Source organism: Calypte anna, chromosome 12 (assembly GCF_003957555.1).
Source record: "Calypte anna isolate BGI_N300 chromosome 12, bCalAnn1_v1.p, whole genome shotgun sequence".
Classification (NCBI taxonomy): Eukaryota; Metazoa; Chordata; class Aves; order Apodiformes; family Trochilidae; genus Calypte; species Calypte anna.
This window is the reverse complement of record NC_044258.1, coordinates 11,092,371-11,163,105: the sequence shown is the minus strand read 5'-3', so window position 1 is coordinate 11,163,105 and position 70,735 is coordinate 11,092,371. Positions and strand designations below refer to the sequence as shown.

At 46.6% G+C, this 70,735-nt stretch overlaps 2 protein-coding genes across 7 annotated transcripts in view; one reads left to right on the top strand and one right to left on the bottom strand.

Annotated features, from left to right (window-relative positions):
* The window catches only part of SLC41A3 (solute carrier family 41 member 3), a 24,521-nt gene extending 12,027 nt beyond the window's left edge, over positions 1 to 12,494 (top strand). For 3 of the 5 annotated variants that reach the window (XM_030458327.1, XM_030458324.1, XM_030458325.1), the window contains 8 exons: positions 640 to 784; positions 2,551 to 2,697; positions 5,301 to 5,445; positions 6,200 to 6,279; positions 8,053 to 8,187; positions 8,989 to 9,137; positions 10,031 to 10,147; positions 11,572 to 12,494. In XM_030458327.1, the coding sequence (XP_030314187.1) occupies positions 640 to 784; positions 2,551 to 2,697; positions 5,301 to 5,445; positions 6,200 to 6,279; positions 8,053 to 8,187; positions 8,989 to 9,137; positions 10,031 to 10,147; positions 11,572 to 11,757 (1,104 nt within the window). In that variant the 3' untranslated portion in view covers positions 11,758 to 12,494. The remainder of the gene's footprint in view (positions 1 to 639; positions 785 to 2,550; positions 2,698 to 5,300; positions 5,446 to 6,199; positions 6,280 to 8,052; positions 8,188 to 8,988; positions 9,138 to 10,030; positions 10,148 to 11,571) is intronic. The other 2 variants (XM_030458326.1, XM_008500208.2) reach the window with 1 other exon arrangement.
* Positions 12,495 to 20,403: 7,909 nt separating this feature from the next.
* CHST13 (carbohydrate sulfotransferase 13) lies at positions 20,404 to 46,755 on the bottom strand. 2 transcript variants are annotated; one of them, XM_030458723.1, is made up of 4 exons: positions 46,644 to 46,755; positions 21,818 to 21,900; positions 20,916 to 21,707; positions 20,405 to 20,623 (listed from the first exon to the last, which is right to left on the bottom strand). In XM_030458723.1, exons 1-4 carry the CDS (start codon positions 46,735 to 46,737, stop codon positions 20,573 to 20,575), a joined length of 1,020 nt encoding a protein of 339 aa, XP_030314583.1. In that variant the 5' UTR covers positions 46,738 to 46,755; the 3' UTR covers positions 20,405 to 20,572. The 2 variants fall into 2 exon arrangements, with proteins under 2 accessions (XP_030314582.1, XP_030314583.1); XM_030458722.1 differs by having other exon boundaries at positions 20,404 to 21,707.
* Between the last annotated feature and the right edge of the window lie 23,980 nt (positions 46,756 to 70,735).

Sequence of the window (70,735 nt, the reverse complement as noted above, 5' to 3'; positions counted from 1 at the left end):
GCTGCAAAACACAAAGCACATTCAGTGCCTTTGTGGACAAACTGGAGTAATGAAAAACACCTCCTTTTGCAGAGGAACTGTGCCACAATGTGTGTTTCACAACAGCCCCTAGATAAAGCCTGTTGTTTACTGGCAGTGTTTGGGAATCAGCCTTGGCCATCAGGGGAGAGATGGGAGAAATGGGCCCCTTTTAGCTCTTTCTGCTTGTTTAAATCCAGCAACCAGCCTAGAGGTTGCACATGGCAAGGCCACAGGGCTTGCAGCATGTGCCTGAGTCCTTTTGCTTATCTCCTTCCACAGCTTTCAGCTTGCTAGGAGTGCTGTGTTGATGAGGGTCACATTTTTGTATTGACCAAGGCTATTCCTTTGCTGGTGGACTCAGTGTCCTTTGCTGAAATGTTACCTGCCCTTTGCAAGCCTCCAGAGTTCTTCTCCAAATTTTGTCAGAATTCGTTTTTCTTTTTTTTTTTTAAATCTAGTGGAGCCTTACAGGGATGCCACTTAAATACATAAGTAATCAGCTTCTCTGCAAGGCTTTGCCCTCCTAGCTGTATGGCAGTGCTGCAGCTGCATGGAGCCAGGACTGCCTGGGACCAGATGTGGATGATTGCTCACCAGCTGTCTTCTTTTGGCCCCCAGGTCCAGGCCACTGTGGTGGGACTTCTGGCTGCCATTGCTGCTGTGATCCTGGGAGCCATCTCCAAGGGCTCTGTGGAGCTGAGCCAGGCTGCTGTGCTGTGTGCCAGCAGTGTGACCACAGCCTTCATAGCTGCCCTTTCTCTTGGTGAGTCCTTTTGGTTCCTCTGACCAAACATGCAGCACTCAAGTGAGAAAACTGTCCCTCCAGCCAGGAAGGCCCAGTTGGCATCCCTTTGGTCTGGCTCAGCAAGGAGGGATGCAAGGGGTATTAGTCAGGACTGCTCTCACTCCTTCTACACCCTGCCTTTGCTTCACTTTTCCCAGGATCTGATGTTTGCTGGGCTCTCAGCATCCACAACAGTGATCTAAATGTCCCACTTCACCTGACACACAAAAAAAGTCCCATGCTACGTGTGGGTGTAGACACGTGCACACACTTTCACCATGTGCTTTGAGTGACATGCTAGCCATCTCTGCTGTCCCTTTCCTAGGGAAGAGTGAGCAAGTGCCATGCACAAAGGTATTAAGAGCCTGGTACCAGACAACTCCAGCCCACACTCGCAGTGGACTTTGGCCACCTTGTTCTGCATGGAGGATCATGGGCAGCACTGCTGTGAGCTCTGAGCCAGGCAGTCCTCTCCTCCAGCTATTCCCCTTGGAAGGGAAATGTGCTGGGATGGATAAGCAGGAGCTGTTCTGTTGCCTGAAGCTGCTCAGTCTGCAGGTCTGCCATAGGAGGGCAGCATGGCACCCTGAATAGAGGGAGCTGGTGGAGTTGGATACAGCAAGTTTGCTAAATGAAAGGGACAAGTTAGAGCAAGTGCATATCCTGAAACTCGAGTCAAAGGGTGATTGTAGATGCCTTTGATGAAAAACACGGGATGAGGCAGTTGTTAAAAAAGAAAACCAGCAGCCCAGCTTTCATTAAACTCTTCCCTTCAGTCTCCCTGCTCAGTGTGATACCAAGAGGTTTTGCTGCTGTGTGATATCACAGGCTTTCAGCTAGCATCAGTTTGTTCCCTGGACATGGTCACAGGCAGGCTGTGTGTGGGTGTGCACAGCGGGAAGCTGCTATTTTTATGACCAGGGAGGGAAGCAACATGAACTGTGCTGTGGGGAGGGGAGTGTGGGTGTCTGGGAGGGCTTTGGTGGAGAATGCCATGTTGTGTGAGGATATGGTTCTGTTTAAGGGATGCTGTATCAAGGAAGGTGCACACGTGGCAGTTCTTAGGAGAGAGATGATACCTCTGTGCATGCTCAGCTTTGTTGGGCCTGTGCAAGAAGGCACAGGAGAGGTTGTGAGCTGGAGGGAGCCTCACCATTTCTCAGGTTTCCTTTGGTACATCCCGTCAGCCCTGAAAAGAAATTATCCCCAAAGACTGAGATGCAAGGGGTCAATCTGATGGCCAAGCTAAAAGCCTAATTCAGGCTACCATAAGGAAGCTTTTTGCTTCTTGGTGGTTTGAACTGAGAGAAATTTTGGTCTAATATGGAAAATATCTGTGTTGTGGAATCCAGAGCAGGGGATGGCACCAGGAGGCTGCCGCATGCCTGCTGTGTGCTTATCTCTGAGTGTGCTTCTGCCTGGTCCTGCTTCAAGGCAGGAAAGATTAGGCTGCTCAGGAGGGGAGCTTCTTCATTTGGGCTGCCTGCTGGTATCTCCTTTGATCCCTGGAATTTGCTTGTGTGCCGCTGGGTCTGTGCTGCAGTTCATAAGGGCAGAGTCATGCCCTTCAGGATGGTGAAAGCAAGAGGACAAATTCCTGGGGATGTCCAATCCCTTGCTGTGTGGTACTGCTATGACCAATCTGCTGCTTGCTCTCCCAGACCTCATGTCCCTCTGGGAACAGCAATTCTGGACTGAAACACAGCACAACACGTTCCCTGATGCCTGCTCTGTGTCTTCTCCAGGTCTGGTGATGATTGGTGTGATCATCGGAGCAAGGAAAGTTGGGATCAATCCAGACAATGTCGCCACACCCATAGCAGCAAGCCTTGGAGACTTGATAACCCTTTCCCTGCTGGCAGGAATCAGCAGTGCACTCTTCAAATACATAGGTACAGTGGTACAGTGTCCAGCAGGGATCTACAACTCAGCAAGGGAGAGCTGAACCCTTCTGGAATCATTGTAGGGTGCTTACCTGTGTCTGGGATGTCTCAGAATGGAGGCTATCATGCCACTGGGGTCAAAAAATTACCAAAGAGGCTTTTTCCAGCCTCTCTTTTAGTAGCAAACTGCTAGACAGAGCCTGAGACACACAACTGGAATTTGTGAAAGAAATAACTAACATGTATTGCATAGCTTTGCGACAGAAGGTTGCCGTATGTGACATTGACTGTTCCTGCATCTGTCACTAGCCAAGCATAAATGCTTTCTCTGCATCAGTAATAGCAGGTCCTTCCTCACATAGCTATTTCAGGGGGTTGGCATTTGTTAAATGTTATTGTATCTTCTCATATGAAGAGTTGTGGCTGAACAAGTTATTACAGAATTGGAAGGAGGGCAGAAGGGCTGCACTGTTTTATGCTCACAGGACTCTGAGTAGGAGTTGTGGCTATGGGGTTTGCTGTGCTGCTGGTTGGCAAAAACCTGGGCACCTCTCGACACTGAGAAGCTCAAAACATGTTGCAGCTTGGGGATACATCCCTGACTGTTGCTTGTAAAGTGCTAGGCTTTTTACCTTGAGCCTAACCCAGAAAAGAAACAGGAAAATAAAAGGATCCAATAAACTCAGTACCATTCTAAACCCAAACTGTTGCTTCAGACTGTGAAGAGGAGCTGCAAGGCAGCTGTTTTCAGTTTGCATAACTCATCTCACATGCCAGCAAGTGAGCTAGAGGAGCATTGCTAGAAGAGGCACACAGATTGCTCCTGTCCAGTCCTCCTTGAGCTTCAGAGGTGCATTTATTTAATAAGCTTTTTCCATGATGCCGTCATGCCTGCCTCTGTAAAGCTCATTTGTCTCTCAGTCACTATTCCTCTGATAATATCTCTCAAGGAGCACATGGCAGAACAACATGATAACCTCTGTGACTGTGAACAGAGAGCATTTGTGATGTTTTCACAGTAGTGTAAATGGCCTCTTGAGGTGGAAAATACTCAGCACATGGACACTTAGTCATTGGGAGCATGAAGTGAGGCAGGTAGGAGGAAGTCACTGTTGATGTGGTTTAATAAATCTATTTTCCTCCCCAGTGTGTAGTAAGGGACAGGTCATGCTGTGACAACTTCTGCATCCCATGAGAAGGTATCCTTAAAAAATACCAGTGGGTCTGTAAAGTTTGAGAGTACTGTGTGCCATCTGATGCAGCACCATATCCTTCTGCAGAATATCCTTTTGCCAATGAAGATTTTCAGTTTTTCAAAAATCAACTCTGGCCCTTCCCAGTCCTGCATATAATGTAGATACAAAGTGTGCCAAAGGGTTGCAGGTTGCCTATGGGCTGTATGTGAGAGAATGTGGCAGAACTAGAATGTGGAAACTTCCTACCAGAATTCTTTCCATGGGCTTTGATAAAGTTTGATGGACTCCAGTGCTCCTTGTCTGCATTATTTAAGAAGGAATTAATTGCCTGAAACAACAAGGACTGGAGGTAGGAGATCCAGTACAGCAGCTAAGTCTGTCATACACCCCACCTGTCCTAAATGACTCCAGGTGGTAAACTGCAGTGGCAAAGAAGCAGCTGTTTACTCCCCAGAAATGGTTGCATTTCAGCCACAAGTAAAGTGTACACCTCTCTGTAAGAGCTCTTGGTTCATGGAAGATACTGTCACATCAGGGCCATCTCATCCAGGTAGCCCCAATCCCTGGCAATGTCATTTTGAAAAATGCACTCTTTTGAGCTTGCTTCATTGTGCAGATTACCTGCAAAATCTGTGTTACTACCCACTAGCCTTGGCCCCAGCACAGAGACCAGATGGAGAGCTTTGTTGAAGAAGCATTTTTATATCAAAAGGGTTGGCATCATCCCCATTGCTTGAAGGTGTTTCTAGTGCTTCTGCGTCATGTTTATTTTCTTTTAGTGCTGCACTTATTTTTTAATTCCTTTACTTCCATAGGTCACTTCAAGGTTATACCCCTCCCTACTGAATGAAAAAAGCACCTAATGGAAGCAGATGTATGCTTGCACAAAGGAAACCCTGGATTGTAACTGGCTTATACGTGCAAGAGAACATTTGTTCCTATAGAGCAGACCAGCTGCTCAGCTATTCTGCTAACTTACCATCAAAAGTACCTATTACTTCTTGTTTTAGGTGAAGGCCTGAGGTACCTGTCTTAAGTGTGATATAGCTTGCACACAGGAGTTTCCCCCTTGCCCTGCTGTTTGATTTGTACCCTGAAGCCAGAATTTTTGTAACTTTTTGTGTTGCTTAGTTGGAGATGGAATGAGAGACTTGCTCATCTTCAAATATAACTTACTTTGAATCGTGCTGATTTTCAAATATCCTCTAGCAGTGAGTTTCAGGGGTTAATTGTAGATTTCTGTGGTGAAGTGAGGTAATTGTGTGGGGAATACCTTGGTTCATGTTATTTTTTTTCTGCTAACCTAATTCAGTTGGAGTGAGAGCCCCACTGCCTTTGCCCCATACTTAGTGCAATATGATTTTGGCAACCTGTGAAAACAGGGGCATTTCATTCAAAATTTCTTTTCTTCATCAGATATGAAATATCTTTCTCCTCTCATCTGTGCTGTCTTCATTCTCATGATCCCTCTGTGGGTTGCTATTGCCAAGCAAAGTCCTTCCCTTGCTGAAGTCCTGAAGTCTGGATGGCAGCCAGTCATTGTTGCCATGAGCATCAGCAGGTAAACTGAGGAACTGCTCCCAAGCCCACGTTCGTATGTGTGCTGCAGGGAGACCACATGCTCATTTAGAAAGCCATCAAAATTAAGACTGGAAGAGACAGCAGAAGGGCATTTTTTCAGTGACTCTCAGCCATTGATATCCCTCCAACAGGCTGTGAGTTAGCAGATAAGGAGACCCCAATGACTGGAAAATGCAAGTCATCATTTAAGTCTCACTCACATTATCTGCACACCACATGGGTGCAAGCTAGGGAACCAGAAAGATATGATGATGATCATTACAGATAGTCAGACTTCACACTCATGTAAGTCTTCATACTCCATCTGTAAAGACAGAAGACTAGTGAGTGTAGATCCAGGTAGTTTATTCCACCTTTGCTACATCTTTCAGACCCAGCTGAGATCTGGGACAGAACTTTTAAAAGCTGCTAAGACCAATATAGCAGAACTTTTGAGGAGGATGATTAAGCTTCCCTGGCTACTATCAGTTTTGCTCTAGGATGGGCAAGGAGTTCTTCCTTGTCTCATGACGCCCTTATCAGAAACTGTAAGGCTCCTGTCTGTTGGTGAAAACTAAGCTGTAAAAGGAGTAAATGGGGAATAGTCCAGCCCTGGTAATGGGAAAGAAGCAGTAATTCACCTCAGTGCACTATTTCCACAGCATAGGAATTGCCTCGGGAAGAGAGGTTGATCCACCCTCATTCCTTGTCTTTTTTTTTTTTTTTTTTTTTTTTTTTTTTTTTTTTTTTTACAGCATTGGTGGACTCATCTTGGACAAAACTGTAACTGACCCCAAGTTTGAAGGCATGGCAGTTTTCACACCTGTGATTAATGGTAGGTTGAAAAGAGTGGGTTAACATACACACTTTTTTTTATGCCTTCCCCTCCACTCCAAGGGTTATGATATTCACTGTTGCCCATACATAGAGATCTGTGTTCAAATCCCTGCTTCCATCAGGAGTGGAAGTGGAGCTACTGGTCCCATTACATCCCTACTGACTCATATCTTGTTAGTGTCTTAGGAGCAAAATAGCAGGCAGGGCTGAAAAACACTGGCAGAGCTGTGGGAAAGGTTAACAGCATCCAGTAGTTGTCTCTGAGAACTGTGTTGACACCTGTACTTTCATAACATCAAACCTACCCAGGATGTCACAATAAATCCATTTTCTCTGTCTCTTGCCATTCAGCAATTTGAGCTGTGCAATCATCCAGTATACAGATTGTTGATAAAGTTATATACTAAGATTATAAATATGTATGTGTATATATAAGATTATAGAGATTATATACAAGGATTTTAAATATATATATAACAGCATATTTTGTTTGTATATTTATATTTGTTTGAAGCCTTCCAGTAGTTTTATGCAGAGACATGCCAGTACAAACTGCTGGGTATCCTAGCATTGCTGAGGATCCTCTGGGTTGTTTTTCTGCTACTGCAGTGTTCTTGCAGACCCGGTCCATTCCAGGGGAAACCCACATTCCTAGGGTAGGCCTGGCCTCCTAGCATGGTGTCCTCTTGCAGTCAGGGTGTCAGCCAGCTGTCACCTTACTGGATCTGCATAGAGGCAGCCAGCTTGCTGACAAACTCTTCCCAGCATGGTTAGCCCAGGAGCCTGATTGGGAAAGTACATCAGCAGCAATTTAGCTGAATAATGTTGGCCCAGACCTTGCTCTGTTGGGGCAGGTGACCTGTTTGGCAGAGCTGGTGGCAGTAACACAGTGCTCAGTGGCTTTGCACAGATAGCTCTTGCACTTCACTGCAAAGCATGGCAGTGCACAATTCAGAGACTTGTTATGTTGAGCTTGTCTTAGTATTCTCACTTTGATTCTGCTCTGGCAAATCTCATGCTTAATGATGGAATGTTGCCTTCTTCAAGGAAGGAAAAACATGATAAGCCTGTAGGATCTGGTTCATTTTTTAGTGGCATTGTTACCTTATTCAGGATGGTCAAGGTTTGCTCCATAGATCATCATCCCTCTATTTGCTGCTGGAAAACTTAGCTGCTTTTTCATGGTTTCAAGAATTAATCACTCTGGAAGAAATTAATTGCCTTTTAATTATCTAACATATTTGGGCTCTGATTCATTCTCATATGATTCCTTTTCATTTAACCAGTGTGTTAGCTGCCTTCAGACAAAACATACAATCACTCTCTGATGTTTGCTGTCTTTTAAACAGTAATGGCTCTTTGGGTGCATGAATCCAAGAAGTGGCTGTGAGCAGGATCTGCCATTGCCTGTACTGCATTCCCCAGGTGTTGCTCACAGACTCTGCCAAACCAGATGCAATTGCATCATCTTCAGAAGCCACATAGCATTTACATCTTGTGCTGAGAAATGAGGGAAAATGTTTCCAATAAAGCAGTCAGCAGGAGATGATCACTGGAGCCTTCTTGATTTTTAAGAGCTGTACCTGCCAAGTGTATAGTGCGGCATCACTATAACATGCAGGATGAGGCTTCTTCGTTCTCTCACTACTTCTTTCAGTGAGCTTTGTAAGTGAATGCAGATCAACTCACTTTGAGCTAGATTCTAGACTGATATAGATGTTTTTGCTGCTGTGAAGGTGGCTTACAGGTTCACTGTGTTTTGTCCTCATAGGTGTTGGAGGGAATCTGGTCGCCATCCAGGCCAGCCGTATTTCCACATTCCTGCACTTCTGGAGCATGCCTGGAGTTTTGCCATACAAGATGAGGCAGAATTGGCCCAACCCATGCACTACATTCTTCTCATCAGGTAGACCTTGAACCCTAGGTGTCCATGTCTCAAGGCCTGTCATCACAGATAGCTCCTTTATCAAGCCTGGTTGGCGAAGGACTAGGTGGGTTTCAAAGGCAGAACTCCCTTTGTCCCTTACAGGGAAGATACTCAGATCAGAGAGGAAACATCTTTGCAGTGGGCAGCTTGAAAAAAAGCCTGTGGTATACTTGCTTACTGGCATGCAAAAAAACCTGGCCTTCAGGGACCATAAAGAAAGCAATTGAAAAAGATTCTCAGATTTGATATAATAGAAAATGATTTTAACCACGGCCATCCCAGAGCTATCAGCTATGGACAGAGGGGTGAATAGACCGTTACCTGGCTGAAAAGAAGCTATTGTTCCATCTTCAGCAGTGGATAAACCTTAGCAGCAGCAAAACTGGATTTTAATTATCTATGACATGGGTCTCGTCTTTTCAGATTACAGGTTCCTCTCAATTCGCCCTGCTAGGTTGGGAATTACTGCTAAAAAAACCTGGGAAAGTGGGTTGCAGCAAGGTAGAGCAGAAGCAGTGGGTGGCACAGAGCAGCTGAGAGAAGTGTTGGGAAGGAGTGAATCAGCACAAAGCACCTCTTTGGCACATAGTTTCAGTGCTAGACAAAGCTGCTGGGCTAATGCTGCTCCTGATTGCTGCATGGTCTAGACAAGGTGTTAGCAATGTGGTTGGTGGGAGGGGACAGCCTCAACACTAAGCATTCAGATATGCAGCTGCCTCCTGTTCTCCCCCAACCATCTGCAGCTGCTGTCATCACAGCTTCTGTCTCTGTCCTCTGCAGAGGTGAATTCCAAGTCAGCCCGAGTTTTGTTCCTCCTGGTTGTCCCAGGGCACCTCGTGTTCCTCTACACCATCCATCTGCTGCAGGGAGGCCACACGTCTCTGTCCTTCACCTTTGTGATGTTCTATCTGACTGCTGCTTTGCTGCAGGTAAATCCTAAACTGCTACCCTTTAAAAGGAACCTCTCAGGTACCATGAAAACGAAGTCTCCAGGCTAAACAGGAGTCATGGTCAAACTTCCAACAACAGACCACGTTGCCAATCATTTCAGGTGTGCTTCCTACCAAACATAACATATCTTCTGGGGATCCAGTAATATTTCACCCAAATTGCCAGGGTCTGGTCCCACATGAGCATGACCACCCTGAATGGTGAGGGAGGGATCAGACATGAGATGAGGAATAACTTCCCATCATCCACTTTGAGCATACAGAGACACACTTGGCAAGGAGGTACTTCTTGCTGTAGGTAGTACCTTATTATGCCATGTTCGCATCTTGAATGTGTAAGTGCTGAGTATTTCTACACTGCCACTGGTCACCCCAGCAAGGGGAAGGATTGGCTGTGAACCCCAGCCAGCAGGTTTCCCCACTCGTTTTGGAAACCAGTTTCACATATCATTGTGAAGATCTATGGATCCCTCTGGGCAGGGTGATATGTGTCAAAAGCAAAGGCCTGAGAAGTTCATCTTCAAAAGTAAAAGTTCTGGGTAGGTAATGGAGAGTTCATCCAGTTTGTTCTGACTGTTCCCTTTTGCTGTTTGCCTTCCCTGTAAACTTTGTCATCTCACTCAGAAATACATGTGGCTGTTGCTTGAACTCACAGAGGCTCTGACTTCACTTGCCCTTTTAAATGAGTGATTCATTAATTTGCAGGGTGAGGTATCTGACTTCTTGCTTTGCCTTACAAGCAGCCTCGTGTCTGTGGGTGAATTCCTTGCATGTGTAAACAATCAGTTTTTCTCGACCTTTGCACAACCCAGAGCCCAGCAGCACAGTCACAGTTGTAAAGGAAAATATTTATTCTTCTCTTATGCATCGAGGTAACTCGTCACCCAGAGCCAAGCATGAAAATACACAGAATAAATGCCAGTGTAAAGAGCAGAGTCCCAGCAACGCCGCTGACCCTGAAAGATTCCCATGGAGGCCAGTGGAGAAGAGTATGCTCAGCCTGGTTCTTTCTTCCCCTCCATTATACTTTATAAAGAAAGACAGAAAAAAAGAAAGAAAGGGGGAAGTTTGGGTCAACTCAAGGAAGCCCAAAGAGAGAGATCAGAGGCCTAGAAAACATGACCTCAGTGGAGCGATTGAATGGACAGGGGTTAGCTAGTGCAAAGAAGAGAGGCTTGAGAAAAGCCTGGCTAACAGCCTTTAAACTACCAAGTTTCTGTGGGGAGGGACAGAATAACATTTTCTCTGCAGTCACTAGGGATGAAACATGAAATCGTGGGTTTCAAATAGAAAAAGGCAGATTTATGTTAGACCTTGGGAAAAACAGGGACAGAAAAAAAAAAAAAAAAAAAAAAAGCCGTGGGACTGATTGCTCAGTGTGTGGCATCTCCATCTTTGAGAGTTGTTTAGCATAGGCTGAACAAATGGCCATCAGAAAGATGTGAGCATATTTGATCCTGCATTGAGACAGAAGAATGGTCTATATAAAACTCTTGAGTTTCCATTCAGACTTCGTTTCTGTGATTCTGTTATTTAATTTGCTCACCCCAGTATTCCTCCTCCTTCTTCCTCCCACCCAGCTGGCAGGTTTCACCTTTAGAAATGCTGCCTCTGGGTTTGGTTCCTGTTGTGCTGCGGTATCCCATGGTGGGGCTGCAGATATGGGATACAGAGTCTCTCTCCCTCCTTATTTCAATTAACTAGACAGTCTTTAATCTTTAGATGAAGTATTTTTTTCCTCCATCTGTTTATCAGAATTAGGAATGAAACAGGAATTAAAAGAAATCACAACAAAGATTTATAAATTGTTGAGATTAAAAAAAAAAGAATTTTTTTTTTCAACATGTCAGTGCTGCTTGGGATAACTTTGATGTAAAAACTGCCTCAAACTCCAGTTGTCCACTGAGACTTTTAGGAAAAACAAAGTAGATGCAATCTGAATTTCTAAAGGAAAAAAGAAAGATGAAAAGAAAAAAATCTGTCTATAAAGTTACTGCTTAAGGCTGCCTGCATATTCCTGGTGGAGTGAGTGAGAGCCTTCCCATTCTTGGCATGGGAAATAGGAACTGTTCCTATGGAACTATGCTTTTGGTGTGGTCAGACTCCCATTTTGGGCCATGAGGTGCTGGTGAGCAGTTCAAGTATGGTCCCCATACTTAGGTGGCTAGTAATATGGGTGATGCCAGGCAATGCAGTGCCCAAGAGCATGAGCTAGTTCCAAACAATCTACCCATCCTAGCATGGCTCCATCCTGCAGAGGAACAGTGGTTCTCTGGGGAAGGTGTTACCTCTTAGCAGTCCCTGTTAGGTGTGGTACCTGGGAAGTGGCCACATCATTTTGGCTGTGAGCTGAGGAAGGCTTTGCATTAGGTTTTTGCTGCCTCACAGCAGGACCTCTCTTGCCTCTCCTCAGGTGGGAATCCTCCTCTACGTGGCTGACCTAGTTGTGCGCCTGATGTGGAGGAAAGCACTGGATCCGGACAATTTCTCCATCCCCTACCTCACTGCCCTGGGAGATCTCCTGGGCACCGGATTCCTGGCCATCTGTTTCCGCCTAGTTTGGCTCATCCACGGTGCAGACATGAACCTGGGGAACTGAGAGACCATCCATTGCTCCATGTCACTTGTGCTACATGGTGCTTTCCTCTGGGAAAACGAAGTATTTGGTGGTGAGTGCTGGTTCACCTGGCTGGATTGGGCCTCCCTTGTTGCCCCCCCAACCGCCCATCTCTCCTCCCCATCGTGCCTTACAGCTGGGCTTGCTCACCCCGAGGAATCAGCACCCACAGACTTGTGCCCTCTGAAGGGAGCAAGCTGGCTTTAAGCAGTGCCCGTTGCTCACACCTGCACCTGGCAAATCAGGCATTAAGAAACATTTGCACCATTTGCAATGGGATGACCATTTTGATCAGTTCCAGTCCCTAGCACTTAGGCAGCCTGTGACGCCGCTCCAAAGCCTGTGGAGGTCACTGCATCTGATCCTGCAAGTGGAAGTTGCGACCTCTCCACAGGACTCTTTCTCTTAAGGGAAATTCTTTATTCACCCCCTATTTTCTCTCCCCTTGTGTCCCTGGAGGGAAATGAGCAACCAGGTCTTTTACCTTGTCTCTTATCCATCACTCAGATGCTCAGGATCTGATACAGTAAGCTCCTCACTGGCCTGTGCCCAGCAGGAGGTTATCTAGGGTTACCACCTACCTGTTCTGGCAGGTAACTGTTGCCTGACAGACAAGCTGGATTGATTTCATTTTGGAGGTAGGAAGGTTTGTTTTTACGGTTTATGAAATGTCCAGTAGTTAAAATGTTTATAGAAACACACAGAGAAATAAAGTGTTTAAAAAAAAAAGAATGTTGTGCATCTGGGGGTTGTTTTTTCTTGCTAAGGTTCTGCCTGTTTCCAGTTCGTACTTGTCAGCTATAACTTCTTGCTTGTTTCTTTCTCATCATTTCAGGGTGGGATAACACAATTTTAATAGGGCTTCAGGAAAATCAGTGTTTACAGCCAAGAGCAACCTTCTGCAGCCCACATGTTTCAGATTAGCATGAAAGCCCATTCCCTCTCCCACATTCACCATCTACTTACGAACAGCTACCCTGCAGTGAGTCTAGAATCTACAGATGTGCATGAAGACTGTGTTGGACTGGGTGAGGATCTGGCAAATGACTCCTTAGATCCTCTCTCCAGGGTGGCTATCTTGTGCTATCAGAAACACAGCAGCAAGGCCTGTGAGACAATTCTCACTGAAATGGGGGTGGGGAAGCATATAGTAAGATGCCCAAGAGATAGGGGTTGAGAGCGTGGATCAAATCTTTAAAAAATACCACTTGACCTCAACTTTAATCGTAATCTGTCTGTTGGAGGAGGCACAGGGGGAGGTCAGGTCCTGCAGGCTGCTGGAAGACAGATGTCATGTTGAAGGACTTGCTAGCTTAAATTTGAGCTGTGCTGTGTGCCTGATAGCCTTGGGTGTTTATGTGTTCTCAGTGCTACTCCAGTCTCCTAGAGGTGCTGGAAAACTGCAGCCTCTCCATGGTATCAACAGTTGGCTGAAGATTCCCTAACAGCAAAAGTTGTTCAGTTCTGGGCTGCCTGGACATGGGGAAAAGCACTCATTGGAAAAAAATAAGCTGTCACTTTCCTCCTCTCCAAGCCTCCTCTTCATCGTTTTGTTGGGAAGTAAAGATGACTTCACAATGGCTGAGCTGGTGCCTGTGTGCTCAGCAGCTTCATGGTGGAGGAAATTTCAGCATGTGAGGCTCACGTTCCCCCTGTCTCGGGCCTCACTGCTTTATCTCCTGCTGCAGGCTGTGTGCTGTCAGCTCTGCTCTGCCATCCGCCCTGAGCACCCACGCCTGAGAACTGCAAAAGCAAAATGCCAGTCCCAGTTTGAGGAGTCTGTACTGGATTTTACTTACTTTAGCGTAGCATTTAATTTTGTAAACCTTGCAGTCTTGGCAAGTAACACCTCCTTCCTCAGCATCATCTTCTCTCCTCCTTGCTGCATGTCCCCACTGCCTTGGAGAGGTCCTTGATGCTTTTGCTGGAGGTACAAATCAGGTAAGGCTGGTCCTAAGGCAAGGGTCATCCTGAGGCCATGCTGCTGAGGACACCCCAGGGTGCCAGACATGTGCAATTTTTATTTTTAATAGCACAGATACACCTCTGCTCATTTCAGTCCTCTAAAAGCCTCAGACTGGAGCCTGTGGTTGTTGCAGACTACAGGGGACCCCAGTCACCCTCCTCCAGCATCAGTGCCCAACACAGAGCTGCTGTTCTGCCATATATTGTAACAAAGCCCTTGAGGGTTTTCTGGGGGGGCTCACTGAGGGGTTTCTGGGCAGAGCTTAGTTTGTTCTGGTTCTCACTGTTGACAGAGGACACAGGAACACATAATTGATGCCATCTGTGTCCTACTTGTGGGATCCAGCTGGGCTGGGTGACCTATGCTGTACCTCCCTGCACTGGGCTTGGGGATTCCCCCCTTGCATGAGGCTTTGGGGCTGTGACCTGATTTGGGGAGATTACAAAGGGCACAGCAAGATGTGTGTTTCTCCAGGGTACCCCTTGGTGAGCAGCCAAGCATCAGCCTTGTGCCCATGCACTTAGTGCAGGGAACACACGTAAGACTGAAAATTGTTTCCAGCCTCAGGAGAAATGATATAACCAAAGGAAATGGTTTCAATAAAAGGGGATCTTTTTTTCTTTTTTTAAGGGTAGCAAAAGGCTAGTTATTTGGCTGTTCAAGCCTGTCTACTTGTTCCTTCTTTTCTTTCTTTCCCTGTGCAAATGAGAATGGGCCTTTGCTAACAAAGGTTGTATGTAACCCTGGAGCACTGCTTGGATTAGTGTTCTTATAACTCCATCTGAGCTTGCCCCACCAAGAAAGCACCTTCAGTAAGTGGGAAGCACTGATTCCTCCCCATGGCACCAGCTGCCTTGGTGGCACTCAGATCTAAGTTGAGTTGTCCAGGCATCCATTCCCTTCTCCTCCCTTAAAAGCAAAGATTTGGTTCTTAAATGCCTGGAGGATTCTCACCTTTTAAGAGCATTCACTACATCACAGCAGACTCTACCTGGTTTTATGTTCCCTGTCAGATTGTACTGGAGTGATTTTGTTGGGGAGGAGGTCTGGGGAGGGGATGGCTTTTCTCCCTTTTCCTTCACAAAATTCACATAGCTCCAGAGCAAACGGATGTGGGTAGCAGAGCCCAGAGAGGGTGTGGACATTTGATAGTAATTTTTGTCTTTAATCTAACCTAGCAGGAAAGTCCCTGCCAGCATTGGGCCTGGCTTCTTTGTTGCTGTATCTGTGCCAGAGCTGTGCTCAGCTTTTCACTGGGTTTAAGTCACCCCACCACAGTCCCCAGCACCTCTGCTTGAGCCGACAGGGGCTTTTATTTGTACTTACTCTTCTTGGATCCAAAATAAGCAATTTCCTTGAAAAGGAGGAGGAGGGAGAAGAGAGCTCCTTTCCTGCTGCTCTTTAGTGCTTGGCTGCTGCCTGTCCATTTGGGCACAGCACTTAAACAGCCCCTAGAAACCCATCAAATGCTATGGGATGTCAGTCAAAGGCTCACTATGTTTGAACCTGTAGGGGGAATTAAACCAGATGTGGGGTGTCAGCAGAAGAATGAGACTGGCTGATTTTTAATAAAGTAGAAGAAATAAAGGTTAAAAAAAAAAAAAAAAAAAAAGAGTTCTTTGGGATGGATCTTCCAAGCCCACCAGCAACTGGCCCAGGGTCTAGTAGAAGGCAGCAAAAATTGTAATTTTTTTTCTTTTAATCTCCATTGTTTTATTGTTTTCCTCCAACAGTATTAGCAGCAAGGTTTAGACTCACTTCTGAGATCCGCCACTGGCTGGCTGCAAATAAAATAAATCTCAGGCTCATGTCAGTGCTGTGGGATGGAGGGCAAGGAAGGGCATGGGAACTGGGGAGGGGGTGGGTGCCTGCCCTGCACCACCACAAGGCCAGTGTGTTGTGGTGCTGAAGTTGCTGCTGGGACCTTGGGGAAATCCCAGCTGCATTGGAGAAGAAGGTCAAGCCAGGGATTCCCTTAGTTCTGATTGCAGAAGGGAAAACCTTTGCTTGTAAGCAAAGAAAGGCCTGCCACCAGCCACAGAGAGAGAAGGGAGTAGGGGTTTGTTTTGAGTAAAAGCATTTGTTTTTCTCCATCTCCCCAGCTTCCATTCACTGCATCCATCCTAATACAGTATTTTTCCAGAAACTCTACTTTGTGTAAGATAGAACATCCTTACTGGGAACAAGTGAAGTGCCAGCCAGCAAACACAAGCAAGTCTGAAAAGCCTCCTTCAAGCGTGACACCGCTTCCAAGACATACTTGAAAACACATATTATTATTTATTTTTTTTTGCCCTTCAATGCAGGTCTATTTAATCTTCCAGCTGGTAAACAACCCAATCTGTGGTGCACAGCAAGCTCTGAAAGGAAAACTCCCTATCACTGAAGCTCAGTTTTGTTCCACTGGAAGGAGAAACTCAACAGCTTCGCATGGGCCACCGGGGATGGGGCCAGCAGCTCCATAGCATTAAATATCCACAGCAGAGGCAAAGTGCCCGCCACGCTCTGAAGGCTGGAGCAAGCAGAGCTATTAGCAGCACTCCAAGGAAGGGGCTGGCTGGCTGATAGCTGCTAAGTCACATTGGACTTTAACAAGGCACAGCATTGCATGAAGGGGTTTGTGTATGTTTATATCATAAATCTGATGTTGTACATGCAGGCATATGTAGGCAAACATAAACCAAATGGCTCTTAAGTATTAGAGTCATACACAAATATGTAAGTATAATAAAAAAATGCTGGTAATACATACTTTATACACATACACATATTACATTTAATGCATGTACCATCACCTATAAATATTTCAGTTATTTGCTATAATTCTATTATATGTAATAGAATTATATAAATAATAACTATTTACATTGTGTATGAGTGCACACGTGGATCTATCAAAGTGAGGCTGTTCTTTCTTGCTTTTTTACAGTTCTGGTGCCCTGACAGCTCCTCAGCCCCACACCAAACCCCAGGGACTACCTGGCAGTGTGGGCACTTGACCCCCTTGCCTCTTGCTGACCACACCTGTGGTGCACTCACCCTGTGCCAGCTTTGTGACTGGGGTGCTCTGTAACTCAGAAGTCTGAATGCCATTGCACATGGCAACAGCCATGGTTTGTTTCTTTAATTATTTATTTTTAATAGGCACTTGATGAGGGAGGGGGAGGGTTGAGGAAGGGAGGGCTTATAGAGTTTGCAAGGTTATTCCTTGCCTGAGGCTGAGCTGTGTGCAATCATCACATCTAACTTGGGTTTTTTTTTCAGCTTGTCTTTGGGTTCCTGTTGCCAAGCCAGGGTGACCTTGGCAGTGTTGCCTCTCCCTTGGCCACCCCACTTCTCCTGCCCCAGACCATCACTGCCAAAGTGCCACCGAGGGCTCCAGCCTCGTAAGAAATGGTGCTGCCTGGCCATGCACAGCACACACCCCAGCAGACAAGCTGCTTGGTTATGGGGAAGGTGCCTAATCACAACCACAATCGTTTGGGTTCCTCTGTTCCTTTTAGCAGGTTTGGTGCACTCAGTGCAGCAGGGACTTCCATGGGATGTCCCTCCTTGTTCCCAACCCCAGCTGGCCCCAGCACTACCCATCTGCAGGTGCTCAGTGTGGGTCCATGGGGATAATGGCCACACTGACCCCTGAGCACCAGCCCTGAAGGGAATGTTCATTTCTCTGCAGAAACACCAAGTTGTTGTGGTTTTTTCAAGGCTTGCATTTAAGGGCACCAAAAGAAGGCCATGTACAGGTAGAAATGCCCCTGCTTTCCTTGTGCTCTTTCTCTAGGTGACAGCAGCTGAGCTCATTCCTGGTGGAATCACTCATCCTGTCTTCACCTTGCTGGTTGGTTACAAGGATGCCTGAGAAGAGTTCACCTGTGATCATCATCAAACCTTGGCCAAAACTCAGCACAGTGCATGGTGTGTAGCCCCACAGACCAGCTGCACCAAAGACATTCCCTCAAAGACATATCCTGCAGGGCTGCATTTTGGTTCTGCTTGGGATACTGCCAATGTTTGTACCCTTCATCACCTGACCAACATCTTCCTCCTTCCTGGAGACACTCCCTGCTCACAGGGCGCTGCTCGGGCAGGGTCAAGGGGATGAAATTCTGCTTCATCCTCCTGGGGGGCAGCCCCTAGGTATCTCCTGTTTCAAGCCCTTGTTGCACACCAGGTCCCACGACATTCCCAGTCCCAAGTACAGGAAAAAATCAAATCCAATTGCTCTTTAGAGGGGGCCTAGATAGCCTTGATGGGTTTTTTCCTCATGTGGCAAGAAAAAGGGATGCAGTGAATCAATTTAAAAAAAAAAAAAACAACGCCAAACAGCTAGGAGCCCTTCTGAGAAACGGTTCCCAGCACACGAAGTCTTACAGGAAATTAAAATGCTTGTAGTTGGGATCACCAGGCACACGATGGCCTCGTAACTCCGTTTTGCTCCAGTCCTGCCTCGTTATTCAATGTGAGCCAGGAATTTTTGGGGCAGCCCCAAAATCTCCCAGCCCCGGCTGCTGTTCGGCTTTGGCACAGGGAAAAGGGTTTGGAAAGCAGCACTGAGGCAGGGGGGAAGCAGAAGGTATGACTTAACTGGGCTGGATTGGGGAGGTTGGTTGTTTCCTAACAAAGGTGAATTTTTCCAGAAGTCCTATATAACCCAAAAGGCACCCTGTTCCAGAGCAAATCTCAGCAGGGCACTGCCCAGAGCCAGGGTCCATACATACGAAACCAGGGTGTGGCTTTGGTGTTGTTTGGGGCAGTAGGTCAGGTCTGATGGGGATGCTGGGGGACAGGCTGCCAATCAAGTAACTGAGACAACCTGCACCCTCTCCAAATCCCCACCATTGCAGGAAAGTTTAGGAAGAAGTTGGGTGAAAGACAAAGCCCAGAGCATTCTGTTTCCTCACTTTCACTCCAAAGAGAGCCCAAAGGGGCCCCCAACCAGATATTGCCTAAACACCCCAAGACAGACAGCACAATAGGGAGAGCCTGTATATCTGTTCCTGTCACTCACTGTGCCATCAGCTTTCAAGAGCTACCTGCAGGGAACAATATTTAGGAGAAAAAAAAAAAAAAGTCCATCCAACATTTCATCCCTTTGTGATTCTCATCTGATCCCAAATTATGATTCATGACCAAAAGCAATGAAAAATAGCCTGTCGTGTCTTGAACAATGATTTTTCCAAGCAGAGGCAATGCTAAGTAGGGAATGTGAGACTCCTGAGAAAGGAGGAGGAATGCACTCCAAGCCTGAGTGCTGCAGATGAAATTTGTTGCATCATATAATCTTTTTTTGTGCTTTGAATTTCAGCTCAATGGGGAGGCACTAAGATAGCTTGAGAAAGGCCATTTCCATGAGATCTCCAATCCAGATTGGGAGAGTCAGTCAGACTACCAGGATCACCAGAATTTTTTTTTAACTTTTTCATTGCTTTGCTAAAACCCATCTCCAAAGGGAGCAATCAAGAAGGAAGTGTCAGCATATAGCTGACAGAGGCAGAGCAGAAAAAAGTTAGGATATAACAGCCAAAAGTTCTTTGATGAAAACATTATTTTTTAAAAGAGCCTCAGAGTACTGGGGTTTTATAAAAACCATTGTATTGCACTAATAAGTTGTGTTCACAGCTGAGCAAGCACACACTCAACAGCAAATTCTGTTACTGGTGTGTTTATTTACAAAGGCAGCCACTGGCCCAAAGATGAACAGAAAAGATGAAACCCTGAAAGATTTAAAACAATACAGCTCCTTCAGATGGCTTTAATTTAAAATCCTAGGACTGGGTTTGTAATTTTCTTTTGTGTTTTGTCCCCTCCTCCCCATTTCTTCTTCAAGGAATGAATTGTCAAGACCCAGCCAGCCACAGGGGAATTTTCCTCTAGGTGTCTCTGTCCCTATTATTATTCACAATTTTCTTTTCACACACACATATGCCTAAAAACATGCACAGACACACACATGCACACACACTTTCTTCTCTGGCTTTTCTAGTCCAGCATCACCTTCTCCTTATCACATTGATCACCCATGTCCCAGCACCATGCTTCCCAAAACACCAGACAACTTCAAGTTGCCCCAGCACATTTCTTCAGTCCCCTGGTGCCATGTGGCCAACCCAAGAGGGACCACATGCAGCCACCACACATCAGAGCAGCACATGGTGTCAGGGGACAAGAAGCCAGCACTGCCAGTTGGGTCCTGCCAGCTCAGATTGGATGTGGACAGAACACCACAGAGGACATGATTTCATCTCAGCAGACACACCTGCACCCATGCTGAACACATGGCTTTACAAAACACTTATCACCTGCTCTTAAGAAACAGGACGTGTGGGGCCTGGATTTGGTAGATTTGACTAGAAATCCAGAGATACCTGCACACACACAGCCACTGACTGCTCTGCTGTTGTAGTTCAAGAGAAAGCACTGTGTCCCTGTCAGTGCACACCTGCTGGGAACCTGCTCCTCTCTGGAGGTTTTGCATCCCAACCAAAAGCACGTGGAAGGAGAGTAACAAAAAAAAGCCCTCCAGGCTTTGTCAGGGAGAAATGCATACCACCGTTGTGGTAACACACCACTGCCTCCTCCAGAAATGGGGGACAGCATGGGAAGCTGGAAGAAGAAGGAGAACAAGGTGAAAAGAAAAGGCTGAATAAAAGGAAAAAACTTACATTAAATTATTGCTTTATTTCTGGTTCTATGCAAGTCTCTGACATTCTCCACCCTTCCCCCCAAAATGCCATGGTTGCTCCCAGACAGCCCAGTGAGGAGGAGAATAACCTGAAGGGATCCTGCCCAAAAAAGAAGCCTTCCCAAGACTTGGGTCTACAGAGGAGTCTCTTAGTTAAAACAAAGTACCCAGCCAAGGCAAACTCTCCTACCCACCTCCATCCCCTGTAGATGTTGAAGGGTGGGAGGGAAAAGGAAGGAAATGCTCCAGCCCTTGTGTTTTGAGAGGTGTTCTCCCTCCAGACCATACACGAATGAGGCATCAGGATGTGGAGCAGACCATAAAGGAGAGGGCACAGGGGAGAAGTCAACCAAGAGATGAGCACAGGGTGGGAGGAGAGTAATTGTGTCAAGATGAGAGTCACCCAGCACTCCTTTGCCTCTCCCCCCAGCCCCTACCTCATCGGATGCGGAGGTACGAGGGGATGGAGTAATTGAAGAGCAAGTAGTCCATTTTATATAAATTAAAGAGTCTCCTTTGGTAGAAGGGGCTAATGTCCTGGAAGAACTGGGCCGTCATGTCGTCTGTGGTCCTGGTGGTCTTGGATGAAGAGGGGAACTTGATGCTCGTGTCAGCTCCAACCAGCTGAAGGATGTAGTTGGCATCTTCAGCCAAGGTCTCATACTTTCCCACTACATCGTAGTGGACAATGCAGGGGTGGCAGAGTGAGTGCACTCGCTCCCAGTGCTCGTTGAAGGGCTCCTCCCGCTGTGTCCGCGGATCCAGCAGGTAGTAGACAAACTCCTCGAAGCGGACGTCATCTCCGCGCTCCAGGGCTGTGTCACTGGGCTCCTGGCGGTGCCGGCGGATGATCTTGGTCCCGTAGCGCTTGTGGAAGGCAGTGTTGTAGCTACGGGTGAACTTGTTGCGGTACGCGGAGACCAAGCGCTCGAAGGGCTCCCGCACGAAGACGAACTTGAGGTAGCTGCGCAGGCGGTGGTTGATCTCGGGGACGCTGTACTCGGAGAGGGTGCGCAGGTTGGATGAGACGTGGGCCTCGTTGGCGGGGATCTCCAGCGGGTCCTGGTACTTGCCTTGCCCCGTCAGGACCATCATCACCCGCTTCCAGTTAGTGCAGGCCACTTTGGGCACGTAGCAGTAGAGCAGCCCGTGCGTGTCATCCACCACCAAGTGCCGCAAGTCATCCGGCCGCAGGAGACGCCGCTTGCGGGTGTAACGGTTGCAGATGTTGCTCAACAGCTCCCGTCGCTGCTGATGAACCCCCTGCAGTGACGACTGCTCAAACTGGGGAAAAAAAAAAAAAAAGAGATTGTCACCAGCCCAGCAGGATGGGTAACACCCCCAGCACCCCACTCCCACTTCATGTCCCCATTTCTTTGTCCCTGTCCCCTTACCTGGTCGCTCTCATACAGGGCTTGGAGTGGGCTGCGACCGGCCTTCCCTTGCCAGGTGGATCTTATAGCCCCATCTTCTGTGGCTGGAAAAGGAGCGAGAAAAATCAGAGAGGTTTGGGGGACTGCTACTATCGCACCCCCTGGAGATGCCTAAGTTGGGATGAGGAACATTCCCTGAGAAGAGACAAATCCATTTGGCTCTGGGAGAAGATACTCAAGCAATTCTTGTCCCTCTGCTTCATTTTTTAGCAAAACCTGCAGTTAGGGTTCAAAAGATCCCAACCTAACCTTAAAACAAAGAGAAGACCATCAATAAAGACAACAGCTTCTTACAATTTCAAATGTGCATTTGGGAAATGCTACTATGTGCAGGCTGCATGGGAGTGACCCAGAGGATGACAGGACCCTAACTAGCATCACAGCAGTCCCATGAGGGGCAAGACACCAGCTGTGCTTGGCAGAGATAAGGCCCAGCTTCAACATCAGAGCTCTGTGCTGAGCAGCCACATGCTCAAGAGTTTGCATTTCCAGGCTTTGAGACACAGTCATTAACAGACAAATTAATTGGTCAGCTGCTCTGTCAGCTGCTAAGTCCTTTTAAGATCTTATTTAATTTTTTTTTCCTTCTAAACCAGCAACATTTCCTTGAGTGTCTACAGCTGAAGACAGCCACTCAAGCAGCCCTCCCCACTTCCCTGCCATACAGATCACCTGGTTTGATTTCAGAGATCTGTTTGCAGCAACACCAAATCTGAGGCTGGATCTGGCCAGCCACAGACATGGTGCTGGACACCCAATCAGTGACAGATGCTCAACTTCTCATGCTCATAAATTATGTAGGGATGCAGCCACCTTCCAGGCTATGAAGCATCCATTTCAGCTGCCATCCCTCAGCCCCAGGGATCTGTTTCCAGCACAGTGTGGGCAGAACCACATGGCTTGGATATCCCCAACCTAATGCTCGGAGCCAGGGACATGGGCTGTCTCTTGCAGTAACACCTTCAAACAGCTGTCTCACCTTTCCCCACCCTTTCTGACCCTCACTGTTGGCAGAGGATGCTGTGACAGTTTTCATATGAGAAGAAGGTTTCTGGAAGGCCCTGGAATTGGCTTCCACAGAAGAAATCAGACTGCCAGTTTTAAAATGGAAGATGATGCTTTTTTCTGAAGGGGATGATAAGACACATTGTTTGGGAGATCATGGCCTGGGATGTTCTTCCAGTCCTCAAGCTCCTGCTCCTACAGGGGTCTCCTAAAATCTCAGCAGGATATACCTGGTGTAGGGAAAATCAACTCTCATAAATCATTTCTGGCAACATAAAGGTTTCTAACACAGAGGCTTTTTGCACGACAATTTGGAACTCTGGATCTTTTAGCTCACAGACCATCACCAAGCCAAACCAAAGCAGTTATACGAGACCCAGATGGCATCTTTTTAACCAAAAAAACAAAACCCAAAAAAAACAGGAGAAAAAAATCAAAACCCCATCTTCATTTTTCATAAGCTTATGTTTTGCTTAAAAGAAAACTGCTCCAAAGCACAAAGTTGCCAGGGTCTAAGCTAAACATTATTCATTCCTGGAGCTGTAATTAGGAGGAAATGACTGCCTGACCTCACAAGATTTCATCAGCAGTGCATGTACACAAGTGCGTTTGTGGGAAATGACACTTCCTGCAGCTCTGGATTGATCAAGATGTGGCTCAGAGAGAATGTACGGTTTCTTCCTCAATCCCCGGTATCAGTTTCACCCACAGGAGGGTGAAACAGCATCTGTGCTAATGAGAGATAAGTGGAAGATGCAACGTACACAGCTCTGGGCTGAGATGCTCATCCCAGAGGAGCCTCATTTCACATTTCCAGGCTCAGCCCTTTGCAAATGACAGGGAATGAGACTGACCTTGAAAACTCAACTCACTGCAGCTTGAATGTGCAGAGAGCATTAAACTTGAGTCCCTTCCCTTGCCAGGGCTGATAAACTCCTGTTTGATTCAAAAGCATGACCCTGCTGTGAACTGTCTGCAAGGACCCTGCACCACATCAGACACTTGTCCTATATTTAGTAAAAGCACTGTGGAGGCGTTTGTTTTTCACGATTAACACGTGCATCAACCAGAACCTTTCTTACAAAGGACACAAACAAACCCCGGGTGGTTCAGGCTGACCTGAAGCTGCTAGAAATCCAAATTGGTCGTGCCATTGATGCACGGTGTGGGTGAAAATGTCCTCCAAGGGGAAGGCTTCAGCGCCTGGTGCAGGGGCAGATTATGGCCTGGGAGGAGCAGGCAGGCTTGGCTCTTTAGGGCAAATGAAAAGAAAATCTGCTGTAAAGTGGGCAGCAAGCACAAGTGGGGCTGGGCAGATCAGTGCTCTGACTGCTCTGGGCTGCAGTTTCAGTGCTGCTGAGGCAAGCCTGGCCAGAGATGGCTGCACCTCGCATGCCTCTTGCCAACAGTTCCAGCAGAAACATTGCAAAATAGATTTCCTCCAGCCTTTCCCCAGCACAAGGTCTGGCAGAGAACTCTCTCTGGATAGCAGCAACCCCCCTGGGATCCTCGCTCTACTCATGCTGTACAAGCTTCCAGAAAAAAAAAAAAAAAAAAAAAGAAAAAGGGGGAAGAGAAAGAGAAACAAAGGAGAGAAGGCTGCCCAGTAGCTCCCCTGTGGTTGGAGGAGGCTGGGAGCACTGAGCTGGCAGGGCAGATGCCAGAGCTCCACGCTCACCACATCTCAACAGCTTTTGCTCTCCAAATCGATGACACCATCCCCTGCCTGGGGCACTTGCCAAACCCTTTGGAGTGAACGTCTGGCCCAATGGCAGGTTTTTACAAGGCTGCAACTGCAGGAAGTCTTCCCCCCCTCCCTCAAAAACCGTCTGCTCACGCTACACACGGCATCCCATGGAGAAAAGCTAAGGGGCTCCTGGCTGGGCCACAAGGATGACTTTTGGAGATGGTGTTAACCCTGGGGCAGAGGGGGAGCTGCAGCAGTGGCAGCCGTATGGGGCTCAGCACAGCATCACACTGGCACCAGTGCACGTGGAGCTGGTCCATGTGCCCCATGGGACCAACCCATCCCTCCTCTGCAGGGCTGGGGTCAGCGCAGCTGCAAGTGCCTGCAGCCGGCAGTGTGAACTTGACCAGGGCCAAATCCAGGCTGCCCACACCCAAAGCAACCCCAAAACATCTGGGATCACCTGATCAACACCTGAGCAACATTGGCCACCACAGCCCTAGGCTGGCCAGGGCCAGTGTGAGGTTGCAGTTGGTGATTTAACAGAGTCCAGCTTCTTTAAGACCACACTTTGCCACCTAACACAGCTCTGCCCCATGACCCCAAGCTGTGGCCATGCCCTGTTCACCATCCCTCCACCCTAGCACCTGCACCATCTCTGCTTATGCACTCCTCTCCCAGCACCTTCTGTCATCACCAGACCCCGGGTCCTCACCATGCAGTTCTATGAACACAGCTCAGCCCTACTTTGAACACAAAATCCTTCTCCAGCCAACTGCTCCATCCCAACTACAGCATCATGCAATCCCACAGTGTGCTCCCATCCTGGGCTTTCTCCCTATCCTGTCCCCTAAATGCTGTCCCCACCCTGTACTCATCTTCACCACCTACCCCAAGCAGGCACTGGCGCACCTAAGGAAGGGTGAGCTCAAGGGGCTTCACAGCTAGCTGAACTGCACAGCTGGAGAGGAAACCAAACTTAGAGCAGGAGCCAGGGAAAGGCTCAATTCTTGATTTGTGCCTGTTTCTTCCATCAGATGTGGGACACAGCCTGGACTCCAAAGAGAAGGAGGGAGGAGGGATGCAGATGGACAATATCCCATTTTCTTCCTCTTATTCATGCTGGGAATGAGTCAATCACCACATCCCTTGTAGCGTGGCTTACCCATCCTTGGGATGCTCCTGGGACTCCAAGAAGTTTGGAAAGATCAAGGAATACTGAAATATATGGCGGTGTTAAGGAGGGCGTATCAGCAGAGTACATTACTGGTTGATGCTGCATTTTGGCATCATGGCCCTGAGTACAGTAGGATCTTCCATCATGGGGGAACTGCCAAGATCATCGTATCCTGGCTTTCTTCCTAACTTATGAGGAAGAAAGTTTCCCAGATTCCACCACATGCAGTGGTAACCCTTGGAAATTTAGCATCTCTGTGAATGCATCTGGCAGCATGGATGCCACTTAGCAAGGGTACATTGAGTTTCTAAAGTGATAAAAACATCAGCTCTTGGCAACTGCTGGTTCACTGTTTGGGTAACAAGTATCAAGACAGTGTCTGTCCATGATCCAAATCCAGAATGTTTCTCAACGAGATGGGTAGAAGGAAATAGCACATTTGTCCACATCTTCAAAGTACGAGGCAAGGGAATAGGAGTGAGGCAGAACACGAGCTCAGAAACCTCATGCTAAGGCCATAACATTGACCAGCAACCGGTGAATGAGATGAGTCTAAAAGAGAGCTCAGGCACATTCTGGAATCTCCCATGCTACAAGTGCAGACCAGGTTTTAGTGCTGTCCCATCAAAACCAAAGCTCCCATCACGCAGCAGTGTGGCAGCCGTGTGACATCAGTGCCGCAGCAGGAGCTGGGGTTTCACTGCTTGCCAGCTCTCTTTGGAAAAGGGAGTAGATTTTAAAGCTAAGAATATTTAGGTGTACTAGCTGACTGTGAAGACTGCCAGGCGTGTGAGGTGAGGGAAAGACTGGATCATGCCCATCCCAGACTTCTGGAAGCACCAGTGAAAAGAATTTGCTGTTCTGGCTGTAGAGTCTTAATTAGGGAGGGAGGTTCTCTGCAACCCCAACAGCAAATCCAGACCCTGAACTGAAGTGTTTGGCTAGAAGACAGGATTCAGGCAGTGACAAGCCTGCTAGGCTGACATCAGCATTACCAGGGTTTTAGAAAACAGTCTGAAGGAAAGAAAACATTTAAAAGATGTGGGTGTGACTGGATAGGGGAATAAAATCAACATGGCACTTACTAAGCACAGCTTTTACCCATGCAACCTGATCTGTCAACAAAATAAACCATTTCTATAGATCAAACATATGTGGTAGATCCTCACCCAAATATATGTAACACATGAAATATGACAAACCATGGGAAATAAGGACTTAAAACAGAGATGATTAAGTTTAAAGAGTAACCTGTAAGGGACACAAGCAACCGGGAAGCAGGCAGTGTTTAGATGGGAAATACCAGGCAGCAGGCAGATTTCTATTAAAGTTCCTCTAAGATTGGCTTTAGGATCAATACTTCAGGAATCGACATAAAAATAGAAAGATGGTGATGACAAAGAGCTCATAAAGGCAGTGAGAGACTGAAGCACAAAACAGGGTAACGAAAGCTTCATCCTCATAAAACATAAAGCTTGTCCCCTTTGACTAGGGGAAAGGAAATGCAATAGAACTTAATTTTGCAATGTTGGAATTCAGCAGTTTCAGCTACTTTGCTTCTGGAAGTGGCAGGAGGTCCCAGATGCATTAGTTCTGGGCCACCAGGTGCCAGCGTGACAGTCATAAAAAAAGGCAAATGAAGTCCTAAAGCATATCGGATGAGGCATTTGCCATAGCAGCAAAAAAAAGCATGAATGCTATTATCCATAGTATTGGTGACCCTCACCTGCACCACTGACAGCTTTGCTCTCCTGAGATCAAGGCAGATCGAGAGATGCTGAGAAGGGCTGTGAAGTGACCAGGGGATCACAGGACTGGCTGCCCCATAAGTAACTACAGGGGCTGGATGAATGTATGAGCTGAGCCAGGATGTGATTGTTTCCTGGGAACAAGCCAGCAGAGAAGGACAGGGGTTGTTCTATATGCAGGACTCTTCATAATCACTTGCTCAGTTGCCAAACAGAAAGAGGTCTGGAAATCCCAGATCAGTGGGCCTCCAGCTACGATGCAGCAGATGCAACACCTTTTGGGATGGAGGATGGAGCTTTCAGGCATCTTCCAGGACAGATCCTGGGGCCACAAGGAGACAGAAGCTCCACTAATAGTTTCCAATATGAAACACGGGAGAAGTTAAAAACTGAAGATTCAGTTTTTCTAGCCAAGGGGAGTGAAGAGAGAGCACCCCAGAGGCCCCAAGGAGCTCATCCTGACCCCACCACTGCCTCCCTGCTGCTGTCTCACAGCCCCAGCATTGCTTCCTGTTTTGTCTGCACAAAACCTAAAAAAAGATAAAAAATAATTGTGGTGCCTGGCCACCCGAAATGATCAGTCTGGGTGTTAATTACAGCCTGTGACTCCCTGCAGGTGAGTGGGCCAGGGGCTTGCGTGCCTTGCAAGAACCTCCAGCCCTCACAGCAGCAGCATCTGAGAGATGGTCTCAGACCAAAGAAAAGCTCTGAACTTGAAGGTGGGAGGGTGTGATGGATGCGATGGACAAATGCGATAGATTCATGACAGATTCTGGATTTGAGCATATGAAATGGCATTGGTGACAAGAACTGACTGCCTGGCACACACGGTGTGTGCACAGCTGTGCAGCTGAACTGTATTTATAGGATAAAGAAGGGTTCACAGTGGGGAACAAATGAGAACAATATTACCACTTGATATTGAAAGGGGAATAGCTCTATAGTGTAAAGGGATCAGCACTTGCCTAAAATCAGATACTGGAGGAGCCAGAAATCAGGACCTGGATCTCTTTGTGGGCACAGCAATAGCTTTTCCAGACTTTGCTGTTTTTCACTCTTCTCCAGCATCTGTCATGGGAGATGAGTGAGTGCTTCAGATATAGCAGTGATGGCTCACTTGTCCCTGGCTGCAGAAACACAGCCCTGCTTCTTGAGGACCAGCCCCTCGCTATTAAAATAACTGCACCCAAGAGACACGGAGAAGGATCCTGCCATCTATTTTAAGAAAGAATATTGAGACTGTGTTCTTCAAAGCCTAACACAGAAGGCAGCCACCGGCTGCTGAATCCGTCCAATTTTCAATTTTAACATCCAAGAGGGGAAGACAAAAAATAGGAAAAAAAAAAAATAGAGCTTGACAGCAGCAGTGATAGAGACAGAGAGCTCCTGCAGTCTGAGCTGTTCTCCCTCCTAGTTTGATAGCAGAGCTTGGGTCACAAAGCTGGGCTGGAGGCTGGACCCAAGGGTTGATTGTTGCTTTGTAGTTGGTGGTTTTTTTAAAAAAAGATACTTTTCAAAATGAGTGTGATGTGGGATCCCACACATCAAAATTCCACACCAAACTCCAATGACTTAACATGGGTGAAGATAGCAACCTCTTTTGATGGAGAAGAGGACCCCATTAGTGGCTGTCTGCTTTCCTGCATGCTGCATTCAGCTGTGACAAAGTGTGGCAAGTCTGGTATTTACATCCTTATGCATCTTCAGAGCTAAGGGAGCACCCCTGGGAATGAAAAACAAAACATTCCTATTTTTTATTCTTACGGGCAGGTTCTGATTTTGGAATGCAAATTTTTTACTTCAGCGAAGAGGCAAAACCAATCTAGTTAGATTCCCATGACTGCTTATTTTTACTGCATCTAAAAAGCTGGGGATACAGACAACACAGGCTGAATGAAAATGCTAGAAAAGAAAGAAACTGAAACTTAACAAAGCCACATACTTGATCTGCTTAAATGCATCCTTCAGCTTTGTGAATTCAGGCACAGCCACCTCTGCTGTGAAGCTGCAAGTGAAACAAGAAGCAGGAGGTGTAGCCAGCCTGGCTACAGACACACGTTTGCCTCCAGAACCAGCTCAGTGGCTTGATGAATTGCTCTGAAAAGTTCGAGTCTGCTTATCTCCTTTGCCTAGGCTGAACAACATGGAATGGTGATGTGAGGACTGGGGGACACAGCTGCCATGTGAGGCCACATGATGAGGGGGTGACCACAATGCAAGAGTGCAGCAAGACATCTCGTGTCCTCCAGCAGGGCCTCACAGCCAGCAGCACCTGCTTGAGGTCTTTAAATTCTTACTGTTCTTAAAGACAGTAAACAGAGAGCAGCCCTCATCCCCTGTCACACTGCTGTGTCACACTGCTGTGTCACACTGCTGTGTCACACTGCTGTGTCACACTGGCAGGCACCTCCAGCAGGTTAGGAGGGACTCTGCCTCTCACTGTCTTGCAGCACCACTGGGAAAATGTGTATTCCCATGGCTCACAAGGGGAAAGGGAACATCCCAAATACTTTGGATGCAGGCACATGACCTGAGGATCTGTGGTGGATGGCAAATGCCAGGGACCTGGCTGAGGATGCCAGGACAGTGGCAACGCAAAGGCAGGAGCTGTACCTCCCACTGGGGGAGAGCCAAGAAGACACAGTCTTCTAAGTGACAGCTAAGAACTGTGATCCCTGGATCTGCAGGACACAACAGGCACCTTTCTGCCCCCAAAAGTGAAATGGTAACACAATGACTGCATACAAAGACCTCAAGCAAGTGCTTGTCCTGCAGTTCAGCCGCAGATGCTGCCTTTCGGGGCAGGCAGTGGGTCAGCAAGAGAGGCAAGGGATGCCCAGCATTTCATACTTGCCTCGAAGCCTCTGGACCTCTGCCAAGGGCCTGCAGGAGCCACGGGCTGGATGTGGAAGATGCTCTCTTACAAGGTTGTAGGCCAAATTTTTTCCTACGTGTCCAGAGCTGAGGTTTGACTCCTAGTCAGGTGATAGTATCTCTGGAAACAGGCAGAGATAGAGGCATGCACAGAGGTAGCGAGCAGCACCTCTGCCCCATTCCGGCAGACCCACTCTTGCAGAACTCAACCCTTGTGCAGAGGTCCTGCTGAATCTGGCAAGCACAGGATCAAGCCCAAGGCATCCATTACTGAGAGCCCAGCCTGCCAGGTCTGCACCCCATGGGAAGGGACTATGCTCCAGTCAGCAGCTCACGTGGTCTTGACTTAACACTGTTTTGCTCACCAGAAATTAAACCAACTGAGTGACTGATTTGGCTCAAACAGACAGAACCAAGCCCCAGCAGCTCTGGGATGCTTGAAAGCTTAGCTTAGGTTTTTTTCCCACCCTACACATTTTCTACCACCTCCTCGCCCCCCAGGCCTTTTGAAACAGCCAAACCAAACAATTAACACCCCCCACTCCCCTCACCTCCCAGCATTTAGAAACTGCAGAGAACTAAAAAGATGTGCATGACAAGGGGGTTACCCACAAAGCTAAGGGAAAAACCACAAATAAAAGCAGCTCGGAGGCAAACCTGAGAAGGGCAAGATGGGACATGCACATGAGTAGGTTCACACAGAGAACAGATCACTTACAAAAAACAACACGACCTGCAGCAGTGAAAGACAAAGCTCCTGGCCCATCAGCTCAGATATATGAATCTGCACATGTTTGCACGAGGAAAAAATCGATTTTGCAACACCACAGGCATCAGGGTCACCTAGAAGTGATGTTATAGGAGCCATGATAAAGTACCATTTCAGGGCAAGATGACAGAGGGGTGCAGCAAGGATGAAGGCTGCACACTGTACCTTTTCTCTAGTACCTAGCTAAAACATGTCCCATCCCCATAGAGCTCATGGAAGGGTCTTACCAGCCCCTCTTACACAGAGCCTCTTTCTCTGGAAAAATCCCTTTTCCCCAAGTGACATTTTCACTTTCTGGGAAGCTACTTAAGGCTGACTCCAAGTAGCCACAAATGGCTCTTGAAGGGTGACGGGGTACCCCATTCCCAGCACCCAGTTTCAGCCCATGTCTCTGATGATGAAGCACCCCTTCTCAGCTTCCCACCTCCTAGACAAGAGGGAAAAGAGCATTTCCCAGCCACCTTCCACCAAATGCAGACACTACTGCTTGGGCTACATTTTCTGGCAAACATCCTTCTGCAGCATTTCCATCCTCAAATCACACAATTCCTATACACAGAGAGATATGAAGGAATTTGGGATCCCCTGACTGCCCTTTTGCAAGGTGTCATGAGCTCCCCCTGATGCCCAGGATGACTTCCTCTGAGTAGGAGATGAAAGGTGTCACCCTCTAAAAATAAAACCCTCATCTGCAACAATCAGCACCTTGTAGCTTCTCCAGGGCTGAGTGGCATAACTGGATGGTAATGGCAGCCAGGCTCCTTGGCTCTGAAGATTCTCCCTCTAGCCAAAAAAAAGAGAGGGGACAATGAGTCACTGTTTTACATGGGTTAATAGGATGGATCACACCACCCTTCACAGGAAAAATCATCCACTCTTCTCAGGAAATGCCCAGCCAGCTGGAAGGGAGTGATCCATGGGCAAGGTGTGATGCCTCCAGGAAATGATAATTCAGGGTGTGGATGAAGCTCTTCTTTATAGAAAGGATAGAGCAGTGTAGAGAGTGAGTACATGTCCTGCTCTTGTTCCAGACAGACAGGGAAAGGCCCAGTATGCCAGAAGTGGCTGTGGTTGTGATGATCATCTGGGAGTGGAAAAGCATGGCCTCAGAGAACTGAAGTAGGACCAAAAATTCAAGCACACCTGCGTCCACCTGTGCAAGAGATCCCTGCTGTCTGTGCACAGTCATCTACTGTCTGGGACCTGGGACAGGAGTTCCTCTGGCATGTGGCATGGGAAGACAGCACAGCAACAGAGCTGCATAACCCATCTGTCTGATACTGGTGCAGTGACACCACCCAGAAAGTGCAAAATACTCCCAGCACGGGGCCCTCAGACACATAACTATGAGGGCAGACATGCACAGACAGCCCAGGAGCCTGAGGTGTATGAAATACTCTCAGGCAGCTCCCAGCCTGCTGGCAGAAGGCAGATGGATGCTCCCTGCTTCCTCAGTGCAGGGTGACAATGCCCCTTCTTCATGACTGTCACCTACCTATAAACATTTCCCTGCCTGACAGCTTATGATGGATGCAATAAAACTGCAGTCAGCAGGCATGGGGCACTCATTCTGCCTCCAGCACTAAATGCCATCAGTCTTTGAGTTTCTCTGCCTTGGTCCAGGTCAACACATTGACTTTCATAGGAAAATGCCTCAGCCCAGCTTGCCAAATGCTGTGGCAACCTTTGTAGAGGAGGCAATGCCACTGTGCCAAGGAATGGTGGCAGACACCTCCTGAAGGGCTGGCGAGACAGAGGCAGCTGCCTTGGAGCTGACCTGACCCCCTTCCCTACTGCAGTCTCCTGCTGACTGTCACCCTTTTCACCAACTTTTCAGTATCTTCTCTTCTAGCTCAGACAGGTCCCAAGATCCTCACCAAGAATCACACCTGAAGAGGGCTGACAGGGATCACACAGAGCTGGCACAGAAATGTTACATTAACACCTACTCCACATCACTGCCTCCTTCCTCCACTGAAAGGATCCAGAAACTACCTCTCCAAGTATTCTCCTCAGGGTCTGCTGTCTCTTTGGCACAGACCATCGATGGATGTTGGGTGAGATTGACCACTGCTGCACCACAGCCTTTGTGCCTCATCCACCACCACGTGGGGCATGGGATGGGAGGGGGCAGCAGCCCAAGGCTTCAGAACTATTTGGATTTTTCTTCAAACCACTAAAAAAGAGGGATCTCTACTGAAACCTCTCCAAAGAAATGCGGCAACAACTGCTGACAACGCAATCTCCTCTTACAGATTTAGCAGGAACTGGAAGGCATGGTGCTGACTTTCCACCACCCCAGATGCTGCAAAGCCACAAACTGGCGTGACCCTGGGTGCACCCCCCCACCAGCACCCTTCAGGGGGCACCTCCTAGCAGGCTGCTGGAGCACTTGTGTGTGAAAAGGGACAATGGGCTCATCTGTGCATTTCACTTCTCATGCCTGGACGATAAACCCAGCCCACTGAGCTCCATATTTGCAGTGCCAGCTCAGCACTCTGCAGCTAACACTGAAGCTGAGAGATAATTTAGCATTACTGTGTTCACAGCCAAACCTGTTTTCCATATGCTGTACACAACTGCTCAGACAGCAGCCACAAAGGCAGCGAGGAAACTTGAGAGGGTATCATCAGATACATGTATTTTTTTACAGCTGCTACAAAAAAACCCCACTGAACTCCTGACATGAGATTGGGTCTGAATATCCTGCACTACTGCAGATTTATACTGCGTGTCACACACACTGGACAGGCAAATAATTATCTTTCTAACTTTAATTTCTGCGGTTTGTTTTGTTTGGGATTTTTTTTCCCCTAACAAGAGACTGCTCAGCCCTTGAGACTCCTGAAAACTGAAATCCCTGGGCTGTCCAGGCTTCAGCCAGATGACTCCTACTTAAGGAGTGCTGGCCTTACTCAAGCCAGCATAGGGACCAGCAGTCACTGGTTCCAGAAGCGACTGTGATTCAGAGACCTGGCTGCTGGATATGTTTTAAAACCATTTGAGCATCACTCTTGATACTCAAGATCCTGGGAGTTTTACTTAGGAAGAAGTTCCTGCCACTGCCATTAGGAAGAAGGTACTAAAATTACCTATAGAAGCACCATGTTTTCTATAAAGCCTCACAAAATGTCTTTCCTCTCTTGACTCCTGCTTTCTCACACAGCTTGCTTTATGTTTCTGAAGGTAATTTTTCTTCATTTCTCATGGATGGCACCTCTTGGTGCCACAATGTCACCAGCAATACCCAGATACAGGAGCTGGCATGGCTGGCCCCTTAGTTGTGTGTCTCTGCCCTCACCAGACAGGGACAGGTCAGGTTCTGTTTGACAAGGAAGGATTTCTTACTCCAATTTAGTCAACCTGAGTCAAGGATCAGCCAGGGAAATTCTAGTCAAGTGATGGAAAAGAGTGACAGCTATAGGATTAGCTCACAATAAATCATGCAGGGAGGGAAAGAATCCAGCTGCTTCAAGCAACCTGCCAAACGCCACAGCATCATCTTTAGAGATCACAGCAGGACCAGAGCCAACAGCAGTTCTTCTGGACATTCTGTTCCATTCAGTGGTTCTTCCTAAACCATCATGTCTTCTCAGTGGTGAAAGTCTCTGATCACCAGGTACCAGCTTGAGGCACATTTCAGGAAGGTTTAAAAGGAAGATCACCATCATTTGAGGGGGGGGATATAGTTCACTGGGGTAACACATGTAGCTCTCTCCTGCCACAAGGAATGTGACTGAGATCTTTCTAGGACAAAGAAAATATGCAGTATCCAGAAGGAATTTGGCCTCTGAGAGAAAATAAAGTATCTGCGCATGAGCACCACACAACTTTCTGTTTTCAAATGGTTAATTCCTCCTACAAGCCAAGCTAGAAGCTTTCCAAGTGCAATTTCTCTTCCCCATTATGCCTGTCACTCTCCTGGCCCTGCCTGGCTGCTTGCATATATAACTCAAGCCTCAACTGCCAGCATTTCCATTCCTTGTCAATAAACTCTTCCTTTCCAGTCTGCTGCTCAACAGGAATTGCAGCAGAAGGGCTTGTGCTGGCAGTGCCAAGGCAGAGATCCCTGCAGGGATGCACAGAGGTGTGAATTTCCACTGGCCAGGCTGCTCTAAAGATCCACCTCTTCCCTGCATCCAGACACTGCAGCCATACACACATCCTTGCAGTCTCCCATCACTGGGCAGGCTCAGCCAAGCCACAGAGAGCTCTTGGGCTTAGGCAGCTGCATGGATCTACTAAGCCAAGAGCCCATCTGCACCAGTCTGCTGCCTTCTGCTCAGATGCTGAGGCCACGACAGGCCAGGGTGCCAGGGGACCAGGCTGGGCTTGCCCAGAACTTGCCTGCAGGCAGCTCTGGTTCAGGCAGCTGCTGTTTGTGCCCTCTGCACATAGGTTACCTGCACACATACAAGAAAAAATGAAATCTTGCTAACGTCACAGGGCTCAGTGACTTGCCCGCTGAATAAATTTCAAGCCATCTTGTCAGCTCCACGCATCTGGAATTGATGAAAGCCTCAACAAGCAGATCTTGGAAAAAAATGCACACTCAGCAAACCCTTCCCAGCACACCACCTTGCACACAGCCACCGCCTCCTGGCTCTGCTTCACAGCTTTCATCTCTCTGCTCTCTGGTGGAGTCAGCTGAGGGTCTGGGTCCTGCCTTTCTCCATGCCAGAAGGTTGCTAACCTGTGAGACTCACTGCCCTAAGATACAGAGCAAGAAGCTGAAGAGATGTGAGAGCTTGCAGAAGAGGATAGGAGAAAATTAAAGCCTCCTTGAGGCTAGGGAGAACCATCTCCAGCACATATTTTCTCACTGCATAGCTCCTGGTGCCTACTCCTGCTGCATTTAGTAGTGGGCTTTGCCTGAGGCCACCAAAGAGCTGGGTCTCCCTAGCTGGTATGTTTAACAGAGGACACAGACATCTCCAGTGTCACTGCAGCACTGAGATGCAACAGATCCAGCAGCACTAGCAGCAACTTCTCTGCATGGTTGTTGGATTTCTCTCTCGGGGGCTGATCAAGCCCTGAGAGTAGCTGGTAACAGCAGGTGCTCTGAAGACATCTTCTGCCTTTTCACATGGCATGAGAAGGGTCCCATGGAAACTTCAGAAAGAAAGGAACTATGAATCTTGCATCTACATCCACCCAGCAGTGGTCATTTGTGGGAAACTGAAGCAAAATTCCACCAGCACCAAGTCAGCCTCTATCAGTCTCAGCACCATGGGTGCTGCTCCTATTAAGGTGAAGGGAAACCAATCTCTCCAATACTGCCAGGATTAAACTTGGAAAAGACCCAGCTGTGAACACACTATCCCTGCACCCTTGCCAAGGGGAACAGCCCAGCTCTGCAGATATCTGCAGGACTGAACTCACCACCTTCCCATGCCATGGAGAAACATGACCATGCAGAGATGCTTCCCATGGCCAAGGAAGGAGGGCAGAGCCACCAGCTTGCAGGGCATCAGGATAAAGAAGGGGGACACGGAACTGGTGAGGAGCTTCTGACCTCCAATTCGTTTCTGCTAATTCCCTAGGCCCCGGCTTCAGGAAAGCCCTCTGGAAAGGAGGATCCAGCCCCAGAAGACACCCAGACCCAGCCATTCCAAACAAACATCACCTTTGAACCTTATGTCACCATTACACATCTTCCTGCAAGGTCAGTGAAGCAACATCTGGCCAGAGAGCAGGCTTGGGTTGGGTTCCACATTAGCAGTAAGGCTGCAAAGCCAGAGGGAAAGCAGCACTCTGCTCTGGGAGAGACCACTCCAAGGGACAGATCAAATCCACCCTCCCTGGAAGGGCTGGGAGAGCAGCCAGGAGGTGGAGGGCTGTAAATCAAGTGGCATTTATAACAGGAAGAATAAGCTGCAAGCACTGTTGTGACAAAAGGCCAGGACTCATTGCCTCAGCATTCCTTCATACCATAGATGACAAGGTGATGGGAAGGGACCCATGGGACACAACATTTTCTGTTCTCTGTCATGGAAAGTCCACAGCATTCAGTGGCACATCCCCACGCACACATGCCATGGGTAGAAATGCCAGGACCTGCCCACCTGCTGTACCAAGGCTATAGGCTTGGTGATCTGCTGCTGCAGAGACAGTGCCACCTTCAGAAGAGACCTTTGGTGGGGAAAGCAGATTCAAGTCCAGCTGGATAACACCCTGAGAGAGTCTATAAAATTAAGTCCCATTACGAAAAAGCTGGATCTCACCAGCATGGGGTGCATCTTCACGACAGGTTTCAGCACCTGTGCTCAGCCATGGTTTGCTTACACGGCCACGTAAAAACTCACCTGAACATGATGCCAGACTCTGATCCTGGGCAGTGTGGTTAGCAGCATCTCCCAGCTGCAGCAACAGTTTGCCAATGTGACACACCACATCGAGGGCTTGGTGACAGCAGTCAGGCAGAGCAGCACTGCTGAGAACATTGAATCCATTTGTCTTTTCAATGCTCCAGTTCATCAGAGATGATAATTGATAAGGTGGAGGGAGAGCAGGAGATGCTAACAGGAAGGGGGCTTGAAGGAGCCAGGCTGGGCTGTCTGCAGAGCTGGTGCTTGGAGAGCCCAGCTGTAGGTGCAGGAAGTTTTCACCACTGCACAGGGAAAGACCAGAGACTGCACAGGGGCAGCAAAAGTGGGCAGACACTGAATCCACAGGCACTCACAGCCTCAAAACCAGACTGTCGACCACTTTTACTACCAAATGATGATTTTCAGCTCGGCACAGGGCTGCTGAAGGATGTAGTTACATGGCCAGGCTTTCCTGCATGTGTAGATGGTGTGGATATAGCTGCTGAAACTGAGGGTGTCAGAGCTTCTGCAGTACCAACCAGCACAGAGAAAAACTGCTTTCTTCTCCCAGCAAAGACCAACTCCCAGCTCTTCCCAGCCAAATTCCCAACAGTCTGCCTGCTCATAAATTTATAACTGTTTTAACTAATCAAAGTTCATCCATCTATTAAGAGCTCAGGGGCACTATGGGGAAAACAAAAGCAGCCAGGTCAGCCAAATCATTCCTCTGCCAGGAATTCCCCACTGGCTGGGTCCAGGCTGGAGACCTCAGTGCCACAAAGCTGAGCATGTTCAGTGCCATCCCAGCAAGCCAAAGGGAATAGATTTCTACAAGTTTAACAGATTTTGAATTCCTCCTCCAAGGCAAGGAAGATCTGGTCTACCAAGAATCAAAGCCAGGCTTTTGCAGATCTTTGCTTCTGAGCCTTTAAAAGGTGGGAGCTGGAAAGGGTTGTGAGGCAGGGATCTTCAGAAATCACATTCACCTCAGTGAATGAGGGGCTGCTGCAAAGGGCCTGGGAAAAATGAAACCTCCTCAATAGCATTTAAAAGACATGTTGGGGGAGAGCTTAGTTTCCCTCATACTACTCTGTCTACCAGCAAGCCACCAGAAAAGATGTCACCACAACCACAGGTCCTGCTAGGCTGGGTGATCAGCAGGACAGCACCAGCTAGAAGGTGGATCTGTGATGGTATGGCTGTGATCTAGATTCCACGCAGTGCTCTCACACCACTGTTCACAAGCTTTTCATACTGAAAGGCCATTTTTGAGACAGCGATGCCTGGGGCTAGAGTTGAGATGTATTTGCCAACTGGAAAGGAGTGTGCGTGCACGGGGCAGAGTGATGTGTTTGCTTTTTGCAATCTCTGTCCTGCCTGTGGGGCTGAGGCTGAAAGCACACTTCAGGGCACTGCTGTACTCTGCCAGATTCAGCCCAGAGAGACGGAAGCAGAAAGTTGGGTACTGCTAAGTGGTGGGATGACAGAGCCACTGGCAGGTTCATCAGGCTACTGGGTCTCTTGGGCTTGCTTGGCTCCCTGTAGAGGCAAATGTGCACTGGTGGCTGCCAAAACCAACTGTGCTGCCTCCTGCAAGGTCTGTAGATGTCCCAGTGCCTGGCTGGTGCTGCCACAGCTCCCATTTGCTGACCAGTCAACACACCACCTCTCCTGACAGCACCAGGCTTGCACTGACAGTGGTGATCATCACTTCTGCACCAGACCCACTTGGCTCCCCTTTCCTTTCATGTTCTCATGCACACTGCACAGTCCCTCAGAACATCATCTTCTCCTTCCAGCACAATAAATGAAGCATCGACTTCGATTCAGCTCATTAAAACTATAAAAGAAACAAAATAAACCCACACATTCTGGTGCTTCCTCCTGCTCTGCGTGATCTCCTCTGAAGGACATGCAGATAGATTTGTCTGAGCAGTGGCCACCCAGCTCCTGCAGATACAGAGCAGCTCCTCCTTGCCACCTTTGCTCATGCAGGGCTTTGACTCAGACTGAGATTTGGCTTCCAAGAGGAAGCCAGAGGCAATTGGGAAGTGGAGAACAGAGTCCAGGCTACAAAGAAGACATGTGGGGGGTTGAACCCTGTTGATCAGAGCTCTACAGCTGATTTTACTGGATAATTTACTGGATTTACATGGGCTGCAAACTTGCAACTGAGCAAAAACTGTGCTAGCCATGAAGTAGTGATCCTGGCATCAGAGTAGGGGGACAACCACATAGAGTGGCACTGTGTGAATGGTGCATTTAGCACCCTCCCACCATCCAGCCCTGCTGAAAGAACTTTACTGCCAAGGAAACAGATGTAGTTGAAGAAGGGAAAAATTAAAAGAGCTGTGTAAAACAATGGGGAAATCGCAGAGGGCCTGAAGTTGAAGACAGACCTGTCCCAAAGGTGCAGATCCAGGCAGAAGACAGAGACAGGGTGTCCTGGTTTACAGAAACACAAACTCTGCAGGTGCAGGTACATGTATAGGAGAGAGCAGACTGGTCTGAACTAGACAGCAGAGGCTGGGAATACAGGATTCACTTCTCCACTGACACCAGTCATATCCCTCTACCAAAGAATGATTTTACTGGGGAAAAAAATACCTGCAGCTCATAGGGTAGCTCCATTTGTTCCTCTTCTCAGCATCAGGGCAAGCCATGGAGCAACAACAAGCATTGTTCATCCCAGACCTTTCAGGCCACTGGAGCTACTCCATGAGATGTTTCCTCCCTCTCAGACCGACCACTAACAGTCTTTAAGTGCTTTTTAACAAGGAAGGTTTGGGGCATTTGCCCAGCTGTGTCTCAAAGCCTCAACATGAGCCATCCCCTCCTTGGCCCCACAGGATATCTGGGGAGTTAAGCTCTTCTTTGGGTACTCAGCTCCAAGGGGGAGTAATGGAGGTTAAGCACCTAATGACTTCGTAGTTTCTTGGCTTCTGATAGCAAGTCCTGAGAGAAACAGCTGTGTTTGCAACAGAGATTAAGATGGAGAGGGGCTTGTCATGCTCTCCATTCAGATACTTGTGGGAAGGAAGGACCAAAAAGAAAAATCAGTACACAATAAACCCCAGAACCCCTAGGAGTGCCCTGGCCACTGCACAAACCCTCATCTCCCAGCCTCAGACCCAACTGATAATCACCAGAAGGTCCTTCCTGCAGCAAGCAAAGGTTCAATCACTCCCAGAAGATGATTTTGTCAAACCCTTTTTGCAGGATAGACAGGAGTGTGGGGTTTGGGGGAGTGGGAACAAAGAAGAAAGAAAAGTTGTGACATGCTGCCAGAGAGAAACAACTAGGAATGCCAGAGGGATGCATGGCCAGTGAAGGCTGGATCCACCTGGAAGAGTCACACAGAGAGATGAACATCCCCTGAAGGCATAGAGCTAACTTGTGTGTGCTAAAGCCCTTCCTTCCCTCCCTGTCCCCCACACCTCTTGCTGGTGTAAGAGATTCTCAAGAAACTCCACTAAGCTAAGAAGGACTACAAAAAGCATTCTTTGTGAAAAGCCTGGCTCTCAGGAGCAGATGGGCATCATTACTGCCCTGGCATATAATAATAATATAATAATAATAATATAATATAATAATAATACTGACCAGGCAGATTTTTCTACCGCCACAGGTCATGGCTACAGCATTTCACATCTTCAAACGTGGCAAATCTAAGAGGTTTCCAGCCTGCATTACCCAATGTCTTGGCTGACAGACATCACTCTACTTCAAGCACCAGCTCCTCAAATGGCAGCAGCTGCACCCTGGGCATCACAGTGCCCTGGCTGGGAATCCGAGCTTGGCAAAACTGCCCCACGACAAAAGCAAACAAAACAAAACAGAAAAACCAACACCACCTCAGAGGCTTAAATTTCACATCCCTGCCTGTGCCTGTGGTGTTAGCCAGGGTGAAGGCAGCGTAGCCCTTGTTATCTGGAAGGCTGAGGAGATGTGTCAGCCAGCTGCAAATGTGACCAAGTCTCAGAAGGCCTTGGCTGACCAAACCATGCTCAAGTCCCATGGCTGAGCCTGATTTTCAGCCTGAAAACACCTTTGAACAATGGGGAGGAAATGAGGTCGAAAATAGAAAAAAATTTCCCTGGTTTGTAAGGGTTTGCTAATCTCTAAGTGTGTCGGTATCTCTGTTCAGGTGAGGTCAAGGTGCAGCTGTAGGCTCAAGGAGTGCTGTTCAGTCAAATCACTTAGAAATTCTATAATATCTCTCACTCTATAATCTCTAAAATAATTTATCTCTCCCTGAAGGGACAAATCTTTAGGCACGAGTATGAAGCTGACAAGAGTTCACAAGAGCAACCACAGACTTTGGATGCATAACTCGGCCAACTTGAAAGGCCAGATTCGCAATGATCAGAAGCAAGAGCTTCTCGGGGACCTGCTAGTGCAGACAGATGCTGGGCTGGGCAAGAGAAACTGTACCAAAGTTGTAAGAAAGTGGTGAGTATCTTCCAGATCTGCTGTGGTATATCAGAGGGCTGCTAACTACACCAAAACAATGAGGTAGTCCATTGCTGCTCATTCTCCTGCAATGCCCCAATCCTTGTCTCAAGCTGATCAAGTGACACCTCCACTCCAGAAGTGGCTGGAGGAGGCATTGTCCTATCAGTGCTCAGAGATCCAACTGGTTGATGCAGGAGCAGATAAGGATGGGGAGAGGGATCTTGCTTCTTCCCCACTTACAAAACCTTCTGGAACAGTATCACAACCTTAGTGCTAATATGATCCTGGGTTTGGTATCTCTTCTTGTGAAAGGGTCAGATCAAAAGGATGAGTAAATCTAATCCAGAAAACCTTGTAGAAGTCCAAGAACTCATGCCAAGAGCAGGTCATGAAGGAACATAGGGCATGCAGAAGCCAGTGTTAAGCTAAGTGCTGCTGAAAAGATCTAAGAAGCCACAGCTGGATGCTACGGCAGCATCCAAAGGAGAAATAAAACAGCATTTTGAGATTGGGTGTTTTTCCTTTTTTCTTTTTGGAGATGTTGATTCAATGCTGGAACAAACTAGAAACAACAGGAAGCAGAGCACTCCCCATCCTCCAGGCTGCCTCTGCAAGGTCTGCTTTTGTCCCCCACAGCCACCTCCAGCACACACAAGTCACTGGATTGGGCAGAGGAAGGGTGGGGCAAGAACAGAAACCCCAGCTCTTATACAAGGGTCTCCTGGGATGAGACTGAATGACCTCTTTCTCCCTACTTGCCTCAGGCTTCCAAGGGTGTCTCTTCTTCAAAATGCCTCTGTGATTGCAAGAGGATTTTTCTCAAATACCACTGGTCAGAGCTAGAAGCCTTGAGAGGAGGAAGGTTATGTAAAATACTTCCTATAGCACCCAATTGCCTCTCATTGGGAACTATGATATTTTGGGGTGGTGGAGCTCCTTAGGAGACTGCAAGTTCGTGCACACATCCTCCTGGCCCCTCACTAGCAGCCTGAAAACTGCCGTCTCCCTGGGTGAGAGTACAACTTGTGCACTCACAGTTTTCCCAGAAGAGGTAATTGGGATGATCCCACAGAACTTTTAATGAGGGGCTGCAGAAACTGCAGCCACAGATCGACACAGGGCCTTACCACCTGCCACTCACCTCCCCTACCTTCTCCAGGTGTTCTCCCTCCCCTCTACCCCACATCTGTACTAGTACAGACATCCCCAGCTCCACCACTGTTGCTAAAATCATTGCTTTGTTGTAGACCAGGATCAGCATCCTCCAGCACTGTGCCCGCCCAGACATGCTGTGCCTGGAGTTAGACGAAACAATGGTCTGAGAGCCCCACTGCTTATCCCCACCTTCTCTATGCAGAAAATGTACAGCATGCAGAAGTCAGCATGGTCACCACTAATAATGAGCTATTTCTAGAGGTAACAACAGAGGAAGATCAACTCAGAAGATGGATGACAATCATGCTGAGGCCCGGCAGCATCTCTTGGATAGCTGTGATTAAGAGCAGTACAGCCAAGGCCTCCTGATGGACCACATCACTCCCATAACCAAGCTGACACTGAGTGATGTTTGCCCAGGATCTGAGCACACCTGCCCACATCATCAGTCCAGATGCAGGAGGGTCCGGAGATGCTGAAAGGCAACTGCTCCAGGCAAACCCCATAACAGCCACTCTGGCTGTCTTTGTAAACTCCACCTGCGCATGTGCAAAGTTCTACTTTAATACCTTCCTGTGATGCTGACGTTTGCCCTTGACCATGTGTCTGTGAGTCTGGAGTGATTCAGCTGAAGGCCAACAGGCAGAACGTCACTACTTTGAAGTGAACAGGGGACAGCCCATAGGTACAGCTGCACCACACAGGGCAAGGACAGGAACTACAGCTACTACCCAGGCACTACAGGGACTATCCAGCTACTGTATCTGCTCACTGGTACAGCCAGTGCCAAGAAAAGCCAACCTAAACCAGTCAGGGATACAAAGTCAGTGCATGCTCAAGCACACCAACCCACTTGGGGATGGATGCTCTCCCTGGAGAGCACTGATTCTTGTCTCACCTCTCCTGAGCACCAGTGAGATTGGGCAAGCAGAGCTGAGCCCATTCCTGCCTCCAGGACGTATAACAGCAGATTCTGCCCCTGTCTTCAGAACAAACAAATTCAGCCTAGCACCAAAATAATCAACGCAGCAGCATTTAGGAGCAGAGTTATTTCTGCATATGCTGGTGTGTGGGTGTTCCTAAGGCAGAACAAGAAAGCCTTATTTCAGCACAGCCATGGAGCTCAATGCAAACTGCTTCATGCACACAGCTCTGTGGATGGAGTCAAAAGGGGGAAATACAGATGGAGGAGTTGATTCCTGCTCCCTGAGAAGAGGGAGCCCTTAACACTCTCAAAGACTTTTGGTTATACCGTCTTTCTTTCTGTGATGTATTCCTTGTCCTGGTGACAGGATGGTTCCATCCCTCTGTGCATTTAGCAAGGGTTAATTCAGCTAATTCAGCACATTACAGGGAAAGGACTGTGGGTGGCCAAGGAAAGGAGACCTGCCGGATCCTGCTAATGATGGAGGAAAGGATCTGACTGCTCCCGGGGGGGAACTCATAGCACTGCTGCTTTTTCTAGCGTTTTTCTTCCTTATTACATAGAATCCAAATGACATCAGACAACTACAACTTCAAATAACCTCAAGGCAACCATCACTTTAAAGATGACATCTTTATCTGCAAAATGTTTACCTATTATTGTAATTTGTAACTTCTAAAACCCATACATAATTGCCCTCAGTTTGCTTTCCTCTGGGATGAAAAAAAAAACCCAACGAGTTTTAGCTTCCTCCTCGGTATATGGTAATGACCTTTCCTCTGCTAGTATTCTTCAGAGAACTGAAGAGGAAAAGAAAAACTGTAAAGTAATAAGGGAAAGAAATGGTACAAAAAATGAAGGCTGAACCTAGGGGACAACTATGTGTCTAGAAAACAACCAGATTTTAGAGACATGTATAACACTTTAATTCACCTCATTTGTGAACCTTAAGGGGGCAAATCTTCATATAATGTCCACCATCCCTCACAAATAGGCTTCCACTTAATGACAAACATTACTGGTTTCCACCAGTTGAGGATCTCCACCCCAGACCTATCACCATCTACAGGACCGATGATTGCTCAAGGTCCCTTCCCACCCCTAATATTCTGTGATTCTGACCCCTCAAAAACCACACTTGCCCCAAATGAAGAAAACAGATTTGGAGCCCACTGAGGATGTTGCATTTCCTAATAATCCAGATGGCCAGCGCCTCTCAAGGGAGCATTCCACATCTGAAATACCCCAAACCCCTCATGAGATGCCATCACCATTACTGTCACCTGGTTTGCTCTGACCTGACAGGAACTCTGTATGAAACTGTGCTGAGATCACGCGAAAGATTAAAAGTCAAGCACACACAGAAAGTTCTGCTGACTCAGACACACAGATGTCTCTTTTAGAAAACCAAGGTCCTGAAAAGAGCCACATTTTTCAGTCAAATACTAGAAAGAGAATCCAGCATAAAGCGCAATTGTCTCTCTGGTAGGACACCTGGAGATTCAAGCCAGTTCAATGCTGTACTTTTTACTGGACAGTCTCACTACTAAAATAAGATGCACATATTGTAGTTTGTTTTTGTTTCAATTTGTTTTGGTTGGTTTTTTTGGGTTTTTTTTACATTTACAAATTAATACAATACTGGTTGTGGTCTTCTGGGACTGCTGAATTCATTTGACAAACTTCACACTCTCTTCTAGAAATAACACATGCTTGCCAAAACCCAACTACTTCTCAATCTTATTCCGCCAAGAAGTTAAGCTTTTTTATTATTATTGTTTTTAGGAAAAAAAAAAACATTACAGTGAGAGAGCCACCCCTATAAGAGGAAAATGGCATTTCATTTAGAAAACACTGATAAAAGTACACTATGTTTCAGTCAAATCAGTCTTCTGAATTTTAAGATGTAACTTTAAAGGCCCCATTGATGGATTATGGCTTTTATCAGAAAGCATTAGTACATTGTTAAAACTACAGGAGTTACCCAGTAACATCTCTTAGGAAAGAGGAGCTAATTTCCCCGAAAGAGCAAAAAGCTGACAGGGAAATAAATAACCCCTCCAGTACAAAACTGTTTATATTCTAGTTATTGCTGAATTGTCTCCCAATGTGGAAGATACTTCTAAGAGCACACAATGAAGAAGTCCCTTGAGCAATTCACCCAGATTCCCCAGGACGTTCAGCGACTGTGGGTGTGAAATAGACACTTGCAGAACAGCACTGCTTCTCTGTCAGTCCGAAAAGCCTCAGAGGGACCACTCGAAGTTGCTTACAATATCATGCCCTGCTTTCACCGAACTAGGGAACACTGGACGGGACAGTCACCCAGCAGCCGCCTGCTTTTAAAAAGCCAAGATTCATTCCACCGCAAAAGAGCATCGCAGGGATAGGAAGCGGCTCAACACATTGCGAGCGAACACAGCCGCGAAGTTCAATGGTCTCAGCAGAGACACCAACAACCTCCGGCCGCCTTCACTGACCCCAACTTCAACTCCCCGGCGGACCGGCCCCTCTGGACCAGCCCGGCGCTCACCGCCCCCAGCAGTGGTTTCAGGACGGTGCTGCCCGCCGCTTCGATCCGCTCAGTGACCGCACGCCCGCCTCCCACCATCGGTTCCACCGACCGGCCGGGCCCGACGGGGGTCCCGCCGAGCCCGCCGGCAGCCCCGCCGCGGCGGACCCACCTGGGCTGAGGCTGCTCTGGAAGTAGAAGACGACCAGCAGGAACGAGCCGAAGCAGACGGCCAGGGCCAGCCGCGGCGCCCGGCTCCGCCGCATCCTCCGCCGCGGCTGGGCGGCCCAGCCCCGCGGCCAGGGCCCGCCGAGCGCCCGCCGGCCCCGCGCCCCGCCCCGCTCCGCCGCCGCGGCCGGGCCGCCTCGCCCCGCCGGCAGGAAGTGAGAGCGGAGCGGGGCGGGAAGGGGAGTTCGCCCCCCCCGGGTACCCCGCAGCGCTGAGCCCCATCCAGCCCCGCCGAGCGGCGGGGGAGACCGGGGGGGAAGCAACCGGGCGTTGGCGGGGCGGCCAGGGGTGGTTGGAGGGGGGGGGGGGTTCCTCGCCCGGTGCTGTGTCCGCTCCCTGCCAGAGCCCGGGAGCTCGCACTTCCCTACCCAGCTCCCGTCATGACTTTAAAACTCCTCGGGGGGGGAAAGAGAGAGAGAGAGAGTGAGTTACTGATGTGCTGGCAGGGCTCGGGAGTTTCCCGATGACTTCTCCCCACGGTCAGTACTTGGTGAGCATCACAGAGTTTCGTGGCCTTAAAACATACCTCTGTCTGGGGAGAGGGTTTTTTTGCCAACCCCACAGACTTTAACTGAAAGCAATATGCTGCTTACAGATTTTAATGAAAGCAATGAATTTGTATGTCAGGACATAATTTTCTACTAATCTCTGCATGGTTTTGAAAAGCAAGGGCACAAAGCTCTCTTAGCACACACTTAACACCTTGCAGGCAAAACAAGGTCTGAGCTTCTCTTCCCCCAGTTTTGAAATGGCAGCAATTGATGTTGATGCACCTCTGTAAAATACTCAAGATCTACTCAAAGGCCACTTTCCAGATCAGAAAGCTAGGCTGATAGATTCCTACTTACAGCTATCAATCACTGCTTCATCTTTAAGAAAAGGAATACAGCTCAAGAAGGAGCTAGTGTGAAAAACAGAAATCTTGGGAGTGTGCACATGCTGAGCTTCATTCTGCCCTCATTTAGGTCAGAGTAAACCATGAGGAGGAATTCATTGCAATGAAGGAAGTTGGAATGAAGTAAGAACCTGGGCAGTTTCTTACAGGCCAAGCTGAGCTATGACCAAGGAATTACATAACTCTTTGAAGTCCCTGTTGGATGGTCTAGAGCAGGGCAACTGAAATTAGACCACAACTGATAAAATTCCACCTCCTTGCAAGGACACACCAGTGCCTGCAGAAACCTGTTGGGAAATTAATCTCAGCCTCTGAGCCCCATGCCTGTCAGATGTGTGCAAGGAGGCACAGTATCCTCACCCCTGGGGAGCAAGTCATGCTAGCAGGGAGCTGATGGCTGCTGTCTGGGAATGGCTCTGCGGATGCAGGTTGCACTTTGTTGCGAGTAGTGCAGCAATTTTGGCCTCCTTGGTGAGTGTGCAAAGATCTAAGATTTGTCTTTCATGCAAAGATGGGCTGAGAGACCCCAGGGACAAAGGGGCTGCCCGAGTCCAGGTGGGGAGGAGGGACTGATGTGGGTGAATATATTTTTATATCAGGCATTACCCTTATAATGGGCATGTATCACAAAGCAAGACCTCTCTGTATTTTTGTTTCTGAAGAGGCTTCCAGCAGCCTCAGAGGGAAAGACTTATGGGTTTTGTCAGCACTGGAGACCAGAGCAGTTCCCTGGGTGTTCAATAGAGCAAAGGGACATCTGACACTGCTGTCCTTGAATCTCTCAAGGGTACAGAGTGAGGTGCAGAGGCTGATGGAATATCCAACTGTGCTTGTGCTCCCTTCCAGTAGCTTTTCAGGAGCTGGGAGGTGCACTCGGTTAGGAAGTTCTTCACTATTTGAATCTGCCAGTATTGAAACACTGGAAGAGCTAGCACAGGGATTTCAGAGTAGCTAAGGGAAACAATCGGCCCCACTTCCCTGGGTTCAGCAGGAAAAATAAAAACAGTGCAAGTGACCAAACTTCTCCCATAGTTTGACATTCCCTTGAAAGAGCATACAGTAAAAACATCCCAGTTGAAACTCAGACACTGACCTGTTGAGTCCTGCTGACTGATGTCTGTATTTCATACCCAGAGGGCAGGGCTGGGGCCATCTCTGAGCACATCATATTTTCAAGGCTGGTCTTCTAACAGTCTGAGGTGAACAGATCTGTGGGGCTAGAAAGCAAAGCACACCATGAAGATTTTACAGGTCAGGTGCAAATAATCATCTGCTCCAGTGTCAAAATACTCTTTTTAGAATAACAAACCCATTTTCCAGAGGGAAGGGGTACATTACGGTAAGAGCTGTGTGGTGACAATGGCACGAAATGCTGGGAATTCAGGGCTTTGCTGTTGCCTGTTTCTGTACACCTGAAAACCTCCTTGGTCCCACATACTGATTTTTCATACTATCCACCTTTCCCTTCAGCCCCACTGTACAGAAAAGACTGAGCAACCCGAGCACATAAGGCAGGCAACAGTGGCTGGTGATTACCTGATCAGAGAGGTCACCCCAGAAGCATGGAAGGGCAGAGATTCACACCCAAGCTGCTCAGTCTCCCAAATTATTAACCCAAGCTTACTTCTAAGAGCATGAAAGTGCCACTTTTTGCTAGAAAGTGGCAGTGGCTCCTTCCCTGTGACCTCCCCATAGAAGGGCCACCCTGCTCCTTGACTGCACAACCCCTTGCACCACAGGGCTCAGACCATGGCTAGAGCTATTTATGTCTGTAAAGGAATACTGATAAGTAAGAATAATGGTCAAAACGTACTAAGAACATAGCATGGAGAAAAATTATTTGTTACTGCCAAACTCTGGAACTGCATCTGACTTAGAGGTGATGAGGGAGCCCTTTTTGCCTGCAGAAGGTTGCTGTGTCTTTGATGCAGTGCATGCTTGATTCCCTTCCTGCTCATTAGCAGTGCTTGTTACTGTCTTCTCAGCAGGTTTCTCAGAAATGCCTTGCTGTTTCCCAGGACCTTGGTGCCACTGAGTGAGATTAACCCCAAGCTTTGGTCTGGTGACCACGTTGAATGGAAATTAAAGAGCAGCCAGTACCAAATGGAAAGTGGGGAATCTGTTGAACTCCTCCCCAAGCCCTAGTTTTCCAGCTGCTCTGGAAAGAAGCCTTTCTGAGGGATATTTTGATTTTGCACCCAGCTTCTTAATTCTGAAGCCTGAATGCCACAGAAATACCTTACTCTGGCCTCATACTGGTAAGACCTCCATCTGCTGGTGCCAGGCACCAGTGCACACAGTGGCTGCTGCCAGAGCCCTTGAATTTTGACAAGGTAGCAGGGGCTTGGGCAGGTGCATAAGGAATTACACTGATGCACTACAGGCTTTCTTCTGAGACCAACAGCTGAGGAGCTACTCCCAGAGATGACCATGGGTAACCTCCTCTCTGTTTTCTAAGAACTGCATTAGACGTCATCCTGCCTTCAGGATTTCTACAGACCCCAGTGTATCCTGAGACTCAATGTTTGTTTTAAATTTTATGGCACCTCTGTAATGTTCCAGCTGTAAGAAGGACCTTGCAAAGTCCCAGCCCATTCCTTACTTGAGCACATGCATGTGCTGCTTGTTCTTAAAGTTTTCCCAAGATGGAAGCATTATGATCCTATCAAGCAATCCCTTTCAGCTCTGAAACCCCAAAAAACTTTTCCTACCACTTTATCTGAACCTTTGTTATCATAAGTGGGACCCACAACATTTTGCCCTGAAAGACAAACAGGGTACCTGGTTCTGTCACATTTTGTATTAACCAGGAAGGGTCAGTTCTACAAACAGTACAAACTGGAATACTGATTTTCCACCATCTTCTGTAATTTCTTTTATCTGCAGAATGTGAGTTTTCAAATATGATTTAATGAAAACACAAGTCTTTTTGCTCATTTTGCAATGATACACAACAGCCATAGTTTAAAGCAGTGGAGAATAGCACTGGGGTGGACTTTTGACCTGGAGTAAATATTTGCAGGCTCAGTATATAAGAGCAACAAGCTGGATAAAAGGTAAAATTTGCATAAAATACCCCTGTAGAGGTAACCGAAGAATTAAAAGTACATATAATAAAACAAGACTCTCACTGGATCTTGTAAGTGGCCAGATTTCACCACTTCACTCAAACTAACACTGATGCCTTGAGAAATCTCCTTGATCTCAAGGGCACATGGCAAGGAATAAGCAGCAGATCCCACATTCCCTCCCCACCCTGGGAATCCCACTGACGGGGTGGGTGTGACAGTGTCTGTTGTCTGAAGTCAGGCAGGTCATATGCTTTGTATGAGAAAAAATGTACTAATGGTTAAGATAGTGCAAATAGCATCTGGTCCTGAGTAGTTAATGTTGTAGCCTGGCTAATTCCACGGCTTGCAGACCTGGCTGTTCCCAAACAAAACTCTAATCACTTCCCAGAGATTCTTTTACAATTATCTCCTATCTCCTGGTAAGTCTCTCTAGAAACCAAGAAACTAAAAACTGGGCTCTTGTTTCTCATCATGAAAAGCTGGACTCTGTCAAAATAGATTTCATGAGACCACTCCTTTAACTTCCTTGCTGCCACAATTTAAAAACAACAAAAAACTCAAACAAAAAAACAACAAAAAACCCCACCCCAAGCCAAACAACAAAATAAAAAACAAACCAAATAACAAAAAAAAAACCCCAACCCAACCCAACCCAAAACAAAAAACAAAAACAAAACAAAAAAAAAAACAAAAACAAAAAAACAAAAAAAAAAAAAAAAGAAAAAAGAAAAGAGAAGAGAAAAAAGAAAAAGAAAAAAAAGGAAAAGCAGCAGCTGTTTTCTTTTAAAAACACCAGTGGTGATGGGACCAAACCAAATTACAGGCTCTGAGGGCTACTCTGCCTGCAATGCTTGCATCTGGAAACACTGTTGGTATGATGGAAACTCCCATCATCCATTTTATTCAGCAGTGTCTACTAGGGACCATGTTTGCCTTTTGTACCTGGCATTTATATTTCATCAGTTTACATACTGTTACCAGCTGGGAGCTCGTTTTCTGCTGATGTCTGAGTTAGAGGCTCACATGAGGAAGGGCTGTGATTTACAGATACACTCTGGAAAGCCAATTGCCCTTAATCTTAGCACTGGGAACTGCACTTCCTTCCAACAGCAGGAGCAGCAAACTTGTCAAGCCTCTCCTCAGGAGCACCACACTCCTGCTCTCACCTGTCACTCAGGGCTCTGCTGTTTATTCCACATTCACAGCAGAAAGCCACAGCCTTTCTTCTTGTTGCCCAAAGCACCAGCTGCAACTGGTCAGCTCTTTCTGCCACCCCTGGAAGAGCTGCATGTGGGGTTGTACCGAGGGAAGGGGATGCTGTAATGTGGCCGCACATGGGAGGCTGCTGATGGTCCATCTGCCCCAGGGAACCTTGTAAAGCCCTGGAGCAAGCAAGGCTCTGCACTGGGCAGGCACCTGTATAACCAGTGCTCTTTTTTATGGTCTGGTTATGGTGGCTGGGAAAGAGGAGTCTGAGTATTTCAAGCATGAATTTGTCCTGCAAGAAAAAAACGTGTTTCAAGTTTCCCTCTGGAGGTGGGAATTGCTCCCTCTCATTCTGTAAGATGTTTCCTCCTCCAAGGAAGAATTTATCTTCAGCATCATGAAGGGTCTGAAGGGAAGGGTAAAATCTCTTTGGGGCTTATCTGTCTCACAAACACTTAACTCAGAACAGGTACATTGTCAATAGCACCCAAATTACCTTCTCCTGCAGTGGCCACTGAATATTCACTATTCATTAAAAATGTCCTGTGCCTCGTTCTTATTGTGTGCTGCAAATCCCAACAAATAACGCCAAGTGCTGTTGTCGGGAAGAAAAAATACAAAGATTCCTATAATTACATACCCAAACCCCTCAGGGCTCTCGAGGGCCCAAGCCTGTAAGTTTTTGAGCAGATGGAAAGGTCTGACTGCAGCCTACACCTTGCTGCATCCCATCACAGCTCAGCTCAGCAATATTGGAGTCTCTGGGGGATTACAAACACTGCCCAACTGTCTGAGCTGGGGATTAAAAATAAGTCATGGCCACTCTTCCCCAGAGAAAAGAGTCTTATTTTAGGATTGCCAGATCCACCGTGCCCACACTCTTGTAACTGAGGCCAGGACTGAGACTTCCCTCTCTGGGGATGTGGTGCTTCCCCTGGTAGAAACAACTGGGTTCATCATGCTTTGATGGGGTAGTCCGGTGACACTGGTACTGGAGAGCATCCGTGTAAATAACAGCCAGGCAGCCCACCTCTGGGAGCTTCTGTTAGCTCCTAGGAAAGCAGAGCATGCACACAAATCTTTGTTTCGAGTATCGTAGCCTTTCAAAAGATGCCCAAGGTACTGAAGCCAAGTGACAGGCAGTAGAGGAGCTGCCAGCTTTTGTTACACTGATGAACATCTTTACTTGTGTTAGTAAAGCTGCACAAGCACACTGCTGACCTCCCTTTCACTGCACTCACCATTGCACCATCATGATGCCTTCCAGCTGTGCCCCCAGGGAAGTGACTAACATCTGTCCAAAGGTTGCTTTGAAACCCCTCCCTGAATAAACACTCACTGTACAGCATGTCAGAATAAGGAATTATTTCCTTGGAGCCTAGTTTGCATTCAAAAGTTTCCCAAAATTTGGAAAGAGAAGCTTGGAGATGCCATCAGGAGGATCTGTCTGTGTTTCAGGGCAATTTGAGCATTGTGCTCTTTAAACCATTTGACTGAAGCTGGTGATAAGTGAGAGGGAGGGAACTTTTGCCCACACAGCGCCTTTGCTGATGTATTTGCAAGCCCAGAATCGTTGGTTTGAAGCCTGTAATGATCAGGCCAGGCCTTGGGCTGCTGTAAACATTTGCTGTATTCATTTTCATCCCAGCCAAAGGACCATGTCCATACTAGAGTCTATACTAGAGAAATATATACTATATGCTCTATAGTATATACTATAGTATATACTATATACTATACCAGAAGTCTATACTAGGGAAAGAAATTTGTTAACAGCATGTTTTATACCTTCACAAAAGGTATAAAACAGATTATTCAAAGCTGGGCTTTATTTGTTTGGAAGTGCAGGGCTCAACAGCACAGACAAGTCAGGCGTCTTACATGCAGAGCACGTAGCAAAGATGGCTCAGAAAATTTTGTGAAAAGTCCTGTTTCCTGGACTTTGAGCTATTTACACTGACTTGTTCATGACCAGAGCACCAGGACCAAGTGATCTGATGATCAGCTGAGGTATGACAAGAGAGACAGACCCTTGGTGGAGTACTTGCGAAGTCCCTTGGCACAAGATTGTGACCCGAGGTGCTTCATCCTCCAACTCCCTAGGTCTGAGCAAAAGCAAATTTCTTCCTGAGTGTGGAGTCAGTGGGTGAACTGTGGTGAGAAGTGCTGATGGCCAAGTGAAGCAGCTTCTCAGCCTGGCAGGACATTGTGCACTGCAGAGAGCTCTCTGCCCCGCAGCGTTCACTTTGCTGCTATTGTGCACACATCTATCTGAAGTGGCTCCAAATACAAATGGAAAGGGGGGGTGGGGGGAGAAAGTCTGTAAATAACAACATAAATTGCCATCAGTGGTCAGAGCAGGGCTATAAAAGAATGAGCATGAATGAGCATGCTGAGAAAGTTCCTTTTCCCATGTTCTAGGCAAGGACAGAGGTCCAGAGTGTTCTCATCCCTCCATCCCTCTCACATTAGGGAACACTGGGCAGGTCTGTCCCTTCTCAGCACCCTATATCCTGACAGTATCACCTGACCATCCATAAACACTGAGATTGCTGAGACTCCCTACAATGAAACATCCTGGCTCTGGAGCAAGAGGAAAATGAAAGAAGACAAGAGTATGGACCCATCTTTTCAAAGAAACCCATGTGGCCTTGGTACTGCCCTCACTGACCACATTTAGATGAGTCTTCAGGTTCCTAAATCACTTCAGTACTGCTGAAACATTCCCTCATTACTAAAAGCAGAGTCTGTTTTTTACAAAGGGGGTGAAATTAAAATCATCATCATCTGAATATCATTTTTGAGGCAGTACCCTGCATGTACAGCCACAAAGTCAAACCTGGTGTTCTTACTGTAATTTTAAGCACAGAGAAATAACTGCATATGCCTAGACATGACAGGGCTGGTCAAATCCAATCTAAACATTCTCTATTTCAGGGAAACCCTGGCTGAAAAGGCACATAAATATTCTTTGTCCAGCAGTCGTCCATGACACTCTATGTTTTCACTATTCTAAGAAGCCTGAGATACTATTTTTATTCCAACTAAAAATAATAAAGGCTTTTCTCCAATCCTCTGGGTGCCCTAATGGAATTAAGTCTGCATTAGTAAACTCCAATGCTGCTAAAATCAGACAGCCACCTACCAGAAGGTCTAGGAGGCATATCCAGGAGGCATGATGTCTGCCTCCTCCAGAAACTCTACCCAGAGGTGTCTTTTGCAAGAAGTTTAGCCCTGGAGAGTTACCAAATCTGCTTACTGCAGAGTGGAGAAAGCACATTCCAAGTCTCTGAGCCACCGCAGAGGAAGCCCAGCTGGCTGGCTCCTCTCTTTTCTAAAGAAATCTTTCAAACAAGGACTTTGGGCAACAGTTTTCACAGTTCATTGCAGACAGGAAGGGACAGACACTGGATTTGCACCTGGAGCTCTTATTACTACCACAACAATTCAGGAGAAACAGCCCAAGTAGCTCAGACCACAGCCCAGACAACTTAGATCAAAGGTTTGCAGGTCATGCCTCAACCTCTTCTTGCAGATGTTAACCATGGAGTGAGGATTCCTGACTTTCTGTGCTCCCAGAAACATAACCCTCTGAGTCCCAATCTTGACTTCCAAATGCTTTGAGTTGCAGCCCAGTGAAAATACCCAGGTCCTCCAGGGGTGACCCTGGGAAAGATGGAGATCTTCCCTTTCAGCACAGATAGTCTGGCTGAGTGGCTGGTACCCTGCCCTGCCCAGAGCATGGCCTGGCTGCTCTCAGGGCTCATGGCCTGTCATAATTAGCACTGCTGAAAATGTTAAAGAGGAGTCTGACTGCTACCAAATCTATATATTGATGGCTCCTGTGCTTCTTAAGCAGTTTCTCTGTTTCCTGTTGGTTGCTGTGAGATGGGCTCTATCTTTTCCTCCAGTGTAGCTAAAATAATCCACAGGAACACCCATGTGCCTGACCTTCTCTCTGAAGTTTGCTGTCAGTGAGAGGGGAAAGAAAAAGCCAATTCTTTTCTACAGATGTTCTCAGCAATACTGGGATTTCAACAAAGCCAGAGAGAATTCAAATGCATCTCTCAGCTGAGGAAGAAAGCACAGTCATATGCCTTCCCCAAACCTTCTTTCTAACTAACAGTGCAGCCAGTGTCATTTAAGAAAAAAAAAAGCAAAAAAGCTAATAGTACAGTGGTTTGTTGGTTTTGAGTGGGGTTTTTTTTCAGCTGTTATTTCTGCAGCAGTAGCAGGTTACAGCAGAAACTGAATATGCTACTGTACAGAGGTTCAATTCAGTAAACTGGGCAGTCTTAAAAAGAAATTGGTTTTCAAACTTTAGGAATGAATTTAAACAAAACATGATTATTCCTTTCAATGAGGGCATGTTCAGAAAACACTAGCTGGACACAGTACAAGATAGCTTAGGCATACATTGAAGTGTTTAAAACCTGAAGCAATGAGAACTGCACTGAAGCTTCCTCTGTTTTACTTCAATTTGGCATCCTGAAGCTAGTGGAGTGGAGAAGATTGAACAAAGTGCTTCAGTCTCTCTGTGGCTTATGCCCTGAAATGCCCCTGCCCAACTATTTGGTCCTGCAATCCTCCAGTCTTTCAGAGGGTTCTCCCAAACATGACATGAGGGAGTAAAGCCACCTCCAGCCTCCTGGTTTTATCCAAGTAAGACCAGGAACACTTAATAACTTATATGGAAATTAAAAAAATAGCTGCTCAAATTGCATGAGTAGCAGAGGAGGACATGCTCTGAATGAAATATAATTCAGCACAGTGCTGCAGCATGGCCCTCGTCCAAGCTTGCATGGTGTGGGGAGCTGAGGCCCCTCGTTCAGGGCTCCCCGATGCACCACAAAGATGGTGAGAAGCAGTGGCTGCTGCTGTTCATCATCCTTGTGCTGAAGGGGGAGCAAAGTCCTCTGGGCTGAAAGCACCAGGCTCATGTCACTTTTTAATGATGTCCCCAGGCCATGTGGAACAGCCTCCTGCTGCACAGGAAAGCAGCTGTAAATGAGCAGTAAGATAATGAGAGGGAACCATGATTATACATTATCTAGATATGGCTGGCTCAGAATATAAACTCTGGCTCCACGCAAGGAAAATAGTAGGAATTGGGGAAAAATTGTAATAAAGCTGTTATTCTGACAGCTCATTCTTACCCACACTGCAGTGCAGTATACATGGCTTTTCTGTCCTCTCCTATGCTGCTCTCGTAGCTGTATTTCCTCTGGTATTTTCTTTGTAGCCAACAAACTATTCCTGCAGAGCCCAACAGAGATTCATGGTGCTAAACCAACCAACCGTGCAGTCAAGGCTAATGCTGGCTTTCCAGAACCTCCTCTCAAGATTTCCAAAACTTGACAAAGTCTGTGGACTCCGTGGATCTCATGAGCCACCATTTGACTACACAGGAATTTATAGTTCTGAGGTTGTTGCAGCTTAAGCTGAAGAAGGGATATACTTTAGTAGTTAACATTTTCCAGTGAAGTTTTACTTGGACTGGGCAGAAGCCAAAAAAAGAAAACCATTGTCTGAGCTGAAGTCTCTAAAATATATTCTGCAACCAGTCAGCATAACTGCACAGCAGAGAGAAACCTAATCCAAAATCCCACCCTTTGTGACCAAGACTGCAATGACAATGAATGACACAAAGCAAAATCTCCTCGTTTTGACAACAGCATGTCAAAAATTGTCCTGAGTTCCAGTCAGTCTGATCTGCAACTTCATGTTGATGCGTGTGGATGACACTGGAACTTTAAAAATTACAATGAGAAGACTATAAAGAAAAAGGTATCAATCAATAGCAACATGCAGCCACTTCATGTGCTTCCTTAATGTGCTAAATAATGGCTGAATAAAGTAAGAATATGTAACAGCTGACTGAAATATTAGACTGTACAGAAACACATGGCAGTGCTAAAAGTATCAGCTTTTCCTGCTCACAGAAGTGGTGCTATTTCTATACGGACTTCGCCAACAAAACTTTCCATCCACTCCAGCTTTTGAAGCAATCAATCTCATGGAAACCAGAGTGGGAAATCCTGCTGGGGAGCCAAATGCTTTAAAAACAATACTTTGGTGAGAGAGCCAACAACGCTGAAAGCAAATGCACCTGACTTTCTGGGCTGCACTCAGAAAGCCCCCTTTAGTTACAGTGTCAGATGTGAATACCTCTGTTCTCCTGTAGCAAGGCTTTCTTGCGAATTTTAAATCATATTAAGTACAAAATAAGGGGGGTGGGGATGTGGAATCTTTCCTTATCTGGCTTCAGAAATCTGTTTTTCTCCTTGTCCAAAAAGCCCTTCCACTGGCCTGCCCTCAGGAATATTGGTTGTAAAATCAGTCGTCAGTCTGAAGAAAAAGTTAAATAAATAAACCCATTTAGTATGAGCATTTCTGGGGAGGTGCTCAGTGTCCAAACCTTCTCCAGACACAGAAGATGCCATTTCTGACAGTTCAGGAGTTGGCACCAATTCAGCATCCAAACTGCCCCAGTTCCCAGGACCCCTGCACACACCTGGTAGAGACAGATACCAGAAAGGACTGGGAAGTATTCAAAATGTGATTGTCCAGACTCACACAATCAACTAATATCAGCCCATTTGCTACTTTCAGAGAGGACAAGAAGTTACATCTGACCACAGGAGATGCTCTCGTATCCCTGTGCACCAGTTCAGGACCCCAGGACAGATTTTCAAGGATTCAACCCTGCCACAAAGGGGAAGGGGAAATGAGACCCCGTGGGGATTTGGTGAAGAGAGGGGACAGCAGCGAGCTGCTCAGCTTGGATGGTGGGAGAGGACAGGAGCAGGGAAAACAAGTCATCCAGGAGACATACTGTAACAGGAGGCAGCAAAACTGGGTAAGATTTACCATTTGTTACATACAGGCTCTGAAAACAGCCATGCCTGACATCAGAAAGCACATCTAAGTCATGGCAATGAGTCCAACACATGTGGGTGGTGGAATTTCTTTTACAAAAGAGAGAAAAACCTCTACCACAAGCCCAGTAAGTAGCAAGAACAGTCAGTAACACATCTCCTTAATCTTGGCATAGAACAGCTCAAACATTTTTTTCTGAAATTTCAAGTAAATTAATCATCATAAAGCAGACACTTTCTGGTAGGGAAGTTTAAACTCAGATAGTGGCAATTTGGCAAAATTATAAGCAGTTGAAGTGAACTTTCATTGCTGGAAGTGCTGGGCTATGTTAACAATAGGTGGTGTACCTGCATCACTTACCATATGCACACAATCCAGTATTGCAACAACAAAGACAGAAATGAATGCTGAGACTGCTAATCACTAACACCAAAAGCATTGTAAGGAAGTCAAGGACAGCAGCTTTTTTCCTTGGAGTTGAGAGGTGGTAATTTTACTCTTTCTTACAGAGGAAACACTGGTTACTGAATTTAAATTTTCACAGATCAAAAAAAGCCCTCCAGGTGGTTTCTAATCCATGCGGTTAACTGAGCCTATGAATTTCAAGGCCCTCTCAGATAGACAGCATCTCATTTTCAAAGGCTTTTTGAGAGCCTAATAAAGATGAAATGAACAGCATTTTTATTACTCATTCCAACACAGAGGCCAGGAGTGGAAACATCAGGGAACACCACTGGGTGGGTAGGCAGGGGCTGTGCCTTCTTGCCATTAGAAACTTGAGGATGCAGTTGGGGGTAAAGTTTGAACTAAGATGTAGGCAGAGATGTGTAGGGGACTGAGGTTAGAGAACGAGAGGATGGAAAGCAGTGGTGTGCAGAAAGATTATTCAGTGGGTGCACCAGCCCATGGGATGGGTTGGCAGTTGAGTAAAAAGAGGCTACTGTAATGACAGTGTCCTGAGTTTTGAATTTAAATTCTTCAATGAGATTCTAGGGGAATATTATAGTTATTACCTAAGCAAGACAGGTGAATTGTCAAAGTAACTTCAAACACAGCAAACCCTGTAGACTCACTGGGATCACATTTGTATTCAAGCACATCAAGATGTGCAAGAGTCCCCCACAAGCACACAGGTCAAAGCAAGAGCTGTTCCTCAAAGCCACTCTCACTGATGAAGCTCTGTTCCCAGGACATCATATCACATGAGTCCTGAGTAAAACCAAAAGGGGAGCAGATGTGAACCTAGAGCTCTGCCTAGGTGTGCATGTTCAGCACAACTTTCCAAAGGCAGGAGGAAAGCTCAGTGGCCCAGATATGTCAGCAGCTTTCCCCTCACTTCTGTTTTATAAAGGAGTCAGTTGATGCTTCATGGCAAGCTCAAAAACTTCTAGTGAAGCAACAGAAAAATACTTGATTAATAAAAGGCCATGTTGCCAGAGAAGTTAATGCCATGGAGAACAAGACATTTATAGCAAAAAGTACACAGCCAAGCTACAAAGCTAGAAAGCTCTGTAGGAACCCTATAAACACTTCTATGTGCTGATGAGGTGAAAACATGGAGCTCTGTGCCCTACCAGTAGCCACAGGTTACCTTCCATTTAACTCACTCAAGTTCACATTCATTGCCATTTTAAACCCCCTGCTGCACATTTGCCTCATGTAACATGGTCTAGTCCATACTTATCCTCTTCCAAACGTGAGAGCTGTAACTCCACAACAAATGACCATGGACAAAGCAGTAAGTAAACAGAGCCATAGAAAGAAATGAGACAGATCTTTCTCCTGAAGTCATGTCCTACTGATCTGTGTGACTTGCTTGTGATGGAAGAATGTGAGTGTTAGAGCAAAGCAGAGCATTGAAGTAACTTGATTTCTGGCAGTTTACTCCAAAAAATTAACCTGCCTCCCTCCTAATCCCCATCTAGAGAAATTTCTCAATGGAACATCCAGGTTTATTATCAAACCAGTTTCCCTTTCCCCCCTCACTGGAAGACTTGTTCAGGTCAGGCTTTGAGGATGAACAGATACCACTTGTTTTGAGGGTGTTGGTGTTGGCAGGTCTGCCTGTCCTGCACCCTATTAGGGCAACACCTGTCACATGTTGCAGAAAGACAAATGGTTTCCAACACGGTCTCCAAAAAAGCACCCTGTGTTGTAACAGAGGATCCCTCCAAAACAAAACCCACAGGGGTTTTATTATTTTTAAATAAAAGCCTCATGCTGCAAGCTTGCAAGCTGCCATCAAAAGTAGCCTGCTCTTGGCTGGTATTGAACAACCATCCCCTGTGAGTATCCTGGACCCAGAGGGGCTTTTTGGCTTGTTTACTGACCTACAAAATTTCCTGGAGTGGATGAGGAGTCCTCCTGCAGCACAGGGCATGGATGGGAAGGGATGTGGGACTGCCTGGAGTAGCCAGGAAAGCTGCAGTCCCTGTCTCCAGGGTGTTTTCAGAAGACAGCAGGTTCTGCTCTGTAGGAAACAGAGAGAAAGGTTTGTAAATAAGTCACCCATCATAAGATTAACACTGATCTCTATGTCTCTGAGGTGAATGGAAAACATTCAGCCTTCTACTAAATTCTCTTTATTTGCAGAATTATTTTATTTATTGAGGGTTTCTCAGAGTTCAGGAGTACACAGAAGAGTTAATTGATTTTGCTGTGAAGTGCCACACCATGGTATGAAGTGTTTCATGCATAAGCAGGATTAAATGGTTTCACTGAATTGAAAAGATGAGTTACATTTTCTTATGTTCAAAGGGGTTGGAAAACAGAAGAATGGGAGGAAAATTATGCTCTGTAGGTGAAAGGAGATGGAAGTTAATGATCTCTCATGATTAACTTAGAGCCTCTTATTCTTTCTGGGTGTTAATGTTGTGTCAGCTAGACTCCTGCCAATTTGTCTCCTGCAAGATACTTTTAACCAGTAATTCAATGATTTTTTTTCTGTTCAAGCTTTTTTACTTACACATCTCAGAATGTAAGTTCAATTTAAATTCACTTCCAGAGTAAAGGGTAAACCTGGCATTTTGCTTCAACTTGCTCCAGGAAATACTATATTATCAGTGCAGTAAAACACAAGCATGGGTACATAGCCTGGTTTTTTGTAATTTAAGCAAGTAGTCCCTTATGTGCATGTACAATTCAACCCAAACAAGCTCTCCCAGTGGTTTTGATCCCTATTGTAGCGCACAGACCAGCCTTCTTGGATATGCATTTGGAAATTAGAAATTAAATGTTGCGGAGAAACTGGCTGAATTTCAGGAAAATGAGGCTTGCTTCTTGAGGAACACACCTTCACCATGAGAGCCAGGGCATTTTGTAGAAATGCACAGAGGTTTCTCCCCACACCAAGAATGCTCTGACCTCCAAAGCCACACTTTTTCCAGGATGCACACTGCAGCAGGAGTCCCAGTCTGGTGCAGATCAAGCTCAGGCTATTCCATCAGGGTATTTATGCCCAAGCCTGCTCAGGATGTTGCTGACTGACATAGGGAATAATTCCATTCTACTGCAAAGACAACCTCTTTCTGTGGAGAGGCTATGCTGCTCTTTAAAGAGCAACCAAGAGCAGACCTTGCTCTCCAGTCCCCACAGCTGACCATGAACAGTGGGAGCATCTCCCACCGAGTCCCTGTGACCAAGGGACTGAACCCTGGCAGCTGTACCAATGCCACACTGGGCTGCCAAGTCTGCTCAGCTCCTCAAAGGCACCACATCCTCCCCAAAACATCCCCTGTGTGCACCTGTGTTTTTGTATAAATTCACTGTTGAACCTCACGGGCATTGGATGCATCCCCACTCACCCCTCCAAAACACAGTGCAGAAAAATCCTGTCCATTTCATTTAAGGGAAGTAGTATTTATAAAAGGCCTAATACAGAAGAGCACACTTCCCTTTTCATGGGGGCCATCAACTGGAAAGAAGCCAAGCAATTTTTTTGAAAAAGAAAAAAACAAAACAGCAAACTAGATGTCCGAAAGAATGCCAAACTAAGGCTGGAAGATATTTAAATAAATAAATAAAAATTTAAGACATTCTAAAGAGCACCACATTTATGGCAAAGCACCCAGCCCTTGCGGGAGGCAGCACTTATCCTCCCACTGTGCCAGAAGCCCCTCTCAGCCACCCACTCATCAGTGCCATGGCCACAACAAATTCCCCTAAATGTCCTGCAGAACTCATGCCAGCCCATCAGTCACAGCAAGCTCAGAGGAGCCACAGCTGAGGATGTATGGCTGAGATCAGCCAGAAGTAAATTGTCAGCAGGAGGACATTTCTCTGCAGGTCATTAATCTGCTGGTAACACCACTGCTGACTGCCAGCCCTTGCAGAGCACTTTCCGAGGGCTTTCGACCCAACTGAGCATCTAACAAAGCCTCATATTTCTAGTGTATCTTTCACAATGCTCTTTTGTATCTTAAGAAGCATACACTGTCCTTGTTTTGGGCATCTGCTCCCTTCTGCCATGTCAGGGAAGGGCTGGCTGCCTGGCAGAGACCAATTTGGGCCATGGATCCTCCATTCTGGCTTGAGCAGTCCTTAGGAGAAGGCCACAGTTTTCTCAAGCACATCTGTAGCTCAAGCTGACCTTACACTTTCTGCTGGCATTTTGCTTCTTGGCTTTTTTCCCCCCCTCTCTGCACTCATTACAAGGAGTTCACTGACAGAGAAGGCTATTGCACAGCCCTGGGCTGTGATTGACCATGTAAGATCAGAAGACCTTTTTGTTATAACGTCCCCAAGTGAGGGGAAAGGCAAGGCTTTGAAGTTTAGAAGGTTGTGATGCTTTTTTCTTGAGAATATCAAATCTTCTGGATCAGACAGGCCTTGCCCAGGGCATTGTTCCTAGAAAAAGGATTGTTTTAGCTTTAACCTCAAACTGCACCCTGAGCAGTAACAGGCCATGGGTGCAGATAGATGTAAATTCCTCTATAGCTGAGTTTTCAGCTGGCCAGATACAAGCAGGCTCCATGCCAGGAGCTGCTGGGCTGTGGGTCAGAACCCTCTGCACACAACCCAGGGCTGGGAGTCATCCACCCAGCTCCATCCAAGGCTTTTCCAGCAGGGAAGGGTGCCAGCATCTGGATGGGACATGTGTGCTCAGCACAGCCTGCCTGCTAACACAGCTCAGACCCATTTGATGCTGGCAGAGGGTCCCCCCTGCCTGTGGGCTCAGCATTACACATTATTTCTTTTTTCTTTTTCTTAAGTGTAGATCTCTCTTGCCATTTTACTTAACACTTGACTACCAGGTGAACTTTGATTTCCAGTGAATAACTCGCAACACTTTGGGGGAAATGCCAAAAAAATAAATCAGCAAAATCACTTGCAGCATCTGCCAGGCAGTCACAGCTGCAGAGGAGGCAGCTCATTCCTTTGACACCAGGCCTTGATGCTGGGATCTAACAAGGCAGTCGAGGAACTCCAAATGCTGTGTGAAGCAAGGTTTCATTAAAATAGAATAGACCAAGCACATTGCACGTATTGATTTGTAACTCTCACCAGTGTTTTTTTTATAAAGTAATTGCAGACGCTTGCTCTTGTTGCTTGCAGAGAGAGCAGTCAAATCTTGTCAAATCAAGTCTCTCTTGCTTAACTGCCTATGCATCAAGGATCTCATGAGAGGTTTGGACACTTTAAAAGGATCAGCAATTATCTGTGGTGCTGGCTTTGCATTTGCTTTCCTTGCATATTCATGCCAGCAATATTTTAGCATGCATATAACAGAAGGAAGCAAAGACTGACACAGGGAGGGATACAGCTGAAGTGAAGCAGATGTCTTTTAAATTCAGAACACATACAGCACAGTAATACTGAGTGATCGAACACCAACTAGGAATTAAATCAGAAAAAAAATTAGTTTATACTTAAAACCGAGCACTGCAGGAAGGACAAAGAACCCAAGTGTTGCAAAACAAACTTATTTCAAAAAAACTCTTCACTCTGCAGACCCTAGAGCATTGCCAAATAGCACAGGTAGGGAATTTCAAGACATTCAGTTTTGTACCAGTCATGTCCCTTTAATTATTACTTTTTGGCACAACAAACAGGACACCTTCAGGCCAAAACAAGGGATGCTGAAGGTACAACTGTTCCCTCTCTTTGGGAATCAAAGTTTTCTGATTGTTATATAAACATATTTGGTTCTAGTTTTTATTAACTTCATCCATTAGCAATTATACTATTAACAGTGAGTCAGAGAACATTTTGCTGATGTTTTAAAACATGTAACTTAAGGTCAGAACCTGCTAAACTTCACCAAACAAGCAGACCTGATGTGAAATAGTCTTATTTGCTCCAGTGGGATTGCTCTAATGAGCAAGGGTTTGCAGGATGTGATCTTAGATTGCGAGCTATATAGAGCTGCTTCATTTTAATTGCAAGGCACTGGGCAAGAGCAAAACATAAGGATAAAAAAGCAGCTCTAGAGAAACAGCAGATAATTATAAAATGTAAAAGAACCAAGGGTGGAGGGTTTTTTTGCCCTGGTTAATCTAGGAAACTTAGTCAATTGAGGCAGCAACCAGTGGTCATTAGAAAAGTGCTGTGACATGCAGGGAGTAAAAAAAAGCTCAAACCCCGGCTTTTACAATAATCATGGACCTGAAGACAGACATTTGGCTTCTCTTGGAACAGCTCTCTTCTAAAAGCAGACCTGAAATGTAACCCACACACCAGAGGCTATCTTTGGTACAGAAGCCCTCCTGGATAAACCAATGCAATGCACTTCTTGGCAGTGGAGCGGAGTTACTTATAACTCAGCTTTGGCTTCCACACAACGCAGATGAGGCCATGGGGAGAGGCAGGCAGGCTGCTGAGACTCAGCTGCTTCATTTTGCTGCAGTTCACTTGGTATTTCACGGAATGTTGATCTATACAGATTAGACAACTGTCTCCACTTCCTCCTACACTTTAATTTTACTTGGGTTATAGAAAAAGAAAAAAAAAAAAGGGAAGAAAAACTCAGCATAAAATACAGCTTCTGTTTTGTGCATTAAGTCGAATCACACAAAATGTTTGAGTTTACCTGGATTTAAAAGCATACTATAATATCAGCTTGCACTTTCTTCCAAAAGTTGCCAGGGCCACTTGCATGGCCATAGTCTGCATGGCAGAACCACACGTTTAACACGGTTCTGGTTTTTGCCTGGGCACATTTCTACTAAGGCTATTTCCCTCTCCAGACCACAGAAGATGAGGCAAAGAGGAAAAAAACCTGCAAGGCTGTCAGTGAAGCTGTTCTTGAAGAAGGTGACATAAGCCTCACATACAGAAGATTAAGCTTAATCTCTGGAAAGGGGCAGCAAAAAGGCTGGTAAACTTCAAAATGAGCTTCCACAGCTGTGTTTTGGTTGGCCAACAACCGCTCTCTGCTCTGGCTGCGGCTGGCTCAGCTCATGTGAACAAGGCAGATTATTAAAATACAGCATTCAGCAATCCCATCCTCAGAGCACTCAGCACAGCAGCCTCCCTGCCCCCCCTGTATTTCACTGCTTTGACTCCAGGGAAAAGCAAAGCAAAGCAGAGGGATAGCACCATGTGCCCGTGACAACAGAGTCAATGATAATTGCATGGTGCTGTCCTTCCTTCAAAGCAAAAGATAGCATTTGCTGGCTTAAAGCATGTCTTTTTGTTTCAAAAATGCCTTTTGGGTAGGGAAACGCATGCTCTTCTCTCTGTCTGCTTTAACTGCTGGGTTTAATTGGCCTTATTTTAGAGCATAATAGATAAAGCAGCAAGACATGGCGGAAGTCAGAATAAATCAGGCTGAAAAGCTTTTCATAACTTGTAAGTCACCACAGAAGGAGAGAAGCTGCCCATTTTCTACAGTAATAAGCTATGCTACCAACCTGAAGAGTAGCTTAAAATAATTAACAGTACCAAAAAAGAAAGGGTGTGTATATGAGTGGATTTGCTGAGCCACTCCACCCAGTTCAATGGCAAAAAAATTAACTGGGTGGAGCTGTGTTCCCATGGCAGCTCAGAAAGGCCATACTTTGTATTTGTGTGCCTGCAGATATACATTTCTTGCACATCATCACTCGTGAATGGCAAAGCAAAACAAAACAAAGCACACAAGGAAAAAAACCCAGAAATAATTTGTATGACAAGACCGAGAGCAGCTTACTGTGTTGTTTTGGGAGTGCTGGCTTTCATCTTTGCAGTCATTATGTTGTTTATTACATGAGGTTTCCTGTATGAAATTAAGAGCTATTGTGGGAGGATGTCATAACATCCATGCTTATTAGATAACTTTTGGGACCTTGCTGTGGGAGAGTATGAGAGAAAAAAATGAGAGAGATAAATTCTCTAAGAAAGATCAAGTGCTCTGTTTGACTACAAAGGGCAAAACACACATGGAAAATGACCACACAACACCCTTTTTTCCTGCAGATGTAGGAGTTCTGCTATTCATATCTAACCTGGTATCTAGAACATCTCTCATACTAACAAGAATAAAGAAAAAATGGGATGCAAGTGCAGCCAGTTCCTGTTACGAATGATGGAACCCAGTGGAGAGAGGCAGGTATAGAAAGGCTGGGAAATTTGCAACAGAAGAGTGAAATGTCTGGGTGGACAGAAAAGCTCGTGCCACACACCAGGGGACAGCACAGTGCTGTTGAACTGGACTTCTTGCAGAGGAGTTACCCAAAATTAGTTTCTCTCCCATTGAAGGGTTTCATGATGACTCTGCTCTGAGGTCTGGACATCCCAGGCTGATCAATAAAACTACTGCTGATGGCAGCTTGGGAACCACAGAGCTCTGTGCCACCACTTTGGTACAGCAGCCTGAAGGTAAGGTCAGTCAAAAAAAGTGGTCTGAGCTCTGACATTGGTTCAGATGACATGAATATGTTGTACCTGGTTAGAGCTTTGTTCATCCAGGTCTGGTCACCATCACCTCTTTGCTGATAGGCTTGTTTCTTTAGGGAAGCTGTTTGGAAAAATAAAAAATATTGTATCAGTTGTACAGAGAGAAGCATTCAAAGTATTCAATTTTTATTTCTGGAGTCAAATCAACTTGATTTCCTCTCCCTCAATAGGATGTCCCTTTGGTATTTATTATCTTTTCTGTATTTTGAAATGCCAGTTTTGTTGTTGTTGCTAGTGAATCTTCCCAGAGTTCACTCACGAATAAATGTTAAATTAATTCATTTCCTAAAATCCATCATCTTGCCTGTGCAATGTTACTTGAGGCATCACTACTTTAAATTTGTTGTGGGGCTCAGTCCAGGTCTCCTTTCAGCCTGCTTGTCTGTGTAGAGCTGGAGGCATCGATGCTGTCAGCAGGTCTCAAACAGCCAACATCACTGACCACTTGGCACAAGCAGGGTCTCCTTGGTGGGCTTGGAGGAGAAGGAATTAAATCTAAACACCCAACAGTGTGTAGAGATAGAGGGGACCAGTTTGACAGGGAGCTCATCTGATCCCAAGGGCTCAGGTGTTATCACCACTTGTTCCTCTGTGCTTTGCATTTCTCACAGTTGTTGGATGCACAGGTCTGCTACTGATTGAAGCAGAGTGAACCTGGTGAGGAGAGCAGAGACTTCATGCACTCCTGCTCCCTGGGGCTGTTGGTCAGGCAGTGGGAGCAGGGGGCAGGGTACCTCAGGGTGCCTGGGATGCTCAGGAGGATTTAAGCTGCACACAACTCTGCCTTTACTGTGCAATTGCTCTTCATAGCCCTGCCCTTATTTTCCCTTGTTTGAAAAGTAAGCTTTATGGATCAGCAATGAAAGGGTAAGGTTTGTCTTCACTTTAAAGTTTTTATTTACTTCAGTGGGAGAGCAGGGAAAGAAAAACTTGGGGTTCAGGTCTTCAGAGCTTGGAGTGGCTGCAGTTGGAAATACCATCTTTTGACTTGAAAGAGCACATTTGAGCTGGGAATTGCTCAGCCAAGAAAAATCAATACAGACTGGTAATTTGTTATTTACACAAAGTCGTTCTACTCTTGACTGCTAAAGGCTTTACACCTTTCAGAAACAGACATTTTTAAAATACGTTACATTGAAGACTCTAAGGCAGAAGTCTGCAAAGAAGAGGTTGGACATGGGCACTGGTGACTGACTCCTGGTTGGGAAAAGGTTTAAGCTCCACGTGAGAGGTCTGTGAATAGCTGTCGCAGTCTGTCAGGGTGGGTTTTTCCATGGAAGCATCATGTTCTGTCCCATGTCCTGTCCCAGAGTGAAAGAGAATAGTGCCAAGCTCTGCTTTGCAGCAAGATGTTAGATCTGAAGGTATAACCATCTGAAGGAACAACCATCTGAAGGAACCATCTAGCTTGGTTCATCTGTAGAGAAGACTTTGCTCTTTGCTTTTCGAATGCTGGGTTTGTTCTGCACTACTGCTAAGCTTGGAGTGTGGCTTGGTTTTTGTTGCATTTTTTTTAAAAAAACAACTTTATCATCTGAGGAAAACTGTATCTAGAGCAAACTTAGCAAACTCATTTTACAAGATGAATGCAAATGAAAGCAGCCATCTAAGCTGTCCCTCTCAATGCAGAACTTGATTATTTCCTTCTCTTCCATCTCCATCTGCTGTCTGGTTATAGCTGTCCAAGGTTTACCATTTTCAGTGTCCTTGACTCTGACTTTTCAGTACTCCATGTGTTCTGCTGGAGTAATGCTTTCTGTCCTATCACCCCATGGTCTTCAACATTTGCTCAGCAGGACAAGGGTGGCATCCCAGTAGTGCAGCCATATGGGCTCTTTTGCAGCAGTACAGAACTGTGGGTCTCTGAAACTGCAAATGTCATTTGGCCTGAGTTGTTTTCAGTTGTGAGATGGAGAACTGCACACATAGATATGAAGTATCTTGGAGCAACACTTCCATAATAAAAATGAGGCTGATGGTGACAGTTTCCATTAGTGTAAAGCAGATGAGTTCTTTTAACGCCTTTTGACAAAATTAAATTCTTCTGCTTGTCCTCAAAAGATAATTCCTCTGTTTGAAATGTAGATCTGATATTTTGCCATTCAATTAAATTTCTCTGCCTTGTCTAGATAGACTAAACTTGATACTCAGGTTCCTAAATGTGTCACTATGAGGGAGGGAGGGACTTTTTCACTGCTCTTCTCCCTAAGGCTGTATTTAAGACCTGTAAAAATTAACCAGTAAGAGTGTTTTATGGTGCAGCTTCATTTGTTGTGCCACCTCCCCTGCAAATACAGTCTCTTCATTAAAATAAACCTGTTAACCTCCATCACTTCACTGTCCTTTCCATGACCTTGGGAGTTCAGAGTTCTCCTTGATAACAACATCCCTCTTTGTTTTCAGCTGGTTTCTCCCATGTTCCTATGAGTGACCTGAACCAGCAGAACATGGGAACACACACATGCCCATCACTCAAAACAGAGCACAAGGCTACATTTCATGTCAATCAACCCTGACTTCATTTAAGAAGAGACCTTACCTTGGTGGCTGGGTAGGGCTGGTATGCTCTAGACCACGAACATAAGTATCTTTCCAATTCCTTTCCTTCATCATCTGCTCCAAGGTGCATTTCCCTAGGGAGATCACACACAGTCAGGAGGTGCAGCAGCCTACACAGCACTGTCTGACCTTGCCATGCCCAATGTTGAAGCAGTGTTGAGTAACTCTGTCAGGGATGCCAAAGCTTGAAGTCCAGAGTTAGACAAGAGATGTCTCAAACTGGTGATAGAGTAGGGACAAGGGATTAGTTACAAAATCAAGATGGAAAGGACTGATTCGGAAACTTTACCCCTTCCCATAACTACTGATTCAGTTCAGTGTTTTTTTGTGCACTGCAGTCATAGCCAGCAGCATATACAGAATAAGAATTGAAATATTTTGAAGTGCTGTCACAGTGTGAATGATTTTCTTTAGAGCATAAAAATCAGACAGCAAAGTTATTTTCTGTCTGCAGCTTCACAAGAAGAATATGAATGTGATTGTATCTGGCCCTGGGCATACAGGAGAGTAGAACTGGCCTTAACCAGATTCTCCTTTTAATTCAGAATCCTT

Coding starts and splice junctions, on each gene's coding strand:
- CHST13 (XM_030458722.1), bottom strand. CDS start 46,737: ATGCGGCGGAGCCGGGCGCCGCGGCTGGCCCTGGCCGTCTGCTTCGGC. Junction 21,901..46,643: donor CCAGAGCAGCCTCAGCCCAG/GTGGGTCCGCCG, acceptor CTCCTTTTCCAG/CCACAGAAGATGGGGCTATA. Junction 21,708..21,817: donor CCCTGTATGAGAGCGACCAG/GTAAGGGGACAG, acceptor TTTTTTCCCCAG/TTTGAGCAGTCGTCACTGCA.